Raw genomic sequence first — 72,089 nt, forward strand, 5'->3', positions numbered from 1 at the left:
GCAATTTCTTTGAAGTGTCCTCTTGAGGCTCTGCATGTTATCAGCTTTCTTAATTGTTTTATATTTCTTTGAAGTATCCTCTTGCATGCTCTACCATGCATGCATGTAATTGTAAGCTTTCCACTTTTCAATTTTTTTTATCAATTTTTAAAAATATTTTTAAATGTTTAAATGCATAACTGTCAAAATGAAAAGGAAAAATAATGTATTAACTTTATAATATTGTTATTCTGCTTTTTCTCTTTCTTTTTTCAAAACTAATATTGTTATTATGCTTTTTCTCTTTCTTCTTTCAAAACTCAATTAAACCTCTTAACTCAAACTATTTCATTACTATTTACACAATTTTAAAAATATTCCAAAGATCCAAATGATTGGTATGCACTTGTAAATAGTAAAAATACTATTTACTATTTCATCTACCAAATAGATGGATACGTACACTCCTTCAATTTATTACATAAAAATTCAAACTTTTTCTCATTCTATATTTTTTGAAGGTCTTATCACTTATGCGAAGCCAATTTGGTGGTTTCCCTTCATTGGATAGTGTATTTGGCTTCTCACAAATTTGAATACCTAACTTTCAATATGATCAGTTATCTCTTTCAGTAAATTACCCTCAAACTCGTAGAAGATTAGGTTATTACTTTTTAGATATTTGATAGATTGGTTTTTCATTTTATATATAAGTTAATCATGCTTGTTACACGTGGAATATTGTCTTTGTTATTGTAGAAGATGCTTTTCCTACTGCTTTTTCTTTATCTTCTTTTTAGAAATTCGTTCAAGTTATCTTCATTTTCTTTTCTCGTGTGTCGGCCACAAATCATGCAAAGAATAGTGGCAATTACGCCGAACTTCTAGCTAGCTTTCCGTCCTATTGTCAAACTTTTTTTGAGTCAAAAGATTTATTATTAAAAATTTAAATTTTTTATATAAATTTTATATTTATTTATTTTTAAAAAAAGAAATATATAATATTTATCCTCTCTATATCAAAAAATATTATTAATGTCACCTTTGCTTTTAAAGGGAAAGAAAAGAAATTCATTAAGTATAGTTTAAATAGTGAATTAAAATGAGATTAATTGAAATAAAATATTATTAGAATATTATTTTTTTATATTATTGTTATTTTTAAATTTAAAAAGATTAAATTATTATTATATTTTATATAAAAAATTATAATAATAAAGTAATAAGATAAAATACTTTTTACTTTTGTTCCCGCTGCAGTTGTTGTGTGGGCTGTGGCTACTTATTTATAGGGTGGAAGCCATTCAAAATTCGATATGGCTACTGATTTACTTATGAAGTGAATGGTAGCCAGCTGTATACGTGGTAAGTGCTGTGTAATTTATTTAAAAAAATAAATTTATATAAAATTTATATAAAAAAATTAATTTTTTAATTATAAATTTTAATTTTTTTCAAAACGATTACGTGATATTTATACATTACATAATTATACGTAATATTACCCTTCAATAAATTAAAGAATCCAATAAATAAATTAGTTTAAACCTATTGCTTTGTTTTATTTGTTAATATGAATAGCTGAAACTTTGACTAGTGGACATCCACTTTTCGAGGTGCCATCTAGTACCATTAGTAGATGGATTATGTGTAAAAATTACAAAATTATTAAAAAAATATTTCTTTAATCTATAATTAAAAAAATATTTCTTTAATCTATATTTTTTTATGGTCTTATCACTTATTTATAGGGTGGAAGCCGACCAAAATTCCAGCTGTATGCATTGTCTTGTCGTGAGCTGGAGCATGATTCGTGGGCAAACCTCAACTGTTCTATTACACTCTCAAATGTTAGTTTTCCTAAATTTTTTTTATATATTAAATTTTATAGTAAACCATATATTAACTTATTTATTTTTTTATATTATTTAAATATTATAATGTTTAATATTTTTAATTTATTTTAAATATTTTCTCTAATTATCATAATATCTTTATATCTTTTAATATTTACAATATCCTCCTATATATAATATCATATCATTATATTTTATTTTAAATCAAATTAAAATTGACATTGATTCAAATATAATAAAAAATAGAAAAAACTTATGTCATATTTTAAATTATTTATAAAAAAAAATATGAGCCCTTTCAGATATGAAAGTCTTAAAAAATTATATCATTCCATAAGGAAATTGAAAAGGGAATGACGAAAAATTCATGTATTGTAGTTGAAAAAACGATAAAGGGATTAAATAATTTAGAGGAGAGAGAAATAATTAAAAATATTTTATAAGTATAAAAGGATTACTGTAGCTACTTGAAATATAAAGATGATTTATAATATCTATTAGATCAAATTTCTTTATATTTTAAAAAAACCTCTATTTTATAACTTCCATGGAGAGTGTTCTTTTAAGCTGAGCTTTGGATAAACACAAACTAAAGTTTAACAAGTGCATACCTAATCACCGTCCGTATAATAAGTAAAATTAATCTTGAAAAACCACCTTGCTCGTGAATTTCAAAGACAACCTCAAAACCTTATCATCATCCTCTCGTATATAAATTTTTTGTAAATTAGCTTTTTATAGGTTAAAGAATTAAGCATAAGCAATCCAGGAAAACTATGAAGGCATTAATGATTTTTAAATAGAAGAGGGAGGGTATCCATGATGGTGTGTTTAGTTTTTGAATGTATGGATTGCTAACAGACGTAATTAGGGGAGAGAGAGAGAGAGAGAGGCGCTTAAACACCTAGAGTACTTGCTGCATGCAGTTGAAAGGACATGCTCCAGCTTTTTGTGTGGCTGTGGTGATGAATGATATTTAAGTGTGGGGCCTGTGTTTTGTTGGCATTGATGCAGAGGACATGTGAGCAGAGTAATTAGGAGAGAGAGAGAGAGAGAGAGGGGCTTACAGTAAGAAGTTCCAGCACAGAATACTTGATTCATGCAGTTGAATGGAGAAGCTCCAATTTTTTGTGTGGCTGTGGTGTTGAATGACATTTAAGTATGGGGCCTGTATTTTGTTGGCATTGATGCAGAGGAAATGTGAGTAATCAGGATAGAGGGGCCTGTGTTTTGTTGGCATAGATGCAGAGGACATGTGAGCAGAATAATTAGGAGAGAGAGAGAGAGAGAGAGAGAGAGAGAGAGAGGCTTACAACAAGAAGTTCCAGCACGCAAGATGCTCCAGCTTTTTGTGTGGCTGTGGTGATGAATGATATTTAAGTGTGGGGCCTGTGTTTTGTTGGCATTGATGCAGAGGACATGTGAGTAGAGTAATCAGGAGAGAGGGGCCTGTGTTTTGTTGGCATTGATGCAGAGACGTGAGCAGAGTAAAGAAAGAGGTTCCAACCTTTTTCAGGAACTAAATGATAAACAGGATGCATTTTGGGGACAAAATGCTTGAGGACTAAACTATACTGAATTACAGGTTTGGATCAAATACGACGTCGTTTAATACCTATCTCGTGCAACCACAAAATACCCAACATCTTGGCCTGTTTTGTGTGAAGTAAAAAGCATAAATTATGTGGACATTTGCAGGTTTTTCGATACTGGCTCGACTAATTTTGGGCTATTTTTATATTGAAAAATAACAAATAATTCTTCAAATGAAATGATCAAAATTTATCTTAATTTATCTCATTTTATCGTAAACAAAAATGCTAGCATTAGTTTTATTTTTCTAAGAGTCCGTGTCATGCATGCCACTTTCTTAAAAAAAAAATCAAAGGGACAGACAAGTAGGCCAGCATGCAGCCTCGATTAATGGAGCAAAAGGAAGAAAGCCCTTAGTAACAAAATCAAGGTTGATAGATCTTTGAAAAGGAAGTGCATGTTTTAGTAATCCATATACGTTATTTTCCTAGCTATTTTATTGAGATCATGTATATATTTTATATATTGAAATCATTACTAAAGATATAGAAGGAAGATATGTTTAGGGTAGTAATACGTGACACGATTCGTAAATTTAATATGAATATGATACGAAATTAACAAGTTTGAATTTGATATTAAGGAATTTTGGTCAAAAAAGATTGACCAATTAAGACCTGATTTGTCAACGAATCAATCCGCTTAACACGAAATCAGTCTGTTTAGATTTTATTTTAAAATTAAAATTTTATTAGTGTTAAGTTGTAATATTAGTGGTCAAATTAATATATTAATTGTATTAAAAGTATAAGTGAATGCTAGATATAGCTGTGGGAGGCATTGTCCCGCCATGAGATCGAATTATTGGAATAAAATGTCCAATTATTAATTATATTGCTACTTACAAAATCATACTTATCCCTAATTAAATAAATATAAAGAAAGGATCCTTGCAATTAGGTCTCACAACTAGCTATACTTTGAAGCGTCATCTTGATGCTCTGCATGTTGTCATCTTTCTTGTTTTATATTTCTTTATTATTAATATTTGCTATATGGCCATTGATCAAATGTTTTTGAATATTGGATATAGCGTGTAGAGATAAAAGTTTTCTTTGTTTTTGTTGAAATTTCAATCCCATTTTAAAAACCTGTTTAAATAATAAATTTCTTAATTTAAAAAATTATAATTAAAAAAAGTTTTTATTTTAATTTATTTTTTTAAAGTTGATGCCTTTTTTATAATTAAAATTAATATATGTTTTAACGAAAAAAGTAAAATAGATTGAAATGAAGAATTTTATAATTTTTCTCAATTGAGTCAGTTCTCACGAGTCATTATTGTCTCCCACACTTCCTCTAGATTATAATTTTGATATTTTTATTATTTAGTTTGTAATTTTGGACTTATATAATTAGTTTTATAATTTTGGGAAATATTATTATTTTAACTTTTATTTAAAATTATATTAATCAGGTCAAATGAATTATTTCGGTCAATTCAACCAATTTATATAAATTGGTTAAAACATGTTGAAATGGATCGAAATGACTCGTATCGTGTCAACACGTTATTTTAATAGATTATGTTAAGATTTAGAAATATGACCCGTTAAGCTAATTAAGAGGTTCTTCTTCTTTTTCTTTTCATTTTTCTTTTATTTTTCTTTTATTTTTTTAAATGAGCCAAATAGAGACTTCTTATAAGAATATGGAGAAATGAATTTTGCTTAGTATGCTCAGGGTGGAATTCCATAAAATCGAAAGAATAAATATACTCGTTACTTAGTAGTATCATTCTTTTGCCGAACTTATTTAAAATGTGTTGTTTTGACTATTTCTTAATTAAAATGCCAGTAGTGGTGTTATTGAAGATGAAATAAAAAGTTTTGTTTGTCAGAGCTTGCTTTCCCCCATCATGTTCGAGCAACACATTCACATGATGAGACAAAAATGCTAGTATTAGTTTTATTTTTTTAGGAGTCCATGTCATGAATCATGATGAAAATAATTCAATGACTTCGCAAGATGCATGCATGCCATTTTCTTGAAAAAAGTATAAGAGACAGACAAGTAGGCCTGCATGCAGCCTCAATTAATGGAGCAAAAGAAAGAAAGCCCTTAGCAACAAAATCAAGGTAGATAGATCTACCGCTGAAGGACGCGTTAAAGAAATTAGTTTAATACAAAGTATGAGAGAGGGTGTTGGCTGAGACCAATTCAACCAGCAATTTCCTTGAAGCTCTTAATGCTCTGCATGCTGTCAGCTTTCTTCACGCGTTAAAGAAATTAATGATGGAGAGGGTGTTGGCTGAGACCAATTCAACCAGCAATTTCTTTGAAGTGTCCTTTTGATGCTCTGCATGTTGTCAGCTTTCTTCACGCGCTAAAGAAATTAATGATGGAGAGGGTGTTGGCTGAGAGTCTGAGACCAATTCAACCAGCAATTCCCTTGAAGCTCTTAATGCTCTGCATGTTGGCAGCTTTCTTCACGCGTTAAAGAAATTAATGAGAGTACAAGCTGGGACCAACATTGAATAAGGCCTTGTCATCTACTTTCCAAGGACAACTCCACCCACACGTCACTAGGTGGAAAAAACCATTTACCCCGATTCATTTTCATCCATGTAATTTGGCACCCTTGAGCTTCCTTTCATTGTAGCATCTGCGACTAAAATGAAGTTTATTGTTTCATCTGCTAAACTACCGCTGAAGGACGCGTTAAAGAAATTAGTTTAATACGAATCATTATTTAATCCAATCATTATTTGATCATTATCTAAATCAAAAAATTAATACAATTTTTACAAAATTTAAAATAAAACACAAAATCAATACAAAATTTTTAAACTTGAAAGCAAAATTAATATTAAAAAGTTATATTTAAATAATGTTTTTAACTTTATAATATTGTTATTCAACGTTTTCTCTTTCTTCTTTCAAAATTTAATAAAATATCTTAACTCAAACTATTTCATCACTATTTATAAAATTTTAAAATATTCCAAAATATCCAAATCAGCCTATTGTTTTATCTACCAAATAGATGGATAGGTACACTCCTTCAATTTACATAAAAATTCAAACTTTTTCTCATTCTATATTTTTTTATGGTCTTATCACTTATACGAAGCCAATTTGGTGGTTTCCTTCGTTGGATGGTCTATTTCGCTCCTCACAAATTTGGATATCTAACTTTCAATATGATTAGTTATCTCTCTCAGTGACTTACCCTCAAACTCGTTGAGGATTAGGTTATTACTTTTTAAATTTTTGACAGATTGATTTTTCGTTTTATAAAGATAATTACATGTTGTGGTAACTTCGGTAATGTTGAAGATCGAGAACCGCTAAAACCGGCTCTTGATGAATTAATACTATAAGTTAATCGTGCCTGTGCAACTGCATGCCTGTTACACGAGAAATGTCTTTGTTATTGTAGAAGATGCTTTTCCTCCTCCTTTTTCTTTACCTTCTTTTTGGAAATTCGTTCAAGTTATCATTATCACTTTTGAAGGTCATATTTGCATTGTAGTCTTCATTTTCTTTTTTCATGTGTCGGCCACAAATCATGCGAAGAATAGTGGCAATTGTTACCGTAGAAGATGCTTTTCCTCCTGCTTTTTCCTTACCTTCCTTTTAGAAATTCGTTCAAGTTATCATTATCACTTTTGAAGATCATATTTGCAACGTAGTCTTCCTTTTCTTTTTTCATGTGTCGGCCACAAGTCAAGCGAAGAATGGTGGCAATTAGAGCCCTCACAATTACTCATGTATAATAAAAAAAATATAAAATATTTAAAAAATTATTCATAAAATGAGCTCCATTAAATTATATATAAGAGTTTGTAAAATACAAATTGACATAGTAACCCGCTACATGTAGTGGGTACTGTTCATCCTTCAAATAATTTTTTAATTATTTATACTTCATTTATTCCATCACTTCCTTTTACTTTTTTTAGATTTCAATATAAATTTTTTTGTTTATAAAACACCTCAATTTTATATTTTTCTAAAAAATATCTTGGAAATATTATTTATCTATTTTTTTATATTTGATTTTATTTTAAATTTTTATGTAATTTATATAATTTTATTTTGTGTGTATATGACTGAATTATATTATATTGTATATATAATATATTGTAAATATAAAAAAATATATAGATATTACAAATTTATTGGTAGAAAGGAAATGTTTAAAAAAATAAAAAAAAAATATTATTTAAATGATATGAAGAAAAAAATAAATAAAATGATATATGATATATTGTAAAAGTGAGTATATAAAATTAAAAAAATAGGTTTTGATGATATATTTTAAAAAAGAAGATGGAGAATATATCAGGAGTGCTTTACACCGATCTTCTAGCTAGCTTTCCGTCTTATTGCCACACTTTTTTGAAGTCAAAAGATTTATTATTATATAAATTTTATATTTATTTGTTTTTAAAATATATATATATAATATTTATCCTCTCTGTATCAAAAAATATTATTAATGTCACCTTTTATTTTTAAAGGAAAAGGAAATAAATTTATATATTTTTATTTCTTAAATATAGGTTAAATAGTGAATTAAAATGAGATTAATTGATATAAAATATTATTAAAATATTATTTTTATATTATTGTTATTTTAAAATTAAAAAAATTAAATTATTATTATATTTAATATAAAATATTATAATGATAAAATACTTTTTACTGTTGTTCCCACTACAGTTGTCGTGTGGCTACTTATTTATAGGGTGGAAGCAAACCAAAATTCGATATGGCTACTGATTACTTATGAAGTGAATGGTAGCCAGCTGTATGCATGATTTGCGGGAGGCATTGTCTTGTCATGAGGTGGAGCATGAATCGTGGGAGATCAGATTTGGCGTTCATGGCCGTATCGGTACTTATCCAAGTGCAAACCTAAACTGCTCTATTACACTCTCAATGTTAATTTTCCTATCCTTTAAAATATATTTTTAATTTTTCTTATATATTAAATTTTATAATAAATCATATATTAACTTATTTATTTTTTATATTATTTAAATATTATAATTTTTAATTTATTTTAGAAAAAACATTTATTTGCAGTGCTAAAATAAATAAAATCCTTTGGTATAAAAATATTCAAACCTTTTCTCATTCTTTGATTCTTGATAGTCTTATCACTTATGCGAAGCCATCCATCTTGTGTCTTCGTCGAAAGTTAAATAATCACCTACTAGGGGGGAGTTCGGTCCGGTTCGGTTCGGTCCGGGGAGGTTTTGTGGACCGAACCGAACATATTCGGTCCAGGGTTTTCCCACCCTGGACCGGACCGAACTCCCTCAGGACCGGTTCGGTTCGGTCCTATTCGGCTCGGTCCGGTCCGGTCGGTCCATTCGGTCCAAGGTTGACTTTTTTTTTTTTTTTTTTTTTTTATTATCTAATGACATTTTTTTTAATACTTATGTAATTATATTGTAATATATTTAATATATATATATATAGTATACTATTATATATATATTAGTAATATGCTAATACTATTAGTCTATTAGTAATAATACTATAACTAATAACTATATGTAATAATAACTATACTATAACTAATAACTATATGTAATAATAGTTATAGTGATAACTATATATGTAACTATATGTAATACTAATAACTAATACTATTAGTCTATTAGTACTAATAACTATACTAGTATTAATAACTATACTAGTACTAATACTATAACTAATAACTATATGTAATGATAGTAATACTATATGTAATACTATATTAAATAATAGTAATACTCTTATTACTAATACTCTATGTAGTTATAGTTATTTAATACATATTATAACTATAGTCTATATTAGACTATTAATATTTTTTTATACCATATATAATTATATAATTAATTATATACAACTATTATATAAATAATATATATAAATAATTTTTTTTTTTTAATTTCTATTCGGTTCGGTTCGGTCCGGTCCGGGGTGAAAAACTCCCGGACCGGGACCGGACCGAATCCTCTCGGTCCCTTAAAAATTGGACCGGGACCGGACCGAATCCTCTCGGTCCGGTTCGGTACGGTCCAAACAGTGCCGGTCCGGTCGGTTTTGCCGGTCCGGACCGGCCGATACTCACCCCTATCACCTACAATGGGTTCTTATTTTAATGAGCCAAACAAAGACTTCCACCAATTTGGTGGTTTCCCTTCGTTGGATAGTGTATTTCACTCCTCACAAATTTGGATACCTAACTTTCAATATCAGTTCTCTCTCTCAGTGAATTACCTTCAAACTTGTAGATGATTAGGTTATTACTTTTTAGATTTTTGACAGATTGGTTTTTCATTTTAAAAAGATTAGAAAAATCTTGTTGTAAGTAATTTTGCGTACCAATACGCGCACCAACTAATGTCATTGGTCAAAAAGTCAAACTTTAATAAAAATACTGCCAATTTGAATTTTGAATATGAAACCATTAGTATTGGTATACAGATTAATACGTAAGTTTGCTTGTACGTAACAAAACTTAAAAAAAATATACGTTATAGTAACTTCAACAATGTTGAAGAGAGCCCCTACCGCCATTTCTTGATCGATGGTTGGTGAAGGAATACTAAAACCGGCTCTTGATGAATTAAATTATAATTACAATCGTGATTATATAAGTGCTGTGCAATTATTTTAAAAAAATAAATAGATACGAGATTTAAATTTAAAAATTAATTTTTTAATAATAAAACTAACTCTGTATAGTATTTACAAACTCTATAACTATACGTGACGTTACTAATTATACGTGACTTCATCTCCTTTATATCACATCTCCCAACAACCCATCACATCTCTTTGTCGCCCTTTATCCCTTCTCTCTCCCCTACTTTCTAACACGAGGACTTTGAAAATTTGCTAGAGATTTGTAAGGACACTTTTATCCTTCTATTCAGTTAGCGAGAGTGATTGTTAAGGTTTTTTTTTTTTATCTTTTATTTTTGCCTCCACAAGAGAACTTTATGAAAAATGAGTTAAATTTTACATTTCACATTTATATAATCTAAGACCAATACTATAAAGAAAGCATTTGCTTTTAAAAAAACTTCACAAATACAAAACCCAACACAAGCTTATGTACTTAAACAAGTGCGAAACTAATCACCCAGTATAATAAATAAAATTCTTGATTTTTTATATGTTGTTTTAATTTCATTGAATTTCAAGGTTGAGATCAATTTGGGGAAAATATGCATAATTATCTCAAACTACTGCAGTATCTGTTGCAATCATCCCCTAAACTATCAAAAACTTGTAATGCACTCCCTTCTCCCTCTAAAATAGTCCAAATTAGCCCTAACAACTTAAAAAGACAATATAATAATATAAAATATAAAATAATAAAAAGACGTAAGTAACCCAGAAGAAGGAATATATGTTTGCTTTGAATACAGAGGACAAGCCGGTACCAACATTGAATAAGGACTTGTCATCTACTTTCCAAGGACAATTCCAATCCACACGTCTAATACCAGTTATGCAGTGCACTATCATTATCGATAAAAAAAAATTTAATATACGTAATCCCTGACATCACTTTATTGGAAAAAACCATTTAGCCCGATTCATTTTGATCTATGAAGTTTATCGTTTCATATGCTAAATTGATGGATACACTCCTTTAAATTAAGATAAAAAACTCAAACTTTTTCTCTTTGTTTTTCTTTTGATGGTAGTTGTTAAGGCCTATTTTGTAAGGACATATTGAAGAGGGAGAATGAGTCATTCCTGGCTAACGGTGACGATTAGGGCCTCAACTGGTCTGGGTTTGGATGCCTGATTGTAGTCCGGAGTGGCAATACAGTGCCTATATGGACGTCGATTGTAGAGAATATGAGATACACATAACAAGCATAAATGAAGAATAAAACATACATATTTACATGGTTTGACACTGGACCTATATCTATGGGTTGTTTATGATGCAAATCTACTATAAATAAGAGTATTTTATAGTCTCTCATGACCTCTCTTAACTCACTGTACAAATGGTGCAGTTGTGATTTTTATCTAAAAGTTGAAGAAGTTCAATTAGTTAAGATGCGCAATAAAGTAAAATAATAGACTTAAGAAATGAACAGTAATTATAGTCCAAATTATATCATTGAACAATAAATATTATTTTGGACTAAATAAATATTTAATAGATGTGTTGTTATTTGATATATAATTTTTTAATATGAAATAAATATTTAAATTAAAAGTAATATTTTAATAGAATAAAGATAGATTTGAAGAATATGTCATTTGGTATTATGGAAAATTAACTAGTCAAACTTATAAAAGTAAAATTTTTAACTAAATTTTCTCCAAACTTTGTTGAATCTAATTATCTAAACACCATCGTTGGCAGCTAATCCCCCAAATTTTTTCTTAGCACCAAATCTGTTGAACCAAACGAGCGTCTATCCTTCCCAGTTTCAAAGAACAGTCATTCCAATCGATTCATTCTGTCTCTTCACATCACTCTAATATTTTCCCCAAATCATTCCATCGTTGATTTTGTCTTTTTTTTTTTTGATTTTGTTTTGAGAAGAAGGATTACAGACATGGCACGTCCTTATCAATGGTTCGGAGGATTGTTGATCACAAACCTATTGAAATGATTACAGGTAGGCCCATGCAATCGATTCCAGTTCTCTTCTCTTTTGGTTTCATTGCTAGAATTGATTTCCCTAGCTTTATCTACACTCTGTGATTAAATCACGTCTTTGCTTTTCCCATTTCTGGTTCGGTAAAACAGAACATGCTATTATGAATTACCCAGCAAGGAAAATATGTGTGGGCTTAAAAGCCATTTCGAAGGCTGTTTCCACTAAATATGATCTGATCCAATGTGATTTTTGCCCCTGGAGACCGACCTTTTTGTTCTTTAGGCGGTTTCGAGTGTTTATTAGTTACTATAACAAGCTCTATGGTTCTCTCTCTCTCTCTCTCTCTCTCTCTCTCTCTCTCTCTCCTTGTTTGTTCTTTTGAACTAGTATTTAATGCATGGCTCTTTAATAGGATTTTGCTCTCGTTTTGTTTTATTTTCATGATACCCAATAAATATATTCGTATACGATGCCATAATTCACTGTAAGCACCCAAGAGAGAGGGTTGGCGATCTACAATCTAAAATTCTAAATAATGGGTCTTTGCTAGAGGGAAGTTTTTTTGTTTTGGCCTCAGCTTTTGCCTTTTGGCATCATTTCTTTTCTCTTTCTTTTTATCTAGAGGATAGAGGATATGTTTAATGTGAAAACATATCAGACCAATTAAGATGAAAAAATATTTGTATTTTGAGTGCATTTTATATCGAAATACTGAGTTAATGTGTTCAGGTATAGGTTAAATTGTGTCGCTGAGTGCATTTTGTCTTAGAAAACATGAAGGTTGCTCGTGAGAAAGATGATGAGGTGGTGAGGGTGAGGTTTGACCGCTCGAAAGATTTGACCCTTTAAAAACGTTAAGGAAAGTCACTTACATGAGTTTAAGCATTGCTTTTCACCATGCTTGATCTGCTCTGCAAGTTGGAGAAATGATGAAATTAGCTGGATGCATTTTGGCTTTTCTTTTTTAATAAGTAGGTTACAAACAGTTGGGCTGCCGTTTTACTTTTATCTAAGTTTTTATTTTACACTTGGAAATCGTTATTTTGCTGGGTTGAAACTGATTTCCTAACATCCAAGTTTATACTCATGTCAGAATAATTTGCCTATTGATCTATTCCAAAGTCGATGTGTGCGAATTGAGGAGCTTTGTCTGTCTATCTTCAACTAAATCTTGAACATTACACTGGCTATGCTGGTCCATCTGCAATAAGGATATGGGATGTTGTCTACTGTAAGAACTGCCCCATATGTGAGTTGTTCATCTTTGTTAGTCTATGCCAAATAAGAGTTAACATTAATTTTGTTGGCTGTAATGGAGAATTTTATTGTCCTTTCTTCAACCTATTACTATTGTTGTTAATAGTCAATATATATATACTCGTGTGTTGGAGTACTATATTGGCATCTCCCATAGCCTTATAAAAGTACGATTTGGGCTCTAATTATTTAACTTTTCCTTTCTCATTATATTGGCATCATCATGATCTATTTTCCACATCTAATGATGGTAGATAGCATTGTTAAATATTTAGGTTAACGCATAAGTTGGTGTGTGGTTAGTATTGTCCACATTGAATTTATGAGTAGATTCCAAAATTCCTCGTTATTGTTCTTTCCAACCATTGGGTGCTCCACAAGCTTTACTATCAGTAGAATGAAAAGGTAAAAAATAATGTCAGCATTGATTTTCATCAATCAAAAAATTGGCAACACAGTTAGACAAATAAGTATTTCGGCTCTGTTTCAAGTGAATGATTTTGAGGAGGAAGTAATGAAAATACCCATGATTTGTGTTGTCAAAATAAACATTGCTTAGTTAGGCTTCACTCATGTTCTTGGCATGCAAATTCTATCAGTCTATGCAAAATCCACAATAGTTTTGGGAGAAAAAGTCAAGATAGATGAATTGTGCAGAGGTTTTGGAGCCCCTATGACAGGAGGCCGGCAAGCATGTTGCTCGTCTGATATAAAAGAGAGTTCTTTATGGGAGGTTGCAACTGGGATTTGTATAACTGATTTCTTGATCTGGTGGATTGAGTCTCTTGATTGGCTAAAGAGGGATGGCTTTACCTTTGAGAAATTCTTTAAAGGGTTTTCACTTCATCCTCAAAATCTTGTCTTCAGTTATATAATGCTTAATTTGATTATTTTGGTCATTGTGTGTGATTGCATTATTTTTTATTTAGGTTTTGCTTTCGCATAGTTGTGATATTACCACCTACCCCATTCTATGTATTATTTCTGAGATGCAATGTAGTTTTCTCATATCGATTCGTACAAGTCATCTTTTCTAATGACATAGATCTTTTGTGGCCTGCTAATCAAGTGGATAGATAGTTACAAATTTTGACTTTGTTAGTGGGTGGGCGTTAAGTTTGATATCTAGAGTGAGATCTTCAAGCATTTGACACTTTTCAACTTTTACGAATAAATCATATTTTTGGAGTTTTCTCTCTGTGTTGCATCTTTTCTCAGTCTCAAATTTAAGTTTTTGTTGATTAACTAGATGCTAGAATAAATCTTATTATGCACAGCGTCAAGTTCGTATAATTGTTTTATGCCTGCCATTAATTTCAATTTCTATAGGTTAAAGAATATGGCATAAAAAATCCAGGAAAACCATGCATGAAGGCATTCATCATTTTTAAACAGAAGGAAGAGGAGGGGGAAAAAGGGAAAAGTGAAGAGCGCGCGAAAGGGGGGGGGGGGGGTGTGGTACTTGTGGGCATTCATGATAGTGTGTTTAGTTTTTGAATGTAAAGATTGGTGACAGATGTAATCAAGAGAGAGGCCTACAGTTTTTTTAGGGTTTTTTGGTAATTATATGTTTAGTTTTAAACATATAGTTATCAAACAATTAAAAATTTTTAATAGTAGAACTTATTACTTAAGTTATAAGCTACAAGTCCTAAAGCTATAAGCTATATTTCTCATAACAATCTCAAACATGTATTCAGGAGAGAGGCTTACAGCAAGAAGTTCTAATACCCAGAGTACTTGTTGCATGCAGTTGAATGGAGATGCTCCAGTTGTTTTGTGTGGCTGTGGTGATTAATGAATTACAATTTTGTTGGCATTGATGCAGAGGACATGTGAGCAGAGTAATCAGGAGAGACGGTTCCAAGCTGTGGAGTATAAACAGAAAACTGTTTAAATAACAACTTATAGTAATACTAACGCCGACGAAATTTCTGTAAGAGAAAAAAGATGAGGTACTGTCAAAATATTTATTTTCTCCCTATAACTACGGACTCATTTGAGAACTTCCATGAAAAATTTGTCTATCGACTGTCAACCGACTGATGGTTAGTACTCCGCTCACTATGCAACTTATTAAAAAAAATTTAAAAATACACAGAAATATATAGTGAATCTAGAGTTTCAATTTTCTTTTTATATTATCGAATGGATATCACTGGTAGGTTGCAGCATTTCAGAAAAATGGAACCTCATGATTTACGAGTGATGCAGGATTTAAATTGCTCCATTGTACCAGTTCGTGCGAAAGTGCCGAGGATGATAAAGTGGATGGTGCGAGATGTGGGTATGTTAAAGCTGAATGTGAATGGTGGGTCTTGTGGTAATCCGGGGATGTCGGGTGGTGGAGGTGTTATTTAGGATTCACATGGAAGAGTCTTGGTCGGATTTGCTCATTTTTATGGCCAAGCGACAAATACAATTGTGGAGTGTCATGCTTTACTGGATGGTTTACGACTGTCTTTCACTTGGGTTGAGGGATTTATTAGTGGAGTCTGATTCTACTGTAGTGATTGGATGGATGGATGGCTTTGGGTATTTGTAAATATTGTTTTTTTGGGATTTCTGGGAGGAAGTAAAGATGCTTATCCGTTTGCTTAAGGTTTGGGTTCGACATAATTTTAGAGAAGCGAATATAGTTGTGGATTTTTTAGCTAAAGAAGGGGAGGATTGCGGATTTTATGGGAGAAGATTATGTGCAAGGAAAACTTTGAGGTTTAGTTCGCTTGGATAAATTGGGGATTCCTTGTATTCGTTATTGATGTAATTTTTTTCATGGTTGCTCCTCCACCTCAGTGAGGGTATTTATAATAAGAGGCTTAAACCTCGCCTTTTTTGAAAAAAAAGAAAAAATGGTGCCACATCAATGGAGCAAAATGATATTACTTTGATACTAATTGGGTTTTGTGTATCTGGTAGATAATTAGTTTGATGATCAAGAAGTTGTTCAAAAAGTTAAAATTTCTCAAAGTCTATGCCATAAAAATCATAATTTAAAATCTCTGTACATGATCTAGGCCAGTCACTGTCACGCCTCACTGGACTAAGTCTCATCCTAGCTGTAGCTCTACCTTCATAAATATTCTAACATGGGGTTGTTTAAAAATATAAAACAAACTAAAATGAGTCGATGACTCAATAATAAACCCATCATAACGTAAACATACTTAGTATAAGGTTTTTCAAAAATATTTCATGTTGAGAACTTAAAATTATGACTGTTCATATGTATGCTACGACATGCATGATTTATCTTGACTTATCTAACTTATTTTATCATACTGTTAAATAAGTAACTTCCTCAAAAGTCATATTCAATGGCCAGAAGATCCAAAAATATTTTCATATAAAAATTTGGATTTGATAGATAATTACTTTGATGTTCAAGAAGTTATTCAAAAAGTTAGAGAATCTGTAACAAACCAGAAACAAAAGATTGCTGCAATGGGGAGGCATTGGCCGATCGTATTCGATAAGAAATAGAAGGAAACAAGTACTTGATTTTATTTGACAAACTTGGGATCAACAGTTATAGTTTCAATTTTCTATCAAGTTTTTTTTTTTTTTTTTAATTCCTTCTAACAAAATGTCAACATTATTTTTTAATTCTTTTATTCTCTTTCCATTTTATTATTTTAATTTATTTACCCATCTGCAATATCAAGAGATCACTAATTGCCAAAATATCATGGATTTCTTTTTTCGAAGTTGCTCATGAGAAGTTTCGGAAGAGGAAGCCAAGATAGATCATGAAATGTTCACAGCTGGTTTTGGAGCCCTATAACAATTAACAAGAGGCAAGCATGTTGATTGTCTGATAATAGAAGAGAGTTCTTTATAGGAGGTTGGAAATGGAATTTGTATAACTGAATTCTTTTAGTGGATTGTGTCTCTTGATTGGTTAAAGACGAATGGTTTTACCATTGATAAGTTCTCTAAAGGCACCAAAATCTAGTGTTCAATTATATACTACTTCGATTATTTTTATCATTGTGTGCAGTTGCATTATTATTTTATTATCGCATAGTTCCAAAACTCCCTAAAATATCATTTTTGAGATGCAATGTAGTTTTCTCTTTATCGGTTCGAACGAATAATTTTTTCTAATGACAGTAAATCTTTTGCAACTTCCTAATCAAGAGAATAGACAGTTACAAATTTTGAATTGGTAGGGCATGTATTTCTATTGAGTAATACTAAGTATAGTCGTGGAATGCGCAAGTGCCGCATAATTGTTTTGAAAAAAATGGGGTCTACAATTAAAAAAATAATTTGTTTTATTATGTGAGTCTCGTATTTACTCACTTTTTTCAAATAAATTATGTGACCCTTGTGCACTCCACGAATACAAACAACATTTCTCATTTCTATGACTATAAAATTCATAAATGAAGTAGTTACTAGTGTGATTATGATTATTCTCTTATATATATATAGTGACAAATCTTGTATGTGTTCCTACAAAAAATAAAATGATTTTTTTTCTCAACGTCTCGAGGGGTTTGAAATACGTAAGATCTCTATAATGGAAACTATAATGGAAATTGAAAATGGATGTATATAACTCCAATTCCTTAAAAAATAGTAACATATTTGGCATGAAAAATGGTAACATATCTGTATGTCCTCTAACCATTACAGCCCCTCGATTACCTTCTAAAAATGATATTTTAGGGAGTTTGGAAAATCCCTATAACTCGAGAGTTTTTGAACCAAAGATGCTTGGTAAAGATAAAATTAAAAAATTGCCTAAAATGCTCAGGACTTTTTATGTACAAATATGCATACTTTTTTCAAAGATGGTCGTATCCTAATTTTATTAATAATAGCTTTAACCGTGGTGAAAAAATCCAATATGTTGGAATTACAACATGTAATCTTTTTAAAACAAAAAACCAATCTGTCAAAAAACTAAAATGTAATAACCAGCGCTGGCTGGTTCTTAAACATTAGTACCACACGTTTTTGACTTTGGAAATCATGTTGATTCTCATTGCTATATATAGTTGGCATAATTGTTTTATGCAATTGTTTTAACTTTGATCTATAGGTTAAAGAATAAAGCATAAGCAATCCAGGAAAATAATGAAGGCATTCATGATTTTTCTCTATAGTTGGCATTGATGCAGAGGACATGTGAGCAGAGTCATGATCAGGAGAGAGGCAAACACTAGCAGTGCTTGATCAGGATGCATGCTAGTGTTGGACGATGTATGGAATGAGGATATTGAAAAATGGGATAGCTTAAAAAAAAAGTATACTATTGATGATTGGTTCAAGAGCCAGTAGAATATTAGTGACCACACGGCAATAAAACAGTGGCAAATCTTTCCGGTACTGCAGAACCATATTTCTTAAACGGTTTATATGAACACGAGTCATGGTCCTTATTTAAGTGAAGGACGTTTAGGAATGGACAAGACCCGAGGAACTCAAGAATCGTGGCAATTGAGTTATGGTCTACTTCCCTCACATTTGAAGCAATGTTTTGCTTATTGATCTAGTTTATTTCCTCTGCCACCACAAGTGAGTATCATTAATAAAATTAGAAATACCGTCTCTCTTTTAAAAAAGATGTATTATACTTGAGATATGTATTTCCTCTACCAAAGATCTTGTGTGAATATAGAATGTACTACATTAGTCTATCTTGGTTTAGACACTAATTTGGTAAGACGTTGTCATTTTGATACATTTTTGTGTTGGTTATTTTTTGTTGAATTGATTTTTTTCATAATTAGTACTTATAATTTTTAGTATAGTTATAGAAATTGTAGTTTGTACATTCACAATATACTTTTCTTACTACATTTTAAAGCCTGGTTTTCGGGTTTTTATACACCAAGCTTTCTTACGTAAGGATGGTTTTCTACTTGCCACAAATAAGAGTTATTAATAAAATTGAAGATACCATCCCTTTTGTAAAAATGATTTGTTATACTTGTGATATGTATGTCTTGTGTGTCTGTATAAGCTAATGTGTTAGCATTTATTTTTGACAAACTTAGACACAATTACTTTCTATCTATCAAATATTTTTATTTTGATAAAATATTACAACCCCAACATTATTTTTTAATTTTTTTAAAATTATTTTACCATTTTATCCTTTTAATTTATTTACCCCTCTTCAATACCATTCATTTGCTTATTTAATGTCAAAATCTTTCAATATACGCCATTTTCAATTATCCATCAATATTTCCATAACATGCTAGGTTGGATCGATAAGCTACCTGAAACCTTCAAGGTTTTCGTGGACAGCATTTCCACCTTTATTTAGGTCGATGCAAGTTATAACTGACAATTTTTTGAGTACTCTGGTTCTTGCAGGAGATTTGCAAACGGTTGGTACGTAGTTCAAGCATCAACGTGCTTGTCGCTTCGGAGGAGAAAATGAATAATAGCTTTGAGTGCTAAAAACAAGGCTTGGTCTTTAAGGTTGACCTCTTTATGCTTCCTTTCGAGGGTTACGGGTGGGAGCCCAATGACTCAAAATGTTGTAACCTATAATCGTGGCTGGCTTTCAATTATGAATTTTGTTCATACAAGCAAAGTCGTATACTAATCTGCATACTAATATTGATTCCTTCATACTTAAAATTTAAATTAACACTGTTTTTAATAAAATTTATTTTTTGACCAATCATAATAAATTGATGCACGTATTAGTGCACAATTGTTCTTACAACTAAATTTTTCCCTCGACTATATAAATATGTTTTGGAAAAATTTAATTGTAACTATAACTGTGTACTAATATGTATACCAATTTAATATGATTGGTCAAAAAATAAATTTTATTAAAAATAATATTAATTTAAATTTAAAATATTGATATATAGATTAGTATACGACTTTATTTGCACCTAACAAATCTTATATATTTTTAGTAGGAGGGACGATCCGTGAATCATGAATTTTGGGGCGAGAAAATTTTCGCTAAAATTTATTTCAGCAATTGTTTGCATTTAAGGCGTCACCCGACGGCCGCTAAAACATTTGTAGTCGCCGCAAAATGTCACGATTTCAAAATTTATTTTTCCCCCATCCCGAAAGTTTGTGTTTTCTTCGTTCGGCGATGCTCTATCCCTTGCCTGCTTTAACCCAACTAATTACTTCATCTCCTCGTAACGTTCGTTATTTTAGGGCTTTGATATTCCTTCCATTCCTGACGTCTCCTCAATCTTTCACATGATCCAACCATGCTACTTAAACCGTGAGGACGAATACATCTTGTTCCAACAATATTGGCAGCTTGCAATTGACGAATATATACCACAGTCGCTTCAAGGTTTAATTTTTTAATTTTATATTTATGAGATGCTGCATTGGGAATACCGTAGTTCTTCATTGTTTTGTTTTTTACAATCTTGACCTCTATATTGGTCCTCTTCAATCTCTTGAATGGTTTACAGCCCTCAATAGCACTTTATTTAGTTGAAAGAATACAACCTAATACATGGCATCTCCTCGTCTTTGAATCACTATTATGTATCACGCACAATTTTTTTCTATGGTTCTTTCTAATGCCTGTTGATGTTGAACTATCAACAGGCATTAGTAAGAATTGATGTTGAACTAGCATTTCTGCTGCTTCTTTTCCACTTTTTGTTTTTTTTGTTTTTTTTTTTTTTTTTAATTATTATTATTATTATTTTAATGTCCCGCTGGCTTAGGCAATCATGGGAAAGAATGGTTTTAGGGAAGGCCGTCATGCAGATGATTAGTATTCTTTCATTTTGACGTTGACTTATTGGTTGCTGGTTCTTTATAAGATTTTCTTTCATATTACATTTGATTGTTATTTTCAGGTTTTGTAGTTTGAGAATATTTCTCACAGGTGACATGCTTGTGGAGCTTAGGAGATTGTGGGAAATAGGTAATTAATTATGAGGCAAATGGAAGAATAGTACTTCTAGTCTTAATGAAGTTCCTTTGTTTATTGTGGTGACTAATGTCAGTTTGTGAAGTTCCTTTTGGATTGGAAATAGCGTCTCCATATTTTTGGTTGACATTATTTACTTTAAAAAATAATTTGATTCAGGTAATATTCTTAAGTTTTGATTGATGTGGATTTATTTTTGTGCATTCTTAACTGGTTGTAGGGGAGGAAAGTAGAAGACAATTTGGAGGTTTCCCCTAATCAGGAGGTCTTTGGTGAGGGGTGCCTTGGTGGAATTATGGTACCTAGCTCAGATCATAAACCCCTTTTTACCATAAAATAGATATGATGTAATATTGTTATGTCTGTCAGTATGTAAACTTCATTTATAAAGATCTATATGTAAACTACGTACTACTCATTTATATTGAGAGTCCTTCTACATCCACCAACTAAATCTACCAAGGTTGGATCCCGACTGACGTGGCATGCCACGTGGATTTATTTTAAAAAAATCTAAATTGTGCTGAGCTGAAGCATACCCAAAGCCATACCAATGCAGTAACCCCGATTTTCATTCCTGTTGCAGTGTATAGCCAGCAATCTTGCCGTAAAAATCAAGTATCACAGAGAGATGGTTCTGAGAGATTTTCCAGAAATGCTTGTTTACCCTGCCCAGTGCACTACTTTCACCACCAACAAACTTCATTCCTTGGTTAACTTGTCTTACTAGAAGTCATGAATTGTTAGATTATGATGGAAGTATGTATCTCAAATTTCTTATCAGATCCGATTTCAATTTGACCTTTCCAAAGTAACACCTTTTCTCTTCTTTTTAGCACCCTTTGTGGATTTCTCTGACTTTGCCGACGGACTTGCTCTACATCACTCTTCATTCCTCTCTCTCTCTCCCCCCCGGGCGTATTTCTCTTACCCCTTCCTAGCAAGTATAAACCCTTAGAAATTTTATTTTAGGAATAATTCACCACACACATGTGGAACCTTTTAGAGATTGACTAATAACATCATCAATTATGTTCCTAAAATTGACAAATGACTGAACGTTCCTAAAATTAACATCATCATATTTTCCCCTAGACTAGGAATCTTGATGTTTCCATTTCTTTCTTGTGATGACGAGTGATGCTACAGATTTTCAAGATTGAAGAACTGCCTAACTTTCTTCTGTTCTGGTGCTTCGAATGCGGTTGTATAACTGGAATATGATGCTTTATTTATTTTGCCTATGTGGGGTACGGAGTTCTTGAATTGATTTAGATCTCCTCTTCCTTTCATGTAGATTCTGCACTGTCACCTACCACCAGCAAACTTGGTGGCTTGAAAACATATTTTCTGTTTTGATTGTGTGCAGCCTTATGTTTTGGCTTGATGTTAACTTGCATGAGTCATATTTTTAGCAGAGAACTTGAGATCAGGACTATGTATAACGTAGTGGAAATGTACAAATATAGGAAAATTCAAGAAGAGCTGTGTCTTCTCAAACAATGAATCATAAGTTTATTGATAAACTCTGTAATGCTTACAATAATTTAGATCATCCCCCATTACATTATTTGGTTCCTTAATAAAGGAAGCTTAGGCAACTTAGGAAATTAATTCAAAATGGAAAGTAGACTACTGTAACGTTAACAAACTAAGGTAACTTTTATTGGAATGGACATAAAATCTGCAAGAGTTTTTTTAGGAAAGAATAAAATCAGCAATCATCCTTGATTTGTGCTTGAATCTTCTGATGGTCTCTCCATTCCTGGTGTCACATCTGCTGCATCAGATTCTACCCCACTTGGAAGGAAACTCGACCTCGAGCTAATTTCAGGGTATAATGCTTCATCTGGAGGATGGTACTCAAATATGTCCGCAACATTGAAAGTAGGGGAAACTAACATACCATCGGAAAGGTTAACCACATAGGCATTGTCATTGATTCTTTACACAACTCGACATGGTCCGAACTTCTTGTGCTTGAGCTTGTTGCATGTCCCTGCAGGAAAACGTTGCTTACGAAGGTGAACCATCACCAAGTCTCTCTCTTGAAAATTTTTACTCGCCTATGCTTATCAGCTATCTACTTGTATCACGAGTTGGACTTCTCCAAATTGAGGCTGACATGGGAATGAACTTGCTGAATTTTTTCAGCCATATTTTCTGCTGCCGTGCTGAGTCTTGGAAGCCTTGGAAGAGGAATCAAGTCTAGAGTGTGTTTTGGGGGTCGAGTGTACACAATTTCGAAAGGAGACTTCCAGTTGATCGATTGATCATATTGTTGAAAGCGAACTCTGCTTGAGGAAGACATACATCCCGTTGTTTCGGCTTGGCTCCTGAGATGCATCGAATCATATTGCCTAGTGTGCAGTTAGTCACTTTAGTTTGCCCATCTGTTTGCGGATGGCAAGTGCTGCTGTAGTTAAGTCCGGTATCAAATTTCTTCCAAAGAGTGATCCAAAAGTGGCTAAGAAATTTGACGTCCCTATCAGAAGTGATTGATTTTGGGTTTCCATGAAGTCGCACGACTTCCTTGAAAAAGAGGTGAGCGATGTTGGAGGCATCGGCTATCTTTCCGCACGGAATGAAGTGGGCCATCTTCAAGAATCAATCGACGACCACAAAGACGGAGTCCACTCCATGCTGTGTTCGTGGGAGGCCAAGCACAAAGTCCATACTCATATCTTCCCAAATGTTCTCGGGCACGGGTAGAGGTGTGTACAACCCGGTATTTTGCGAGTGACCCTTCCCCACTTGGCAAATTGGGCATTTCTGGAAAAACCTTCCCCCGTCTCGTCTTAGCTGAGGCCAATAGTAACGTTTGGATACTTGGGCTATTGTCTTGTCAAGCCCCAGATGCCCTCCTAGGCCACCCCCATGCAATTCATGTATTAGGTGTTTGCGCAGTGACGCTCGTGGTATGCACAATTGGTTGCCGTGAAATAAGTACCCATCTTGGACATGAAAATCAGCCACGGGTTGCCTGAGTTCGCACTTCTTCCATGCCTCTGAGAAATCATCATCTTCCACGTAAAAGGTTTGAGAGTTTGGTGCATCACTCTCATAAAAGTGCTAGGTGCATTTGACAAGCCGAATGGCATGACCAGCCACTCATAGAGTCCTTCCTTTGTTTTTAAAAGCTGTTTTCCATTCATCGCAGGGCCGAACTCTTATTTGATGGTAGCCACTCCTCAAGTCAAGCTTGGAAAAAAATTTTGAGCCTGCAAACATATCTAGCATGTCATTCAGTCGTGGTATGGGAAATCTATATTTTACGGTGATTTTGTTGATGGCGCGACTGCCCATGCACATTCACCAACTTTCGTCCTTCTTGGGGGTGAGTAAGGCCGGAACAGCACAATGACTCATGCTTTCTCGAATCAGCCCCTTGCGGATGAGGTCTTCAACTTGGTCTTGTAAGATATTGTGTTCATTGGGGCTCATTCAGTATTGCAGTAAATTGGGGAGACTAGCACCCGGCACCAAGTCAATGCAATGTTGTATGTCACACATGGGAGGGAGTCCAGCTGGTAGCTCTTGTGGGGTGATGTCCAATAATTCTTTAAGAAAGAACTGCACGGTTGGTGGCAAATCGGTTATGGCCTCCTCTGTCCTTCCTTTCACGACTAGTGTCACAATCTTGCCACATTCCTTTGCATCAATTAGGAATTGGTCTTTGCTCACAGTAAGAAAGCTAGCTTTCTTCGCAAGTGATGTTGTGTCAGGCGGTCACTCTCCTGCAGGTAGCAGTGTCACTTTCCGTTCATGCCACCAAAACATATACGTGTTATCGCGCCCCCTGTATGTGGTGTCCACATCGTATTGCCAAGGTCTCCCGAGTAACATGTGACAAGCATCCATATACACCACATTGCAATCTGCCACATCATTGTAAAATTTACGAATTGAAAAAGGAATTTTATAGGTGGTAGTTACCTTCATCTCAACCCCCTTCTTGATCCAAATGATCTTGTAAGGTTTGGGATGCTTCTTTGTGTCTAGTTGTAATGTTGAAACCAACGCCCTTGACACTATGTTTTCACAACTCCCGCTATCGATGATCAAGTTGCAAACTTTGTGATTAATGGTGCAACTAGTTTTGAAGATAACATGCCTTTGAGTGTGGTCTTCCTGCTTTGGTGCTAATAGGAGTTGTTGAATGACACAATTCACCAAGTCTCCTTCATCACCTTTGACAAGCTTACCTTCTTCCTCTGATCCCTCGTCATCTTCCCTAGCCGAGTCTTCACCATCTGCTATGTTGACTGACCTTCTTGCAGGGCACTTGTTGGAGTGATGTCCTGGTTGGTTGCAACGGAAACATTTACCGGTGATCGGCCTGCTGTAAGGATTGTTGCCAGTGCTCCCTCTACTCCCTGCCGGGGTGGTGTTGGACTTAGGGGCTTGATAGTTATTCTGTGTCGTTGGGTCTCGACTAGAGGAAGGAACATGTGGTGGATTCGGCTGAACAGGTGGTTCAATTCCTTTGTTTGCTGGTGAGAAACTTGGTGTCCTAGTGGGGGGTTGGGAGAGTTGTGATTCAATCTTCATTGCCAAATTGACTGCTTCTGAGAGAGTCCAAATGGTGTGTAGTGTCACTTTGTCTTGTATGGCAACGCGTATCCCTAAAATATACTTGGCCACCTGTTATCCTTCTGTTTCTGATAGGTTGTTCTGGAGTTTAGGCGATAGAACTACTCAGTGTATTCATTAATGGACCTTGTGCTTTGTCTGCAGCTTTGATATTTTTGGTATAGGAGCTGCTCATAATCTGGTGGGAGAAATCGAGTCCTCATCAGCCTTTTCATCTTGTGCCACACAAGGACGGGTTGCTTGCCTTGTCGTCTCCAGTTATTTTGAGTCTGTTCCCACCAAGCTGATGCGCCACCATGTAGTTTATAGGCCACCAATTTCACTTGTTGATTCTCTGGTATTTGCATATAGTCAAAAAAGTTCTCCACTTCCAGGAGCCAATCAAGGAAGCTTTCGACGTGGAGATGTCCATTGAAACATGGTAGATCAATTTTTATTTTGAAGTTGGAATTACCGTTGCGACCCCTTTGATTTTCTCCTACCGCTGCGTCCTCAAGTTCATCCTCACTGGAGGAATCGTCTCCAGTGTTGCCTATTGGTGGCTGTCTGAGTCCCCTCCCTCTAGGGTGAGCATGATCCCGTTGCCTTTCATTATGGTCTCTATTGCCTTCCACATGGAGGTTGGTAATAGACCTTTGGATCTCCTGCAAGACGCGCTCGATCCTTTCGAACCGCTGCTGGTTTTGTTGGTTTTGCATTTGGATGGATTCCCAAAGGGCATCATCTCGAGGATGGTTGTTATCATTTCTTGCCATTGAACCAGGCGAAACCTTGCTCCGATGCCAATTAACGTAGTAGAAACGTACAAATATAGGAAAATTCAAGAAGAGCTGTGTCTTCTCAAACAATGAATCATAAGTTTATTGATAAACTCTGTAATGCTTACAATAATTCAGATCATCCCCCATTACATTATTCGGTTCCTTAATAAAGGAAGCTTAGGCAACTTAGGAAATTAATTCAAAAAAGAAATTAGACTACTGTAACGTTAACAACTAAGGTAACTTTTATTGGAATGGACATAAAATCTGCAAGAGTTTTTTTAAGAAAGAATAAAATCGGCAATCATCCTTGATTTGTGCTTGAATCTTCTGATGGTCCCTACATTCCTGGTGTCACGTCTGCTGCATCAGTGTAATTCTGCTCAACTTGCATCTGGTTTGAAGGCTTGCAGGTGCTATTGTCTGATGCATCCTTAATACGAGAAACATCAATGTGAGTCCTTAGAAATTTATATCTTTTTGTGTTAGTTAAATATCACATCTCAAAAGATTCAGCTATTTATCTTTGGTAGAAAACAATTATGTCTTTTTGTGTTAAGACTTATAATTAGTCTTGGGTAGTAGATGCTGAATAAGAAAACACTCCTGAGCTTACCAAACAAAATGTTCTGCTTTTCTCTGTTATGATAAGTTTGGATGAGATGTCTGATCTTGGCACTTGATAATTGAGATTCTGACATGCTATATACGGATGATACTTGTATATATATATATATATCTATATCTATGGTAGCCTTGTATGTGATGCTACGCTGCCTTTCTCTTGCTTTTCACTGATATCTATTTAGTGACCTTGTATGTATGTGATGCTACACTGCCCCTCTCTCTCTCTCTCTCTGTGTGTATTTCCATATTGGGTTTGGAAACAGGAGTCGGTCATGCGCATCTTAAAGTACTAAAACAAGTATAAAATCTTGGTTGTTTAATTTTAGGCTCTGTTTTTATTATGGAGCTGATATAGTTTGCTATATGCATGGATAAAATATCTTTTCCCATCTTATTACTCAGAGTGTCTGTGGGATTCAGAAAATTCCTTGCTGCACCCTAGAGAGGTTTAGATATTCTAATATAATATTTTGCCCTAGTACTATATGTTTGATGTGATCTAAAACAATTTCTTTTGCCAAGGAAAAATGAAAATGACGTCACTTTGATTGGATTGTGCAGTTGTGTCAAGAAGTGCTGCTGCAAGATATGTAGAGGAAAGATTGAGATCAAGAGGGTCGAGAACACTACCAATCGTCAAGTCACCTTCTGCAAGCAGGGTAATGAACTCTTGAAGAAAGGTTATGAATTATCAGTCTTATGTGATGCAGAAGTAGCATTCCTCGTCTTTTCTAGTTGTGGACGCCTCTAGGAGTACTCAAACAAGTAAATTAATTTCCTCTTTATTTTTCATTTTTGATTGCTCAACATATTAATGATGATCTGCTCCTCAAATTGATTATCTGCAATCTATATATAAGATATCTTGTTCAGCTTCTTTACTTAGCTAAGACATTAGTGGTGTGCAATCTATCATTGTTACTTGAGAAGATTACGGTGGATCTATATTTCTTGTTAGGTTTATTCATATTGTCCATATATATATAAAGATTTTAATAGTGCTAGATTTAGTTATTTCAATGATAATTATATATCCTATAAAGGGAAGACAACAAACCCTTGGTACTGCATGTGTGTTGCTATTTCAAGTATTATATTTTTTATGTATTCTACTTTAGTGCAATTTTGTTTTTTATATTTTGTGAAAAATCTTTTCCGGCCAGTGAACTTTGTCGGAAAAATTTTATCGCCAGAAAATTGTTTTTGAAAATAGTCTTTCCGGTGATTTACTGCCGCTGGAAATAACTCCATTGGACCTGTTAGATTATTTCCGGCGAGTCATTAACACCGATAAAAGTATTTCTGGTAACAAAAATTGCCAGAAAAGATTGCTGGCGAGATTTAACCATGGTTTAAACCATATTTAGTGGTGCTTTTTTAAAACCATCTGCGCGCGGTAAAAAAACTTTTTTGGCAAGCTCACAAAGGTTAGCCGGAAAATTCTTTTTTGCACTAGACAATTGTGGCAATAGTCCAGGGAGCAAACTTTTGCCGAAAATAAGTTATCTTAACGATTTATAGGTGTTTTGCAGCTACTTTTGATAGTCGGAAAAAACCAAATTTCTTGTAATGAAAACTTGGGGACGAGAACAATTGGTAGCACAAATTGGCAAATATGAAGAAATATTTTTTCAAGCCAAAAGAACCACAAACCTGAAGATTTAATCATTGGATACTTGTGTATAATGGAATGGGTCTAGTGTCTATAATGTTAACACCAGGTAACTTACCCAAAAAGCCATTCAGTGCATGGTTAACATGTATAGAAAACTAAGGAACATGGGATTTTTCTATAATCTTGTATTTAAAATCTCTAGTGGTGCTTAATATTCATATAAGTATACTCATCAACTTTGAAGAGAATACTGCATTTTTTGGTTTTTCCCGATTTTCTTACTTTTTGGTTTGCCAGATTTTACAATCATTGCAAGTAAGCTTTTCTAAATATCATCATTTTTTCATTAATTATCGCTAAGGTGATATGCATAATGCTTGTCTAATCCAGTGTTAAGAGTATGTTTATTCTTGGAAATGAAGTCTAAAACCCTGGAATCTGCATCAATTGAATTCCATGCTAGACAATGATATCTATTTCAGATTCTTTTGCGTTCAGACTGTACTTAGCAATTATTATCAACTGATTTTCAGGCAGCATCTATGTTCAAAGGACCAGTTCCTCCCATCGTCCCATTTTCTTTAGGGTCTCTTGGCTTTATGACCCCTTTCCGTATCTTCCTCCTTGTTTAAAGGCATTTGTTTCTCTAACAATTTGATAATCCAATGACGCCACTTTATACAATGGCCTCAGCCACCCACACCTTTTTATGACATCTTTCACATAATTGTTGGCTTTCTCCTATCTGACTGGAAGTTGGTCCTTCATATTCTTCAAACTGAAATTAACACAGAATGCCTTGACTCTGTTTCTGAGGGTTCAATTAGCTAGTATCACATTACAACACCGTTTGCAGTGTCATGTTATTAGGGATGCGGCTAAAAATGAGTATGATACTGAAGAACCAATACTTGTTTTGAATGAGGTTACAATTGATTGTGGAATATCATCATACCTTACAAAATTGGAATGCTATTGTGACGACAGCTATGTTTTTGCCTCCATATCTTACAATAAGAACAGTGTTATATAATTTAGGCACGTAATCTTACAAGGAAATTTATTTCTTTGGGTTGTATAGGGTAATTCATGCTTAATATCCAGAAAGATATTCGAGTTAGAATATCTTATATTGAAGGCTACAATGAATTTTCCTTGTGTGATCTTGCAAGTGGAAAGCCTATACCAATTGAAAAAGCCGCTTGCCTATTATAGATAATTACTGCAACTTGTGTAGCTTTGTTTTAGCTGTACCTGCTGATAAACAATACTATTTGCATAACTTTCACACAGGAAATATTTTTGTTTTCCTCTTATAAAGGGAAGCAACATATGCACACCATATAGATACAATCAATCAAAATAATTATGGTGTTTGAGATGCTTGTAACATACAGATGGCAGCTGTTTAATTTGCATTGAAAGCATGTTAATTGTGTGATAGTATGTGTACTTGCTCTGGGAAAATGTTTTACAATCCTGGCACAAATGCTCTAAATGTGATTTTTCATCAAGAAAATGATTGTACTACCAGTATGCGTAATTGCGCCTTGGCCTGTGCCCACAGCTTGTCTGGTTGATTCCACAAGTGACTTCTTACGCAGCATCCATGAGGACCTCCACTGGAATCTAAGAAAGACCCCGTCTTTTGATGGTCCTCGAGATTCATAATTTCCTTTCTCTCCATTAGTTTATTACAGATGAAAGAAAGAAATTGTAGATGTTATTTACTTATTTTCTGAGACGCACTGCATAGTGTCATCGTAGAAGGGGCCTTGGGGGATGTAACTTAATTTTTTTTTGCTCCTTTTCTTATTATTCTATCCCCCATATGAACAGCTGAATGTCAGCAGATAATGATGAAAAGTAGAAGATAGAAAGTGTTTGTTATAGGATCAACGTTTTAATTGTCAAAGACAAACTTGTAGGGTTTCACTTGTTTACTATATGAATATATCTGGGCATATAAAATTGTTGAATGTTTGCAGTAGTTAGCTCTTTAACATGCCTGGCCTATTGGCCTATTATTTCTCTGCCTCCTCACTTCCTTTGCGTGATTTTTATACAATAATTTTTTGCTTAGTAATTTGTAAATTGCGTGAATTAAATTGTTATAATTCTTCAAATAATACAATCATCTTCGCTTTATTTCCAAGAATTATAAAGCTTTTGTTTTGTTTTAAGTTGTTATAATTTTAGCTGGAGGTTCAGCAGTCCAACACAAGTGAACCTTTTGTTTTGTTTCTCTCCAATTGAAATAAACTTTTCCAAGCATGTTTTGGATGTGTGATTTTGTACGTTTCACAAATAGGTTGTGTTAATGTAACTGCTGGCCAAGGTAAGCTAACGTGTATGTATGGCATGAAAATTGCAAGGACTTGTCCAGTTCTCCTTAAGATCATGCATGCCCTGAAGCACTTGATACTACAATTCTCACGAAATCCATTACATAACCTGAGATTAAGGTTCACAAGTGAGCAAAATCGCATTTATTGGCAAACTTGAAGCCGAATCCTTTTAAAAGTACTTGGAGCTTTCAAAACTGTATCTGAAGCTTCAACTGAAATGCTTCTCTCATTCATTTGATTTTACCTTGGTTCACCAATTCATTTTTTGTACTTCACTTCAATAATTTGGGAAATCTTTCCTTCTACTTTAATCACTTAAGGTCTTGTGGATTTTGAGAAGTAATTTTTGTGAAATACATAATGATTGTTAAAAAAATACTGTTTGGTTCAATGATAATTACAATTCCATTTTTTTGTATTTTTTTTTCTTTAGATTTTTTCATTCTTTCCATTTCTTTCTTTTTTTAGCTCCTTAACAATTGATTGTATTATTAATAATATAACAATTGTTCTCTTAAAAAGTTCAAAATGAACGTACGTTGAGGATAGGACACGAAGAGAAAAGAAAGATATCCAAGATTAGTATTTCTTATTCTAATCATAATGCTCTTGTCCTCGAACAGACGGGTAGAAAATTACATGTTCTAATCATATATACATTGTAATCATAAGGAGATATTCATATGCAGCAAATGGTAGTGGGCTTAGCGAATGGATATTTATATTTAAAGATTTCCACACGAAACAACATAAAAACTATGAATTGAGAAGATCAGCAAAATTTACAGATGTCAAGGAATATCTTTCAATAAATTTGCTCAGTCTAGGATTGGAATTATAAAATATCTCCGTCAAGTTTTAATGGCTCCTCCTCCATCAACCTCATGATTATATCTTGGACTAAATCCCTCAAAGCGACAATCCTTCTTCAAATGATGCATTTCGACTACAATTCCAAGGAGATTAGCTGATATCTTGATGAGTTTTTAGAATTTTGTTTCTTCCATGTCTTCAGAAAAGCAAACCAAGTTAGCTGATGGCCTTACAAGTCTTCTGATAAAATTTGCAAAAATCAAGTACCGATGACTTTGATGTGGCCAAAACCTGCATAGGCAACTGTCGAGATGTGTCTCCATATGAAGAAAACCAGAATATTTCGTCGCTCAATATTAGTCGAAAACCCATTACCTTGGTGGGTGTTAGAATGTCGAGCAACAAAAGATCAAGTCCAGCCATGAACTACTACCATAACAAAATTTAGGAGTTCAAAGCGCGGAATTGGCCGCATCATCCACCATGTAGCTATGATCAACTTCATATATACATGTGCTCCAACATGCAAACCAAATCATCCCTGTAAGTTTAGACATATGAGATGGTCTTGAGAAAAATCAAATTGCCATCACTTTCCACGCTAAGAAACATGCAGGCCCTGTTGAAATTGTTGTCTTGAAATTACACAGCCTCAATATTGTGGCCCCCGAATTCCAGTCCTAGATCTCCTCCGCAACCCCCTCCTATATTTCTTCCCTTTGCTCTTCTTCCGCCTCATTACTATTCTCCTGGATGTGAAGAATCATGCATATGGTGATATTTCTTATTTGAATAGGGACAATAAAACAATAAAGAAAGTGAGTTAATCATAACTAAGTAATTTACTTGTAGAAGTCGCAGTGCATTAGATTTTTTAACAAACTCTCAATCCTTCTCCCCTGTTTCTTCTTTACTCGGAAGTCGTTTCTGCAAATAGAATTTTATAAGTTGAAGGTGAAGAAGGTGGATGCTGGGATAAAGATAAAATTGGTAGAAAAATACCTAGATCAAAGTGCCGCACTGGGATGTGAGCAATCTTGGGCCAATCCTGCCCTCTTTCTTGTTCGCATCTTCGTAATAAGATGGGGCAATAAAAAATTGTCAACATTTACAAAGAGTTTAGCCTACTCATTGCTTCAGGCCGTGATGTTAACCCAGAGCATTTATAAATTGTGAACTCCTCAAGTGAAGCCCAATTGCAGATCCACTCTGGTATAACCACCAAGCTCGAACAATCTGAGATTTGGAGCTTTCGTAGAGTTGTAACATGTTGAAGCCCCAATGGGAGAGACACCAATTTCGGCATTCTCGTAAACTCCAAAGAGATGAGGCTTTTAAGCCCTTTCCATTGCATCCCGTGCTCATCGTTGCCTAGATCAAGCACAGGACAATCAGAAAGCTCCAGTTTCTGAAGTGCAGTGAGATATTGTACACCTTGGGAGAGAGACTTTAATCTTTGGCAGTCAGCTATCGTCAAATGCTGGAGAGATATGAGGTTTTGCACTGGTAGTGTTTCTAGATCCTCAATTTGATATAAGTATATACGCTTCAATTTGGAGAGAGGAGGAGATGAAAAGGCAATGGGTGTAGAGGAAGCGGAGGAGGAGGAGGCATTCGTTATTGTTTGTTGCACTGGCTTCCAGCTAGCACGGATTAGGGATAACTCATTGTCCAGATGTGGAAACATTGGGAATGAAGTCAACATAGGGCAATCCAATATTATTAAATTTGAAAGACGAGGAGGAAAAGAAGGGATTGGTAGTAAAGCATGCCCTGTCCACGTGATTGATGGTGTTTCAAAGGAATTTTCATGATCAGTAGTATTGACATCCACATTATAAGAATCACTCCTCCTCCACCAACCCTTCAGATTATGACAGCGAAAGAGGAAAATACTCTCAAGAGATGGAAAGAATGCTGATGAAGAAAAAGAAGATAAGTCATTGTTGTCACTACAATCTGATACGTACTCTATTTCATCAAGGCGTTCCAGGTAAAGACTCTTAAGAGAGGGTAGTCGACTCAATGGTGGCAAATATTTCAATTTCCAACAATCACTTAATTTCAAATCAACAAGATTTGTGAGTGACAAAAGCCACATCGGAACCCTCACACCTCCATACACATTTATCTCCAGCTTTTTTAGATTTGGGTGAGGTTCCAAGCCTTCCAATGCCATTTCATCAAATGCGTATATATTTTCTGTACTACACCATAAATACAAAACCTGAAGATGTTCTTTTGCCTTTAGGTTACCCTTATAATCCAATGCGAAGTCATCCCCATCATGTCTCAAATCCCAAATCTCTAATTCTCCTCCTAAGCTATTTAGTCTATTTAGCTCGCTTAACCGGCCACCATCCTCTGGGCCTGAATTAGAGCAGACAACAAACTTAGATAATGTCTGGAGATTTGTCAATTGCCCCAATCCATGTGGCATATAAGTCAAACTATAACATCCATCATTGTAAAGATGCCTGAGATTGACTAATTTCGTAATTCCTCTAGGCAATTCTTTAAGTCTTGTGCAACCAGAGAGTCTTAGTGTATACAAATTTTGCAACCTACTTATAGAATCGGGCAGCTTCTCAATTTTACCATTCCCTGAAAGATCAAGATCTCTTAAATGCTTCAACATACACATGGAACTCGGTACTAAATCAAGCTGTCTTCCATGTAAACCCAGCACTCGCAAGAACTTCAAACTTGAAAAGATTGCTTCACATGAAGTACTTGAGTACTCGTGCAAATTATTGAATTCACCAAGGCAAAGAAGTGTTCGTATCTTACTGGCACTAGACGAGGAAGTTGGAATTACTGAGGAAAAATCTATATTGCCGACGACTGATACGTGCCGAGTTTTCTGATCACCAATGATTTTTTCCTCAGATTCTAATCTGGTGATCAACGATCCTGCCTCTGACATTGCAAGATCATGCATGAGGTCGTGCATTTTAATCGTAAACACGTTTCCCCAATCATCCATTTCAGCTTCTTGAAAGAACGATCTCCAAAGTAAATCCATGAAATAATCATGACCAACATCTTCAAGACATTCATTTTGATTGGATGGTTTGATAAACCCCTGTGCTATCCAGAGATTTATCAATTTTGATTTTTCCATCACATAATCCTTCGGAAATATACTACAATAAGCAAAACATTGTTTCAAATGTGACGGAAGTTGATCATAACTCAGCTTAAGAGTTGGTAAGATGTCATTTACTTTTATTTTTGGCTGTTTATTGTTTTTAAAAGAAAACCACCCTGCTTCATTTTCCAAGGACAGTAACCTTCCAATTGTTTTGATGACAAGAGGGACACCTAAACACTTTTCTACAATCTCCTTTCCAACTTCCACTTTTCTAGAATTAACAGGCTCTTGTCCATTCTCAAATGCCACTTGCTTGAATAAACACCATGACTCCCGTTCGTCTAAACACTGTAAGGAATATTCTGCAATTGTTTGGGTAATTTGTGCAACTTTTTTACTTCGTGTAGTTATTAATATTCTACTGCCACTTGCACCAACCTCCAACAGTACTTTCAAATCATCCCATTTTTTAACATCCTCATCCCAAACATCATCCAACACAAGTAAGTATTTCTTTCCACCAATTTTTTCTCGAAGATTATGCACCAATGTATCCATTCCCGCAATCTCTGACTTCTTTCTTGTTACCGATTCTAAGATTTTTCCAACAACTTTTTCCACTTCAAAACTCTGAGAGACACAAGCCCACATTTTTAGTTGAAAATGTTTATCTATTTCCTCATCATTAAAGATGAATTGAGCTAGTGTGGTCTTTCCTAAGCCTCCTATGCCAGTAATCGGAAGGATTCCGACGTTCTCGGAATCAGAAAGAAGTCTTTTTATGATCTCCTTCTTGTCATCTTCTCTACCAGTAACTTTTGCCGCAAGTACATAGGAATGAGTATCATCCCTCTTCCTAGCCCTGACTCCTATCTCCACAGGGCGTTCCTCCAAGTGGAATGTCCTATCATTTGCGATGGCATCTAACTTCTGTCTAATCGCCTTAATCTTATGACGCATTTTCAGATTATAGACAGGCTGGTTTGATTTGGAGAAGAAGATTCGTACCTTTTTTGCCATCTTATCCTGAGTCATCATCTCTCGCAACAGAGAGTCAGTAGAGAAACCATCCAGCAAGTCGTCTGCATCATAAACGACATACTTAAGCTTTTCAAGCCAATCTTTAACTTCACGGTTCACTGCCCATTGCTCCTCAGCATCAAGAAGCACGGCTTGGATTGTCGAAACGGTGTTCTTGAGCTTGTCAAGCTCATCTGTGACACCCCAAAGCAGTCCGATCTCTTCGAGAGCCTGGGATCCCAAGCTCTCAATTATTTTTGCAGCAACGTTGAAGAGAATGGCTTCTGCCATTTGTCGACGGTTGGTTAAGGAATGGTAAAAAGGGCTCTGGAGGAATCACTACGGGGATAGAAGGAAGATGTGTTTGCTTTGAATACGTACAGATCAGGACAAGGCGGGACCAACATTTTATAAGGCCTTGCTTGGCATGGACCTGCAAGGAAAGTGACAACCGGAGAGAGTGAGAGATATTAAATAGGAGAAATTAATCGTACAAGTTTATTGTTTCATCTGCTAAACTACTGCTGAAGGAAGCGTTAAAGAAATTAGTTTAATACAAAGTATGATAGAGAGGGTGTTGGCAGAGACCAATTCAACCAGCAATTTCTTTGAAGTATCCTCTTGATGCTCTGCATGTTGTAAGCTTTCTTCACGCGTTAAAGAAATTAATGATGGAGAGGGTGTTGACTGAGACCAATTCAACCAGCAATTTCTTTGAAGTGTAGCTAACCGTTGAAACTATCACTTGCCATTTACTTTTCAACCTACCTAACCACTAGACAATTGCACCCATACGTCTTTGCAGAATACTAATTAGACTGATGTGCGACTTTAATCTACTTTAGTTTTTCATCAAACAAATCGATGGATATACTCCTTCAAATTTTCATAAGCATTCAAACTTTTTCTCTTTTATTTATGTTTTGATGGTAGTATCACTTATGCAAAGCCATCCATTTTCTAACTCAGTAACCAATCAAACTATACTAATACGTAAATATGAGCAGTTGTAGAATTAGGAGTGTGCAACAGGATCCAGATCTGGATATCCAACTGTAACAAAATCGGGATCAAGATTCTAAAACCCAGGTGGTTATCCACTCGGATTAATCCAAAAATAATCTAGGAGGATAACCGGATTTGTTTTTCCTTTTTTAGTTATAAATCTAGATATCTGGATTGTAACCAGATTTAATCTGAATTTATTAATACTTTTTTAAAAAGAAAAACTGTTTAAACTTTAAAAATTATTTTTATAGCATTTTTTAAAATAATTTTAAAAAAATTATGATATCTTGTTTAAATTACCCATATTTTTAAAAAAATAATTTTAATACTTTTTAAAAGTTTTTTTTAAAAATAGAATGAATAACAGTGCAAAATAAATAATATTGTTGTTACATCACAATGTAAAATAAATTATTGTTGATAATCAATTTTACCTACTTCTTTCTTCTGGAAGTCGTTAACGCCATGGCGTAGAGGTAATGTTTATTGTTGGTACTCTTATGCTAAGAAAAGCTAAATTAATTGGTGGTTTTCTTGAATTCAACTTGTTTTCACTTTTTTTTTGTGGGCGAATGAAAGATATGTTCCTTCAGGATTTGTTACTTTTTCTCTTCTGGATATTACTCTACATATTTGATTTTCATTGTCTAGATTGGATTAACCGGATCGGAAGCAGAAGCTTTGTTCCTCTCGTTTTGGAAGTAAGGATTTTAAAAAATTTAAAATTAAAAAAAAATAATCTGGTTAATTAGGGATACCAGGGTCGCAAAATTGAATCTGTAATCGGATCTAGATCCGTAACCATAATTAAATCCGTAATAATTAGATTCACGAATTTCTTGAATCTTAGATGATTTGAAATCTTTCTTCTCCCATTTTCATTTCTTTCTTCCTATCTTGCATGCTTTTACATCATGTGATCGAATAACGCTAGCTATTAATTACACCAACCAATTTCATAGAATCATTTCATTAAAAATACTACTTTTATTGGAACTTTAGATTTTATATAAGCAGAAATATTCTATCGAAACAATTGCTAAAAGAGTTGTAACTAGAAATGTTGTTAATATATCATGATTAATACCCTTTATTATCTCCGAAGAGCATGCCTCGGGGAGTTGGATTTTCTTTTACCTATTTTGGTAATTAGAAGATGCATGCTTCCTTATTGCTCCCATGCATTCTGGGATACATACATACAGCATGCAATTTCTTTGAAGTATCCTCCACCATATATGCATGCCTATATGTAATTGTAAGCTTTCTAAATTGTTTTTATATTAATGTTCACTTTCTTAATTTATTATTAATATTTGACATATCATGATCATATAGGTTCATGTACTGTAGCCTAACACGCGTGTTATGCGATTGAATAAATTAAGCAATCCATTAAATAAATTAGTTTAAACCTAATGTTTTGTTTTATTTGTTAATCTGAGCAGCTGAAACTTTGACTAGTCGACATGCAATATAATATGGTCCATTAATGTACGTACCTAACCACGAGACAATTTCAGTGCAACTGTCATATACTGGTGATTTAATACTGAATTAGGTGTACCATCTCGATCTATATACAAAGCATAATAATTACTAATTATTAGTCTTAGATTCATTTTCCGCTTTGTAATTTGGCATCCATGTGCGACTATTTATAATTTAAGGGACGTTTGGACTGAGTTGAGATATCAAATTTTTAAAATTATCAAAATTCTTCATAATTTTGTTATCAATTTTAGATATTCAAAATTTTCATCAAATCATTATTTAAATACAAAAACTAATCCAACTTTTACCAACTTTAAAGCAAACACAAGAATCAATACAAAGTTTTCAAATTTCAAAACAAAATAATATTAAAAAATTATATTCAAATAATTTTTTATTTAATTTTTTTCGATCTTTTCTCAAAATCCAATAAAACATCTAACCTCAAAGTACTATTTTATTACTATTCATAAAATTTTGGGATATTCCAAGTATCTAAATCAACCCTTAAGTCTACTGTTTCATCTACCAAATAGATGGATACACTCCTTCAATTTGCATAAAAATTCAAACTTTTTCTTATTCTTTATTTTTTGATGGTCTTATCACTTATATTGCAAAGCCATTCATCTTCTAACTTCATCGAAAGTTAAATAATCATCCACATGGAGGGTTTTTTTTTTTTTTTTTTTTTTTTTATTTTTTAAAAAAAAAAAGAAAGCCAAATAGAGACTTCCTCCAATTTGCATAAGAATGTGAAAGAAATGGCTTTTGCTTAGTACGCTCAGGGTGGAATTCCGTAATTCTCAAACAAAAAATATATTTATTACTTAGCCATATCATTTTTATTTTTTTTTTGCAAACTTGGTTGTTTGACTATTTTTTAAATGGTGATGCTACATTGCCTCCCAAATTGCCCCTATTGTATTTAGGTTTTCTTTCTTTTTTGTAAATATTAAAAATATATATATATATTTTTTAAAAAAAAAGAGGCATACATAAATTCACTAGTGGTAATTTTTTTAACATTTAAAAAAAAAAGTAGAATAAAAATCTAAAATGCACCAGGGGCAACTTAATTGGAAGGCAACTTAGCATTTTCTTTCTTTAAAACATGATAGTGGATGAATGGAGTAGATCAGACGAAAGTTATAATATTGGTCTTAATCAACAGTGGATGAATGGAGTACTAGAAGATATCGAAATCTCCTTACTACTAGAATATTGGGTTTTTGCGACTAATTCATTTCAATCCCTACGGAAATTGTGAATATTTTGCGACAATATATTTATTTTTTGTGACTATTACTTTCGATGCAATAAGATTATAGGGTTTTTGCAATCAGATCATTTCTCGCGGTCCATATAGATATTGATGATGATACATGATTTTTTTGCGTCCAACTTAAAGTCGTCGCAACTTTCCATAGCAAAAGTAAGATCCAGGAAAACGAACAGTTTGACTTATTCTTTTGTGGCCACATTTAGTCCTTTTGTTTCATTGTTTACTCGCCGCAAAGAGTGAGCAGTTTTGGCAGTGAAACACTCATTTTTCCCCTCGTTGTCCAGAAAAGCACCATCGTTGGAACTTCATCCCCCAAATATTTTCGTAGCGCCTAATTTGCTGAACCAAACAAGCGTCTATCCTTCCCGACCAATTATGTGAATAAGATATATAGTAATTATACCAATTACCAATTTCATAGCATCATTTCATTAAAAATACTATTAATATTTGACATATGATCATAGCTAGGTTCATGTGAAACCAGCTAACCCGCGTGTTATGCGGTTGAATAAATTAAGGAATCCAATAAATAAATTAGTTTATGTTATAAACATTTATATAATCATACATAGCCACTAATTAAGACCACTGAACCATCAATTAAGACCAATGTGTAGCCACTAATTAAGACCATTGAGCCATTAATTAAGACCTATATTTAGAGCCTGTTGGGGTTGCTGTTGAAAGTTAAAAAAGTGCTTTAAAATGGTTTAAAGTACTTAAATAATAAAATTGACATGTTTGGTAATTTTATAATAAAGTACTTTTAAATAAAAAAAAAAGCTAAAAAAGTACGTTTCAACAAAAGCATCAAAGTGATGCTTTTTGTTAGAAGCACTTTACAAAAAGTAACTCATATTTTTCCGTTACATGTATATTACAAAATACTCCTCACTATTTTACCACAACGACAATTTTGCCCCTCCCCTTCCCAGCCCCCCCTTCTCTATCTCTCTTTCTCTGTCTCTCTCGGCCTCCGAAGACCTTCACGTCGATGACTTCAGAAGACCTTCACGCCAAAGACTTTCAGATGGAGCTGAAGACTTTCACGCCTTCAACTTTCAGATTGAGCATGATTATATTGCTCTTTCACTTATGCATGGTTGAAGTTATTTTTATTCTATTATAATTACTGAAAAATCTATTAGACTATTTTTGTTGTTATTTTATTATAATATTTTATTTCTATCAAGCATATACCATTTCGTGTCATTTCTACCTCAAAAAGTGCTTTTTAAATTCGTTTCCAAACAAATCTAATATATTTGAAAGTACTTTAGACATACGGATCTCAAACAGTAAATAGCTTTTTAATAGTAGAGCTTATTACATTAAGCTCTAAGTTATAAGCTTTAAGCTAAAAGCAATATTTTCTACTACAACTCCAACCATGCACTTAGCCATCAATGGAGACTTAAGTTATACCTACCCCTTTGTACTCATATATATATGGGTATCATTCCCTTGTATATGCATCAAGTTTTGCATTGAAGAACAACTCTTTCTCTTGCAATTTCCTCTCTCTCTCTCTCTCTCTCTCTCTCTCTCTCTCTCTCTGTCTTTCACTCTCTCTCTTTTCATTAGTTTCATAACACGTTATCAGTACGAGGTTCTGTTGATTCTGAAACTAGTGGTCTTCTACTTCAAGTAAGTTTTTGAATATATTATTTGCAATCCCCAATGTGAGTATTAAAGATTATATTCATTATTATTACTTGATTAAATTCTATATTTATTCACATAGTTTATATACAAGTTATATTTAATTATTGATGATAAAATTTATCTTGGAATAAAAATTGAGCATCCCTAAGGATCGCTCTAAACTAATAATTTTATTGAGTATCTCATAATAAATGATCTATTGATTCTGTGAAATAGTTTAAATGAGTGATATATGTACCAAAATCTTATTATGATTAATGCACCTGAAGTTGCATAATTGAAATTGTGTAGAGAAAAGTCACTAAAGAATATATGTTTAAAATAAACGCCTCGAATGTGCTCTTGAAGTAGCAATATCGAGTGCAAAAGTTCACAATATATTCTAAATTTATATCTGGTCTTCTAGTAGCTAAGCAAAATAATGAGATTTTGCTAAAAAATCATTAGTCACGTCTTACTAGTTCCATATCATTCCTTGAAGTGAATGATATTGGATTTATATCATTCTCAGAATAGAATGATGCATTGTTTTCAAAGAAACCAAGAGATTGGACGTGGTGATGAATATCTTTATAGTACTTCTATGATTTCGGGCCAGAAGTTCGTATTGAAAAAACTATCAGCTTTCTCTTTGAGATGATACTATACAACTATTGAATCAAATATTATGATGCATAAAAAATGATATGATTCAAAATATTTGTGTGCTTTTCATGATTATCTTGATCATCTGAAATCAATTATGATAAGTCGAATAATTTTCATATGGACATCTATAAAAGAACCAGAAAATTATTTTACTATAAAGTCTTCTCACCATGAGCGGAAAGAAAAATTTGCTAAAAGCAAATAAAATGAAATAATTCGATGTTATCTTGATTATCATAGGTGAACTGAAAGTTCAGATGATAATTAAATTATGGATGGAATAAGATAAAAGGTCCTATATTCTAGTTGCTAAAATCCCAGTGAGGATTGAAGTCCTCGTAGCACAATTAAGAAATTTAACAGTCTAATGAACATAAGACATGTCTAAAAACATGTGAGACCTATTGATACAAATGATAAAGTATCCCGAAAGAGAAAAGCACAAAGAAAAGAAATTGGTGCTCTTGAAGAGGCCGTACCCGCAAAACAAGCAATAAGATCCATCCAAACTTTCTATACAAAATTCTCTCATAATAAAACTCCTGAAGAGTACCTCCTGAAGAGAATTTTCATGAAATGACTTCCCTTGAAGAGGGACAGGTACCTGAAAATAATGAGATCTCGATACATTTCATGAGTAATGGAGAAATTTTGGATAGAAATAAAACCGTTGTCGACAACGTATTTTCATATAAGATGGCATTTGACATTACCAGAAGTAATGAAGAAAGTGAGCCAAGAACCGTCGAAGAATACTGACGTAAAAATATGGCCAAAATAGAAAGAAACAATTCCTGCAGAATTGATATCACTAGTAAAATGTGATACATATGGACTTGTAGTTCGAACACCTAAGAGGTGATGCTTGTTGAATATCAGTGGGTATTTGTATAAAGGAAATGAAAATGTGATATATAAATCACGAGTTGGTTTCTCGCAGAAATAATATTAATATGCTTTTGAAATGGATGAAATTATATTGAGGTTTTTTTTAACTTGATAGTTACCGAGAGTTTGGATACGCATGATTAACTGCATATTTATATGGATCACTAGATATAAAATGCATGAAGCATATAGTCCTGAAGTACTTATTCTATCAAGTTTAAAAAATCCTTACATGATCTAAAACAATCCAAACGGATGTGGAACAAGCTATTTTTCATATATTTTCAGTATCTAGATTAGCTTTTATTGCAGTTTATATAAATGATTTAAATGTCATTGAAGCTCCAGAAGAGCTCATGAAAACTGCACATATTTGAAATATAAATCATAAACCCTTTCGGATTCGAGGGGGAGATAAATTAAATTATTAGTTCTGAAGTACCTTATCTTAAATGCAATTAGTATTTCAGATTCATATTACGGTTTTGTAATAAATGTGCATTATTAAAGGAGAAATAAAATGGAGCATACATAACATCTACCAGAAGATAGAAACATAATATGAATATTTGGAAAATATTATTTTATTATCTCGAAACAAAATTACAGAAATTTGAGGCTCTTCGCCTCATTCTTTAAACAATCTTGCTTTTCAAAAATTTGCATGGCATCCCTGTCTAAAGGACTAGGAAATCGAAAAGAAGACTTAAACAAGGATTTTAAATTCCTATTCTCTTGCTTTATTGCTCATATCTTCATGTTGAACTCTAGAAGAAGTCGCTGAAGAATAGAAATTTTCTCATTGAATTTGTCAACATCATAAGTTTTGGATTGTAGTCGCTGAGAAAATGCGACAATGGTTGATGAGTATTGGGTACTGAGACTCACAAGCTCGTAGATAACTTCAACATTTGACTTATTAGTCAGATCATTATTGTATTGTACTATAGCACCTACGGTAGAAGCAGAAACAACTGGTGAATAAGGTGTAGAATACCTCATATATTGGTCATGAAAAGATTTATGGGCCATTGTAGAGTAAGAATGTAGAAAGAGATTGCAGAATAAGAATACAGATTAATTACAGAAGAGTGAAGAAGATGGGATGTGAATGAAGATGAACTGAATATTTCTTTTATAGAGAAAATTATGAAAGTAAGACAAAATTATATATATTGATAGAGGATACGCTAAACACAGATATCCTACAGTTATTTATTAGGCCGTGAAATTAAAAGCAGTATGCCCCTACTCTCTTAGAAGTTAGACTTTTTCAGATATCCGCAGCGAGATTAAATTCAGCTTGTCCTTATTCTCTAAGTATTTGGACTTCTTCAAATATCTGTTGCTGCTGATCCTGAAGATCATGAGCATACTGTTTTGGTGCCTTATTCTCCTCCTTCAGTTTCTTGTTCTTACGACTCTTCGCAGAGAGCTTCTAACACAATTAAGATATTTGATTATTGAGTTGGTTGACCTCATTCAGTTTAGCTAATAACCTCCGTGACATGGTCATACCAGAGGCAAAATAATGAGCACTAAGAAATCTTGATTCTGAAACGATATCAGAATAAATCTTTCCAGAAAAATGAATCTCTACTCATATTATAAGAGTAACATCCTCAGGTGAGTAAAAGGAAGGACAAAGCATCTATATTTGCTTCACAGCATCCCTCGTGAAGCATCTCTCTACAAGAGACAAGAAATGTACCATCATAGTCCTGTGGCGCCTGACAGCTACAGAAGAGCTGTAAAAAAGTGGCCACCGTTTTTGTTGAATATGGAGGTTGGCGGCTTAATTTTGATGACTTCTCTACTAACTATGTTATTTACAAGAACTCCAGAAGAGCACAACTCCAGAAGAGTAGTGAATTTAATATTAAAACGATCTTGGATCAATATGGCAAATTTGTTTACTAAAACATTACCAACTGCATCATTTAAAGAGTTGGTACACAATATTGAGACGCATCAACCAAAGACCCATTTCGTCCTTGTGAAGACGATAAAGAAATTCTAGATCCTGAAGTACCTTATCTCAGTGCAATTAGAGCCCTGATGTATCTTGAAAATTGCACTCGATCTGATATTGCATTTTTAGTTAATTTACTTGGCAAGATCTTAACGATGCATATTCTTTATGTATGGTCATCTAAAGGGGGAGTATTATAAACATTTGTGTTGAACTCAAGGTTTCAAGTTTCATGTGATTATAAATCTACACATAGATTTTGATGATAACAAATGAATTCAAAGAATAAGGGAGTTTCAAGCTCAAGTTGTTCACACAATGGAATCAAGCACATCAAAGAACCAAGCATGAGCAAGAAGAAAACAAGTTCACATTAAAGTTATAGAGTAATGTTGTAAATCTCTTAAAATTCGAAATTAGGATTAATGCTCAAAATTAATATTTTATCATAAACCATTAAAATACATTTTTCACATGTGCATGAATATTTTTGAAAATTAAATTTGAAAATTTTGAAAGATGATTGATTGTCATCTTTTGCATGTGCATGCCTTGATTAAAGGGTTGAACTTTGAAAATATTAAAGATAATTGATTGTCATCTTTCACATGTGCATGTTTTATTTGAATATTTTCAAAAGTGATTGATGTTGTTTTAGACTTATACAAAAAGTAAAAGATTAGGTTTGAATTTTTTGAAAAGGAAAGTGTGCTCCTTTTGTCATATGCAAAAAGTAAAAGATTAGGTTTGAATTTTTTGAAAAGGAAAGTGTGCTCATTTTGTCATATGCCAAAAGTAAAAGATTAGGTTTGATTTTTTTGAAAAAGTGAATGATGTTGTCTTTGACAATTGAAAAAGAAGAACCTTTTATTTGAATTTTTTGAAAAAATGAATGATGTTGTCTTTGACATGTGAATCTTTTTAAATTTGAATATGAAGTCTCATATGCCTATAAATAGATCATTTGAGAGCTTCACATTCACAACACCAAGAGCATACAACATTCATTCAAAGCTTTCATTCTCTCTTCTCTAAGCATTGAGCCTTAATCCTTATTCATTTTGAGAGATATAGTTTGCGCTGTATTGTTCTTATTTCACTCATTGAAGAGTGTTTTCTGATAACCTACCCACTATCAGCTTTTGTATCAGAAAAAGGGTATGTATAACCCTTGTTAGTGTAGAAAGTATTCTACACGGGGAATAGTTGAATCACCACGTGTAAGGTGATTGCAAGTGTAGAGGGTGTTCTACACGGATCCTTTGTAGCGGTGTTGTTCAAAGGTGTAATAGGTTTCTATCTCCACCTGAAGGAGGTTGAATAGTGAATTTGGGAATCCTCAAAGGGTAGCTTGAGGCGAGGACGTAGGCAGTGGGGCCGAACCTCGTTAACATACTGAGTTTGCTTCTCTCTTACCCTTACTCTTTATATTTATTGTTATTTCATATTTTGTTTATATTTTATATTATATATTTGATTTATAATTATTATTTTTTTAATACAACTCAATTCACCCCCCCTCTTGTGTTAGTCATCTGGGCAACAATTTGCATAATCATATATAGCCACTAATTAATACCATTGAACTATCAATTAAGACCAATGTGTAGCCACTAATTAAGACCATTGAGCCATTAATTAAGACCTATCTTTAGCTATCAATGGAGACTTAAGCTATACCTACCCCTTTGTACTCCTATATATATGAGTATCATTCCCTTGCATATGCATCAAGTTTTGCATTGAAGAACAACTCTTTCTCTTGCAATTTCCTCTTTGTCTCTCTCTCTCTCTGTGTCTTTCACTCACTCTTTTTTTATTAGTTTCATAACAGTTTAAACCTATTTTTTGTTTTATTTGTTAATTTTCAAGATGCCATCTAACATTATTAGATGCAATATGCAGGTCCAACGTACGTACCTAACCACTTGACAATTTCAGTGCGACGATTATTATTTAATACTGAAGTCTGAAGGTGTACCATCTCCATCGATCCATGCAAAGCATTTTATATACTAATTAGCCTGAGATTCGTTTTCGGTATATATTGTAATTTGGCATCGCTGAGGTTCCTAATTTTGTTATTGTTTGCCCAGGTGCGACAATAATTTAGGAGACGTTTGGACATAGAGTACTTGGGATATGAAGCTTTTAAAATTTTTCATTATTGGTGAAAATACACAATATATAATAAAAATTATAATGAAATTAACATTAAGACGAAATCAATCTAGATTGAGGCACGAGAATCTCACTCTCTTTAAAGTGATTTAAGTCCTTTGCAATGTACAACATCTCAAATTAACAGGTGCAGTAGAATTTTTCTTGACTTGACTCCTCCAGGATACAACAACCTAACTCATCGTTGTATATCTCAAAACCATTATGCACAAGTATTTGAGCCTAAAATTCCACTCAAATAATACCTGTTCTATTAGATCTGGAAAATCTCTAAAAAATATACACCCAATTTTCCTCTCTCTTTTTTCCAAAAGGAACAACACACTCCTTTTGTCCAAAAAAGAAATAAGATCACCCTGGTAGCAATCATCACTAAAAAAAACGTAGTAGATAAATATTATTTACTAAAAATACTAATACTCATAATTTCATTTTTTGACATTTTTTAAATATAAAATATTTTTCAATTTAAAATCTTTAAATTTTTTATCAAATCATTATTGAAATACAAAAAGTAATACAACTTTTACAAACTTTAAAATAAAACATAAAAATCAAAACAAAATTTTCAAACTTAAAACAAAAATAATATTAAAAAGTTATATTCAAACAATTTTTTAACTTTATAATATTTTTATTCAATTTTTTCTCTCACATTTCTCAAAACCCAACTCAAACTATTTCATTAATACTATTAACAAAATTTTGAGATATTCCAAGTATAAAGAGCCCTTAGGGGATGTTTAAAAATAATTTTCATCTTATCTTGCATCCTTCTCAATAATCACTCAAACACAATCACTCTTTCAACTAATCATTATTACAACTTTTCCAGATTTCTAAAAAAAAAAAAAACTTATTTTTTTTAATTCTGAAACAAAAATAATATTAAAAAAATATATTCTAATCATATTTTAACTTTATAATATTTTTATTCAACTTTTTCTCTTTTCTTTCCCAAAACTCAATAAATGTTTAACTCAAATTATCTCACCACTATTCACAAACTATCTTAGTAAGATTGTTTATTCAGGTTCTGGCCCAGGAACCCAGGTTTCAAAATAGGATCGGAACCCGGATCAGGTTAGCCCGGGTCAGACCCGGGCTGGAACCCGGATGGAAACCAGTTTTTAAAAACTTGAAACCGGCCCAGTTTCTGGGTTGAACCAGATTTTTTGGTTTTTTTTTTTTTTTTAATCAAAGACTACATGTTATGAAGATTTTTTCATGAAAAAAATGTTTATGCAGCATTCAAACTGTAAAGACATTATTTTTTAAAATAAAATTGTTTATAAAATAATATTACACTGTTTACATGAAAAGCACATGTTACTTTACAAAACATATCATTCCCATAATCAAAAGCTCAATCCAGATCTTCTCAAGGGACGTGCAAAGCCCAACAGGATATACTGATCAACCTTGAGTTCAATGGTAAAATCTGCAGGAATGACTTTATGCAACTCTTCAGGTGGCGCACACTTTGGTATCCTGAGGAGAAGTAGCTTTGCCATTTCAGGCACCTATAGATAATTTAAATGTCATGAGCAATTATCACATTGGTAGGAAATTGAAATGACCAGAAATTTCATGTCTAAACTTACATCCTCTTGAACCAGTGGAATGGCCTTATCAACACCATGGGCAAAAACAAGTTTCATTGCGTTACATGCATTATTGTCAGGATCACATCCCACCAAATTAGCCATTCCCTGATATTAGCATTTTTATTGTAATTGTAATTATTTCATTCCTTTTTTAATTGTTACCATAGAAGGACAATGCATGTATCTATATATTTTATACGTTCCTACACTGTAAATATACTTCTCAGAAAATTGAATTCAATTCTTAACATGGTATCAGCCAAACAATGTTCCTAAGCCTCCAAACCCAACGCCTTTCATGGCCGAACCCTCCAACCCCCCTCCTTCTTCTCATTCTCCTTATCTACTTCACCCCTCTAATTCTCCTAGTCTTATTCTCATCTCTGGCCAAATTACTGGAGACAATTACCCCAAATGGCAAAAAGGCCATGACTCGTGCACTCAACGCCAAAAACAAACTCAGTTTTGTTGATGGTACCCTTCCTCCACCAGCCACAGATTTACCCAATTATTCTCAATGCAATCAAACCAATGACATGGTTCTTACCTAGCTTCTTAACTCCATCAGTCCCTCCATTGCCAACTCTCTTGAATTCCATACCGATCCTCATGAAGTGTGGCTCGACCTTCAATCTCGGTTCTATCATGGGAACAACGCACGTGTCTATCACCTTAAATGAGAATTAGCATCCCTGCATCAAAACACCACCACCATTCATGACTACTACAACCAGATTAAACAACTCTGGGATGAACTTACTCATCTCCAACAATGCAGTGATCTCAAAGAATTTCAACAACAAGCGGAGGATGAACAAGTTTACCAGTTTCTCCTTGGCCTCAATGATTCATTCTCCCAACTGAGAAATTTTGGCCATAGAACCCCTTCCTCCCATCACCAAAATTTTCTCTATTCTGTTTCAGGAGGAACAGCAGTGGCTCCTTCACCTTCAGAATAATCCATCCGAAATCACCAGCTTTGCTACCCACTCCAGTGGCTCCTCAAAACCACCCCTCCGATGCTTGGAATGTGGACGGAACGGCCACACGAGTGACCGGTGCTAGCGCATCATCAGCTATCCTCCAGGCCGAGCAGCTAGCCCAAAGACCCAGCTCTCTCTTCTTGGCAAACCCCCATCGGGTCCCTCACCGATGGCTCACCACGAACTCACCGGTACCTGGTCTCACCCCTGAACTCTATCAAAAACTCTTGGATTTGCTCAGCCCACTGAATCCCTCCAACAACTTTGTGGGTAACGTTTCTTCCCCTTTCTCTTCTACTCCTAGCTGAACATGGATTATTGATAGTGGAGCTAGCCACCACATGTGCCATGATCGGACCTCCTCCTCCGATTTTTCCTCACTCTCCCATGCCCTGAATGTATGCTTACCCACTGGCACTTTGCTTCCCATTGAAGGGATCGGCACAATCCATTTGGCCGACTCCCTCACTTTATCTAATTTCTATTTTGTCCCTTCCTTTCATTTTAATTTACTTTCTATACCCCAACTCACCTCTACTAATACTTGTCTTGTTCTTTTTTCTTCCACTCAATGTTTTTTTCCAGGACCCAAAATCTACGAAGCTGATTGGAGTAGGTGAGTTTTGCAATGGACTTTACGCGTATCGGTCTCCACCTGTCACAGCTTTTTCTACTCAGACTCTTGCTAATAAGATCCTATGGCACCAACGCCTAGGTCACCCTTCTCGTTTAAATATTCCCACTCTTCTCAATAATAATCCTTGTATTATTTCTGATTGCGATGTTTGTGCTCATTCAAACATACTCAACTTCCTTTTCCATTAAATGCTAATAAAAATACTTTTGCTTTCAATCGCATTTTTTGTGATATATGGGGTGGTTATCATACTTCTTCACTTTGTGGTGCTTATTATTAATTCCTTACTATTGTTGATGATTTTTCTCGCTCCACTTGATCTACCTTATGCGCCATAAATATGAAGCTTATACTAATCTTCTCCATTTTTTTGCACTTATCCATAATCAGTTCAATACCATGATTAAAATTATACGAACTGATAATGGACAAGAATTTCTCTCCCATAAATTTCAAAATTATCTCCATGACAACGGGATCATTCATGAACGTACCTGTGTTGAAACTCCACAACAAAATGGTGTTGCGGAGTGAAAACACCAACACCTCCTGAATGTCGCTCGTAGTCTCAAATTTCAAGCACATTTACCCTTAAAATTTTGGGGCGAATGTGTTCTCACTGCTGCTTATCTTATTAATCCCGCCCCAAGTCGCATTCTTCAAAATAAATCCCCTTTTGAACTACTCTTCAATACCTCACCCAATTATGCTCACTTACGCATATTTGGCTGTCTTTGTTCGCTGCTTACTGGCCGTCACTGCCACCAAAAATTGGGTCATTCACCAACTTGATGTCAACAATACTTTTTTACACGATGATCTTGATGAAGAGGTCTATATGACACCCTCCACCTGGTTAGTGCCCTAAGGGGGAGACTTGTGTGTGTTGGCTATGGAAATCTCTATACAGTCTAAAGCAAGTCTACCGCAACTGGTTTTTTAAACTAATTATTGTGCTTCTTGATGCAGGTTTTCATCAGTCTCAGGCAGACCACTCTTTATTTACTCTTATCTCTCCCACTAGCATCACCATGGTTCTTGTTTATGTTGATGACATCTTAGTTGTTGGCAATGATATTTCTCAGATTGATGTTTTCAAACGCATTCTATCTACACATTTCAAAACAAAGGATCTTGGTTCTCTCAAATACTTCCTTGGTCTTGAAGTTGCTCATTCTCAGACCGGCATTTTTCTCAACCAACACAAGTATACTCTTGATATCCTGACTGATAGTGGCCAACTTGGTGCTCGGACCGCACTCTTTCCCATGGAACAAAACTTGAAGCTCACTGACCATGATGGCTCTTTTCTCACCAACCCTGGCACCTATCTCCGACTGGTTGGCCGCCCTCATCTATCTGACTATAACCATTCCTGATATTGTTTTTGCAGTATATATTCTCAGTCAGTTCATGCATGCTCCTCGTGATCCACACATGCAAGCTGCCATTCGTGTTCTACGCTACATCAAGGGCAATCTTGGTCAAGGCATTTTCTTCTCCTCCTCTAGTCCTTTACATGTTACCTCTTACACCAACTCCGATTGGGCCAGTTGTCCCACTACCCGCAGATCCACCACAGGGTTCTTCATTCAGCTTGGCACGAGCCCCATTTCTTGGAGAACAAAAATAAAGACGACAGTGGTCGTTCCTCCGCTGAAGCCGAATATCGCGCCATGGCAGTCACTACTTGCAAACTCATCTGGCTGAAACAACTCCTCACAGATCTTGGTGTCTCTCATCCCGAACCTATCAGTCTTTATTGTGACAACCAATCGGCTCTCCACATCGCACAACCCTGTCTTTCATGAGCGCATCAAACACATTGAGATTGATTGTCACATCGTTCGTGATAAAATTCGGGCCGGCCTTCTTACCACTGTTCACACCTCTTCTCATGAGCAAATTGCCGACATCTTCACCAAAACCTTGGGACAAGAACTTTTCCATCACTTTCTCCGCAAGTTGGGCATTATGGATCTCCATGCACCAACTTGAGGGGGAGTATTGTCCGGATCACATCCCACCAAATTAGCCATTCCCTAATATTAGCATTTTTATTGTAATTGTAATTACTTCATTCCTTTTTTAATTGTTACCATAGAAGGACAAGGCATGCATCTATATATTTTATACGTTCCTACACTATAAATATACTTCTCAAAAAATTGAATTCAATTCGTAATAGGCATCATCTAGACAATTGTGTGGAGCAACCTTCTTCCGAACTTCATAGCCCAGCACAGAGTACTGTCGACAACAAATGGAACAATTAAGCATACATCAAGGACAGGCCAAAGTTGCTTGTCAATTATTCACATGGAAATGCCAAAAAACCCTTTTGCAAATCATTTCTTACGACGAATCATAAATTCCACATATTCACAATTTCCCATTTCTATAGTTTCTGAGACATTATTTCATGATAAATTAAGATACAGAAAACCTACATTATGCAAATTAATAATAATGCAAATATATATATATATATATATATATATATATATATATATATATATATATATATATTAAGGAACAAATAGAGTGAAATAAAACAAAATATTTACCTATGGATACTTGAAGGTAGATTCTCTCATAACAGGTTCTAAACATTTTAGCATGAATGAAAAATGAGAGTCACATCAGCCTCGGTGGAAGATGAAGCTAGATCAGAATCATCTAAAAGAATATTAAAAACTGAGTTAGATATATATCTAAACTACTACTCATTTATATTGAGAGTCCTTCTACAACCACCGACTAAATCTACCTAGGTTGGATCTCGATTGATGTTGCATGCCACATGGATTTATTTTAAAAATAATCTAAATTGAGCTGAGCTGAAGCATACCCAAAGCAATACTAACTCAGTAACCCAGATTTTCATTCCTGTTGCAGTGTATAGCCGGCAATCTTGCTGTAAAAATCAAGCATCGAAGAGAGATGGTTATGAGAGATTTTCCCTTACCTTTTTCCAGAAATGCTCGGTTACCCTGCCCAGTGTACTTTCACCACGAACAAACTTCATTCCTCGGTTAACTTGTATTACTAGAAGTCAGGAATTGTTAGATTATGATGGAAGTATGTATCTCAAATTTCTTATCAGATCCAGTTTCAATTTGACCTTTCCAAAGTAACACCTTTTCTCTTCTTTTCTAGCACCCTCTATGGATTTCTCTTACTCCGCTGACGGACTCTCTCTGCATCACTGTGCATTTCTCTTACCCCTTCCTAACAAATTTAAACCGCTAAAAATTTTCTTTTAGGAATAATTCACCACACTGCATGCTGGAACCTTTTAGAGATTGACTAATAACATCATCAATTATGTTCCTAAAATTGACAAATGACAGAAAGTTCCTAAAATTAACATAATTGTATTTTCCCCTAGACTAGGAATCTTGATGTTTCCATTTCTTTCTTGCGATGATGAGTGATGCTTGAGATGTAACCGAACCGAACCTAGAGGTGTAATCGAACTGGTATACACCAGTTTTGAAATTTGAAGAATTGATACTGCTTTAGTTACACTCATGAACTGTTAATTCTGGTTTTATCGGTTCCAGTCCAGGTCAGTCTAATTTTTCTAGTATCTATGTGTATTATAGTATATAATAATATAGTGATAATATATTGTAGTATATTATAATATATCTTATAATTGTATTAGAGATTATAGTGATATATTATAATATATAGTGATATAATATTAGTATAACTACTAATACTATAGACTATAGTGATAATATATAAATAGTTATTTATGATAATATATAAATAGTTATTTATATAGGATTTTAAATTTTATTTTTATATTAATTAGCTAGTAATTTAGCATATAATAAAAAATTATTTTATGTATAACTATAGATATTATATACAAAAATTACATATAATATAAAAAATCATATAAAAAATATTTTATATAATATAAAAAATTAATATATATATATATTTGAACTGGTCCTGTTCGGTAAGGTTAGAGAGAAAAAAAATTGGTGAACCGATAAACTAGACCAATATTTTCATCACGTGTTCGATCTAATCGGATCAAAGTAATAAATGGCCATACAACAATTATTCTAATTTAACTGTTCAGGGTGAAGAAAATGTCTTAGAAGCTGCTAGAAATGTACAAATGAATACACCAAAACGCCACAAATTTTAGAGGACAACACAAATTTTCAGGTCTCTGGCAAGTCTTTGGCAATTTCAGGTCGAGTCTTGTTTTTGTTTTACACGTTCTCGTTTAACCCTCCCAATTACCAACCTTCCGATCTCTTATCAACCATAAAGCAGAAATGTCCATTATCATTAATTCTCCTACAAACGTCAGCCACATTGTGTTTGGCATTGTTTGTTCCATGAACACGTGGAAGTACAAGACACCATACATTGAAGCTTGGTGAAGACCAAACATCACCCGGGGATATCTTTCCTAGACAGAGCCCCAACGATGGAGTTCCAACCTTGGCCTTCAAGTTCTCCTTTTCTTGTCAATGAAAACATCAATAAACTGAAAGTATACCCGAAAATCTTGAGGCCAGTTCAAGTTCGAATAGTATGCACAATAATCGAGGCATTTAGGCAAGAAGATGAAGATGCGAGATGGTATGTAATGGCAGACAATGATATTGTCCTGTTTGTGGATAATTGAGTTGAGGTTCTAGCCAAGTATAACCATTCTAAATACTACTATATTGGGTCAAATTCGGAGTGCATCAAGGCTAACTTTGATTTTTCATTTGACATGGCATTATGTGGTGCCGGATATGCTTTGAGTTATCCATTAGCGCAAGCACTAGCAACCAAGTTAGACGATTGTATTGAGCGATATCCTCACATGTATGTCAGTGATTTTATGTTACACTCTTGTTTGGCTGATTTAGGAGTTTCTTTAACTCCATAGAAAGGATTTCATCAGACTCTTCCATAAAGCTTCTCTACTTCAATCTTTTTTTTTTTTTTTTTAAACAGTCGAAGGCCACCTGTCTATGAGTGACCCCCTCCCAATATTATTAAAAGCTCTCGCTTATGACGGAAGAATAGCTTGAAAACAAAAAATATGCCCCTAAGGGATTAACAAAATCCCCAAAGACACCGGAGCTAAAAAAACCACAAATAAACCCATTCCCATCAATAACGTATATAAGGTATACCCAATAAATCAAGACGCACAATCCCCCTAAGCCTTCCTAGCACCATTCCCTCACCAAAAAAATCAAAAGATCTATCCATCACCCCTTCTTTAGCCAAAAATTCAGCCATCATATTGGCCTCCCTAAAAATATGCCGAAATCGAACATTTAGCACCCGAACAAGAGATTGAATTTCGTCCAAAAAGTCCCAAAGAAACCAATATCTACAAATCCCAGAAGCTAGCCAACCCATCACAATACTAGAATCATATTCCACCAATAAATCTCTCAACCCAAGTGAATGACACAGCCGAAACCCATCAAGAAGAGCCCGACATTCAGCAATATTATTTGTCGCATGACCATAAAAGTGAGCAAACCCCGCTATCATCTTTCCTCCCTCATCCCGAATACCTTCGAACCTTCCTGGATTTCCACAAGATCCCCCATCCACATTAAGCTTCATACAACCCATCTCTAGCAGATTCCAAGTTATAATTTTTGGTGCTCTTTCACGTACCAGAATGATCAAACAACTAAGCTCCTGCAATATTGAAGAATCATTCACTCCCCTTTTTTTAAAGCTTCACAATCCCTTTGAAATATCCCATAGGTTTACTTTCACCAATCTCAAAACAACCCTCCAATCAAAATTCACACCCTCCATACGAGAAGCACATTGAGCCCTCCAAAGAGCCCAAGAAATAATAATAGGTAGCACAATACGGCACGCCTTCACCAAAAATTCATCATCCCATCCCAAGACAGCTGTCGTGGCAACCGGTTATCACAAATCGAAGCAAAATAGTTCCATATTTTTTTGGTCCCTCCCCCTCACACAGGACATGATCTAACGTCTCCATTTTGGGCTCTACACGTTAGCCACATTTTGAAACCAACGGGATGCCAAAACGCATGATAGCCTCATCCACGAGGAGTGAATTTCGTTTAGCCCTCCAGCAGCAACAAGCCACAACAAGCGACGCCAGGAGCACAAGCTTCCTCTTCTCTGCACAATTTGCCACGCGGATTTAGTAGAAAAAAGTCCATCAACCGATGGGGCCCAAACACAATGATCCTCACCCTCCTTCAATCTGATTACTGACATGGTGATTCTTTGAACCAGCTACTCTAGAACCAACTCCCTCATCTACTCAACATTCCATCCAGTAGCCGAACAAAGAGTTCTAATTTGTAAACCAAAATCCCCATTGACCAAACAGTTTTCTGCCAAGCTCCCATCCCCTAGCCAGTTGTCGAACCAAAAGTTAGCATTTCCTTCTCGAATAATCCATCTAGAATTTTTCAATACCATTGGCATTACTCGCATAATCCCCTTCCAGAAATGAGACGCTTTCTTCAAATTCATAATCAAAAATTTTTTATCTCCCACATATTTGGCGAATAAGAAACTTGCCCATAACTCGCCCCCTTGAAGGATTTTCCAAGCAAACTTCATAAGCAAGAAATTATGCACTTCTGATAACTCACGAATCCCAAGCCCCCTTCTTCTATCGGCAAACAAATATTCCTCCAGGAAATCCACTTTCTTTTTTTATTCTCTATGGATGAGCCCCATAAAAAATTGAAGAAAATCCCTTTCAACGCCGACAAAACTCCTTTTGGTAAATTCAAAACTGAAATCATGTGAATAGGCAAGCTACTCAAAACATGCTTAATTAAAACAACTTTCCCACCAAAGGAGAGAAGTTTTCCTTCCCACCCCGCTAATTGATTCTGAACCTTAGCAATCAAAGGATCAAACATCCCAATTCTTACTCTCCCTGCATGCAATGGAATGCCCAGGTAAGTACAGGGCCAAGCACCTTCCTCAGACACCAAGAGTCTTTTGATATCTAGTGTTCTACTCACTAGGATATTAGATGAGAAAAATAAAGAAGATTTATGAGCACTAACCTTCTGACCCGACATAGCCTCATATACATGAATTACCTCCAAGAGTTGTCATACTGAAGCATTCCCGGCATTCGAAAAAATCAGTAAATCAACCGTATACAGTAAATGACTAAATCTGGATCCCCTACAAGAATTAAAAGGCTTAATCCTTCCCAAGTTAAACTCCCTATTTAACATGCACGAGAAAACTTCTTCTGACAAAATAAACAAATATGAAGAGAGAGGGTCACCTTGGTGGAGTCCCCGTGAATTCTTGAAAAAGCCCGAGAGCACCCATTCAATAAAACTGCCAATTGAAAATCATATTCCTCCATTTATCCGAGAAACCCAACCTCTTTACCTCCAATAAAAACTGCCAATTCACCCTATCAAACACTTTGTCCATATCAATTTTTAAAATAACATTTCCTCCTCTTATTTTCCTATTCATCCCTTGGACCAACTCCTGAGCAATTGCAATATTATAAAAAATACTTCTTCCCTTAATAAATAATTTTTTTCAACACCAGCGCCAAACATAAAACCATCACTTTTGACAAGATTTTATAAATCACCGAACAAAGGCTAATCGGGAAAAATTGCCCGAAATCTACTTGATCATCCACCTTCGGAATAAGCACCAGATTCGTTGCACCAAAAAAAGTTGATAACGGCTTCTCCTCAAAGAAATCCATGGCCACCTCCAAAATATCTTGCTTCACAATATCCCAAGCAAAAACAAAGAAAATTGCCAAAAACCCATCAGGGCCCGGGCAACCATCCAAAGGAATAGACCAAAGTGCCACTTTTACCTCTTCCATAGATAGCCTTGCAATTAAAGCTTCATTTTCCATATCTGTTATCACCAGCACCAGTAGAGAAAGGGCATCTTCAAGAAAGTTCATGTCCTTCGTGGCAAGTAGTTCCTGAAAAAAAGACACAACACCGTTATGAACCTCTTCCATAGAGTCAAGAATCTATCCACTCTCCAGCCTCATCTTCTCCACCCTTTCATTCTTCTTCTTCGTACACATCATAGCATGGAAGAAAGCCGTATTGGAATCTCCCTCCACTAACCATTTAACTCGTGATTTTTGACAACCCAAGATCCCTTCTCTATGCAACCATTGTAAGTGTTTTGTTTACAATTTAACAATTCAACTTCAGTCTGAGCAGAAAAATCAGCCACTACCTCTTGTTCTAGCTCCACTATACGATTTTCTAGCACCTTTAATTCCACCTCGACTCTTCCAAACACCTCAACATTCCATTTCCTTAATGCACCTTTTACTGCTTTTAATTTCTTACTAATCCACACCATTGGACAGCCAACTATGTCTACATCCCACACCTCCTTAACCAAGGGAAGGAACCCCTCATGCATACCCCACAAACCCTGAAAATGGAATGGCCTTGTAACCATCCTTTGCTCATGAAGTAACGACACCAACATAGGTGCATGATCTGAAGAGGATCTTGGAAGATATTCCACCCGAGCCTCTCCCCATAAGTTTAGGAAGGCCATGTTCACCAAGACTCTATCTAACCTCGCCCAAATCCGCCTACTTCCAAGGCACCCATTACACCACGAGAAGCGATTTCCTTCACACGGTAAATCAAGCAAACCACAATATTGAATACATGCATTAAACTCAACTTTAGCACGGGGGGTTTGCATAATACCACCAGTTTTCTCATCATCACTTCGAATAATGTTAATGTCTCCCCCAATAACCAAGGACAACTCTCCAGGTCTTGAGCGCCCAAAACCTCCCAAAGCTCGAATCTCTTGATACGGAAACAACTTGCAAAAACAAACATCACAAGAACACACAAGTTACCATGACTAAACCAACCACTAACAACCTGATCCGACATTGAGACCACCTCAACCTCAATTTCTTCATCCCAAAAAAGCCAAAATTTTCCCCCAACTTCAGCATTATTAACCCAATTCGTCATCTTCATCCATCGCACCCAACGACGACATTTATTCTCACTAAGAAAAGGTTCTAAAAGAGCCACCACTGAAGGGCGACATTTATTTAATAAACGTCAAAGCCTACTTTTCGACAAAATAATACCCCTAATGTTCCATGTTAATATGTTCAACATCAATGTATGAATTTTTTTGAGCAAGTACGTTGCTCTAAAACCACAATAGATTTTTCGGAATGAGCAATGCTACACAACCTTCCAACCTCCACACGCCACATTTTTTTTCAAATTTTTAAATTTTTTAATATTTAAAAAAAAATTGAGTTTATTCTTCTTAAACTAATTCAATTCTTCTATTCATTATTCATATATGACATATTTGATAAAATAAAAAATTAATAAAAAATAAAAAAGTGCGGTGTGTGGATATTGTGTAAATAGTAGGAGGTTGTACATGTAGATTTTTTCTTTCCTTTCTCACCCCATGAAATTTCTTCAAAGGTACGTGCATGTCCAGGTCGGAATCAAAACATTTCACTGCCAACTCATTCAATTCCTCCTCTGGTTCGACATCTGACCTTGCTCCTCCATGCAAAAACAATTCCTCTTCTCTACTCCCTTCCTCCCCTATGAACCCCCTATCAGCCAACCCTCCCAATTCAAATTCTAACGCCTCATCAATAGGCTTAAGAGAGCTCCTAGGAGACGAACCAGAAGCCACCCTAGGCCCTTCCTCCCCCTCAAAATCCATTTCCGTTAACTCAAACCAACTCGCCCTCTTTGCTGGGGGCTTCATCAATCAACTCCAACATCCCCTCCACTTTCTTCAACTCAATCCCCTCAACATTCAAAACTATTCCATCCGATTCCCGACAATCCAATTGATTTTTTGACCGAACCTGACCATTTGTAGAAACAAACAAAACCTCATGCGCCCCTGCATTCATCTCCTCCTTCCGCTTCATAACAGCATCCATAATTTCTTTTCAGCGGAACCCATTAAAACTGATCATGGCTTCAATTTCTTGCTGCACGTCTAGCTTCTCCTGCTCCTTCGAGCTCCCAAGTTTCCACACCTTCTTCGGCTTCTCCACTTTCCCCACGTCTTGCTTCGCATTGCCCCCTCTATTTTGATTACTCTCTTTCCATTTACATTGATGAACAAAATGCCCTTGCTTCTGGCAATGTAAACAGAATGCAGGAATTGTCTCAAAGATCACCTCTTGATAATGGCTACCTACCACCCCTGGATTTCCCAACCAAAACAAATGACGTCGGTTTGGACACATAAACCTCAACACAAATTCATGCTGCTTCTGGCCGTGTCACACATGCCGTTGCATTGTCCCTTTTCAAGAACCGACCAAACCCACCTCCAATACTCCTCAAAATCGATTCATGAAGAAAATTTAGAGGCAACCCCAGCAATGTGATCCAAATCGGAACCCAAGGTGAGTCCTCCTCCTGAACAAAATCCAGCGTCCAGTGAGAAATTATGTAAGGGACCCCTGCTAATTTCGCATTCCCTCAAGCCATCACGGTAATAAAATCCTCCTCATTTGAAATCCTAACAAGCACATTCCGCGGATTGCGCAACTGCCCAACCACAAGAACAGAGCTCAAACCCCAATGACTCTCGATAAATCCATGCACATGATCCAGCGACGGCCTTCTACGCAAGAATTTCAGCACAACAGAAAACCTAAAAGGCTTCATCGATTGCTTTATTTCATTCTTAGAGAACATAAAGAACATCTCCCCCTCAGAGAATCTAGGCTTCCGAAATGGTATCTCAACCTGAGGAAGCACTTGAAGCCTTGCGACGACCACATCTGCAAAAGCAGCAGAAGGGCCATCAGACTTCAAAATCACAGTCTGCACTACAAGACTAGCAGAACCACCCAAGGTATCCTACCCTAACATCCTAGATGAAGGGCCAGGAGCCGTGTCGACGGCTAGGGCCATTAGTAAAACCCTAATCGCCCCTCCGTGTTGTCTGGAATGGAAAAATAAAAAAGATTGTGTAGTACTGTTACTTCAATTTTCTACTATATGTGATTTTGCATCAGTACTTGCTACTCTTTCAGAATCAATGCACTTAAATCTTGTTATCACACTCACGTCATTTTATTCTGCTTGATTGTTTGATTTCCTTTTCTTGATATATATACTGCAGTTCAAATCCTCTTGAGTTATTTTTCCCTACCTTGGAAAAGTTAAATTTTACTAAGAATAAAAAAGGATGTAATCCTGGTACACAAGGAGTTATGTGAATACAACCTATGAGATAAAAAAAATAAAAAATAAAAAAAAAAATAGAAGAAGAAGAAGAAGATGGTAAAAACATCCTGATAACATCGTTAAAAGGAAAAACCTGATTGGGCAATCATTCAAAAGAAAAGAATTCTAAAGAAAACATCCTGACTTTTGTCACCATCTTCTCACAACCCTCAAAAGTCCAACCATTCCTTTTCTTCCAAATGCACGACATGACAGAAGATGGGTTTAGCGTCCATAAACTAGCCTTTTCAGAACAAATAAAATTGCCTCTTTGACATGCCAAATAGGCTACCACTCTATACGGCATGGACTGAACAATCCAAAAATGGTGTTCCACAGAGCACTAGCTACCTCACAATCAAGCGAAATATGGGCAATTGCCTCCCAACCCTCACAAAACTGTCTCTGAATTATTTTAGTGACCAACAAAATCTATTGGTAAAGAATTTAGGTTGGTAGAATAGGCTTTGGATCAGTTTTATAAAGGCTTAAAACACTTCTATCATTCAAAATTTTCTAAACAAGTAGTTTGTTTTTCTGGTGTGCGGTGGGTGGTATTCCTTCAAGGCCCTTCTATTATGGACCACAATCATCATAAGTTTGAAAACCTCCATTTTTATTCTATTGGGAATGATTTCTCCAAATGCACAAGTGGTTACTAAGAAATCTATTTATTTCAACACTCTCTCATATGTATGGCCTTCAACCATTCATCCATGTGTTGGCAAATGGAATTTGTAAAACCAGGTGGGAGATCTTAGGATTCAAACATAAGATTTCCTGCCCTGGTTTCTTGTATGAAACAATTGGTAGCAAATGATCAAGATGTTAGGAAACACTGAATTTGTTTATGCAACTTCTTCTCTTTTGGACAACCAATGGCATAAACTGTTTTTTGGAAATAATAATTTTTTTATGCTTTTCTGATCTGGAGACTTTTAGGCAATCATGGGTGTAAGAAAATCCTGTTAGTGGTGAAGTTATTGAGCCTTTAAGTTGGCTTACATAGAGACTGGATAGTGTGCTGTATTGTATTGAGAAAGATTTCTTGTGCTTTCTTGTTGGGTGGAATGAGGGATGAGGCCAAGTTTCACCTTGTTAGTTAGGATAAGTTTTGCTCCCCAATCTTTGGCATGGGGTTATGGCAGTATCATTAGGAAGGAGACCCATTGTGGAGGGCTGTTGTTGATTCTAAGCATGAGAGTGCTTGGAGGCCTGGCGTTCGAAGGAAGTGATCAGAGGTTCACGTGGTGTGGTGGAAAATAGTAGGAGTGGATGGGGGGGGGGGTTTTTGTGATTCACGAGAGATCCAAATTCAGATTTTGGCATGACGTTTGGTGTGATGATAGAGCTCTTAAGATTGCATATCTTGGCCTCAGTGGCGGATCTTTTGGATAGCTCTGGCGACTCTTTATGGTGGAATGTTTGTTTTACCAAAGTGGATTGGGATTAGGAAATTGGGCCTATTTTTTAGTTTTCCCGCTTTTGGTTGCTTCCAGTATTGGTAGGGACAAGGTGGATAAGATGGTTTGGTTTCATTCAGGGAGTACGAAGTTCACTGTTTGATCTTTATACAAGATTTTGACACATTATAACCTTAATCATTTTCCTTGAAAGCGTATAAAGAGCAGGTAGTTGGCTTCCAAGGTTGCCTTCTTTGTTTAGACTGCTTCTCTTGGGAAAAACCTGACCATGGAAAATCTGAGGAAGCAAGGGCATGTTGTTATAAATTGGTGCTACATGTGTAAAAGAACTGGTGAAATAGTGGATATTTTTTACTTCACTATGAGGTGGCCAGGGTCTTATGGGATGAGATTATTAGTAGGACTGGAGTTGCGTGGGCAATGCCTAGGAGGGTGGTGGATCTTCTTGCTAGCTGGAGAGGCCTACAAGGTAATCACCAAATTGTTGTAGTGTGGAATATGATTCCCTTCAGTCTCATGTGGTGTATTTGGCTGGAAACGAATGGTTGGAGTTTTAAAGATTGAGAATGCATGTTGGATGATCTCAGATGTTTATTCTTCCCTGCTTTATTTTTGTAGGCTTCTATCATTGCCCTCAGTGGGACAAGTTCCCATGATTTTCTTGTATCCATATCTAGTTTTTGACTTGTATGTTGGTGTTATCCATGTATACTACTTGTGTACTTGGGCTTTGCCTTTTACTTGATCATAAAATCTTAGTTTATGTATAAAAAAGAAAAAAAGAAACCCAAATTGATATTTCAGTGATTCCTTTTGGGTTTTGTTTACCGTGTATCTTGTGGTAACTAAGATTTTCCCCTCTTTCTCTGTGTCTAGTTAACTGGATACATTTTGATGCGCTGATTTTTCCATCACATTTGGGTTAAATTTATAACCTCTCTCCTTATTCAAGGAATTTTTGGCTTGTGCTATAGACCATGGTAGTGATGTTAATGATGCAAGAATGGGGAACTTGGTCAACCAACCAGTGTGGTGCAGTGAAGCAAATGAGCAATTTGAAAAGTGTTGTGGGAGGAATGAACTTTGATAGTAAAAATCATTTGATAGTAATCAACAATATAGCAGCACAACTAATGCCTCCAATCTCCGGATTGAACTATAATATAATTATGTTTTTGAGACAAGCTTCATTTAAACTTTCATGGTGCTGCAAAGGTGAACAAAGTGATCAGCACAAACACGACATTGTCTCTTTTGAAAGAGGGAATATAACAACTGCAAAATGAAGCAGTAAGCAGGTACACAACTATTCTCTATGTAAGAGGCTGTGGTTTTGCCACTAATTTAATGTGTCAAAGTAGCGGCTTTTGCCACTAATCTATCCATCTGCTCACCTTTACACTCTTTTCCCAACTCTTCATAGCATTCTTTGAGTGACTGTTAGAATAGTTCATTGGTGTCTTCTTAGAAGTGGGAATAGTGCGTGGCAGGGCCAGGTCTAAAGATCCCTTCCCTGTGAAGTTGAACCATGCCTGTTATTAGTGGATTATATTTATTTAAATTAATTCCAATGTTTATCTAATTAATTCCTATGTTTATCTATGTAGTTTGGGTGTAGACAGATTTGTATAGCTGTATAGGATTTTTAATTTGAATATTTATATTGGGTAGATAAGTATGGGAAACATATCTTATCCAAGATTTGAATCCCTTTAAGATAGGAAGTCAGATTTCGAATTTAGATAAGTATGGGAAACATATCTTATCCAAGATTTGAATCCCTTTAAGGTAGGAAGTCAGATTTCGAATTTCCTATATTTGTAATATATTTTTTGCTATTTATGGATGAGAAGAAAGAGGAGGATGATTCAGCAAAAAGAAAATTGTTATGGTATCACAGCAAGGTTCAGAATCCTAGGGTTTTTTTGTTTCCAGAGTTGTGGCTATTTTTTTTTTCTCTAGTCTCAAGGGTTGCAACTTGCAACTAGGGTTTCTTGTCTATCATGTCTTCTGAAATTAAAGATTCTCTTCTGGTTCGATTCAATGGAAAGAATTATGCTGCGTGGTCTTTTCAATTTCAACTTTTGGTGAAATGGAAGGAACTTTGGGTTCATATTAGTGGGAGTAGTGTGGCACCAGAAGACAAAGATCAGCGGGCTTCTTGGGAAAGCAAGGATGCCCGAGTCATGTCTTGGATTCTTGGATCTGTTGATCCCCATATTATCTTGAATTTATGCTCATTCAAGAATGCTTGTGATATGTGGAATCATCTCAAGCGGCTGTATACTCAGAATAATGTAGCTAGGAGATTTCAACTCCAACTAGAGATGTCGAATTTCTCTCAATGAGCTCTCTCTGTGGTGGAGTTTTATTCTGGTTTTTGTAACTTGTGGGCTGAGTATACAGATATTGTATACACATCAATTCTAGCAACAAGTTTGGCCGATATTCGAGCTGTTCATGAAGCAAGTATGCGGGCATAGTTTCTTATGAAACTAAGGTCTGAATTTGAATTTATTCGTGCTAATCTGATGAATCGAGATCCTGTGCCTCCACTTGATATGTGTTTGGGAGAAATATTCCGAGAGGAGCAAAGATTGATGACTCAAACAGCCATGGAACAAGCTACTCCAGCTCCTGTGGCATATGCAGCTCAAGGAAAAATCAAAGGGAGGGATTTGAGCACTACTAAATGCTATAGTTGCAAAGGTTATGGGCATATCGCTGCAAATTGCTCTAAGAAAACTTGCAACTATTGGAAGAAGCAAGGACATATCATCAAGGATTGCCCGATTCGTCCTCCACGTTGTTAAGAAACTGCCTATTCAACTGCTGCTGAGGCTACTAGTGCTGCTAGTTCTACCTTGGTCACTTCCTCTCATGTTCCAGCTTCCACTTCTCAAAATCCCACCTCTATTACACCAGAAATAGTACAACAAATGATCATCTCAGCTCTTTTAGCTTTTTGTATTTCAGATAAAACCAAATATGTTCTAAACCTTGGTATTTTGATTCTGATGCCACCAACCATATGACAAGTGCCTCTCACTCTCTTCTTAATATCTCACCATATGCTGGTCCACTAAAAATTCACACGGCCGATGGTAGTGCCCTACCTATCACTGCCGTAGGTGATATTTCTCCTTTCTTGAAAAATGTTTTGGTGTCTCCTTCATTAAATACCAATCTGATTTCTATTGGCCAATTAGTTGACAACAATTGTAGGGTGCCATTCACTTCTTCTGGATGTCTTGTACAGGATCAGGTGACCGGGAAGATGATCGCGAGGGGTCCTAAAGAGGGTCGGCTGTTTCCTTTATGTTTAGATTCAAAATCTATTGAGTCAAATTCTTTATCTTCGTTTTCTTGTAATGTTGGTACTTTGAGTGTGAAGGATTGACATAGGCGTTTGAGCCATCCCAATTCTCACATACTTCATAGGTTGTTATCTTCCGGTTTAGTTGGCAATAAAGAGCTCTATTCTCTTGATCAATTAAATTTTGATTGTGATACATGTAAGCTAGCTAAAAGTAAAGTTTTGCCTTTCCCTTCAAAAAGATCTCATGCCACTCGTGCCTTTGATGTTATTCATAGTAATGTATGGGGTATTGCCTCGATCGAATATCATGATTGTTATAAATATTTTGTGAAGTTTATTGATGATTATACTCGTTTTACATGGATTTACTTTCTTCGTACTAAGAATGAAGTATTTCCAGTGTTCAAGCGTTTCTTGGCTTATCTCACTAATCAATTTTCTACCTCTCCTAAGGTTCTTCGCTCCGATTCAGGAGGAGAATATATATCTAATGAGTATCAAATGTTCCTTCAAGATCAAGGAATTATTTCTCAACGTTCTTGTCCATATACTCCACAACAAAATGGAGTAGCTGAAAAAAAGAATCATCATCTTCTTGATATGGTCCGAGCTCTCCTAATTGATTCGGGTGTGCCCTCTCGTTTTTTGTGTGAAACTTTGTCTACTGCTGTGTATTTAATTAATAGATTACTTACTCTAGTATTAGACAATGTTTCTCCTTATTCTTTGCTATTTGGGCACTCCCTAGACTATTCTCAATTGCACTCATTTGTTTGTGTTTGTTTTGTGCATCTTCCATCTCACGAAAGACATAAACTTTCTGCTCAATCAATCAAATGTGCTTTTTTGGGGTATAATTATTTTCAAAAGGGTTTTGTTTGTTATGATCCTCAGGCTAAACGCATTCGAGTTTCTCGCAATGTGGTGTTCTTTGACAAACAACAATTTTTTCGTACTCATCTAGACCCTATTCCTCCTAGTTTTTGCGTTTTGCCAAATTTTTCAGATGAGGATACAACTTCTACACCAGCTTCCGCTTGATTTAAACCTAGTTGTGTTTACACCAGGCGTAAATCACCTCATCCAGTAGATCTGACCGCTCTTTCTGCCCCCTTTGAGCATCTACCCGTGGCTCCTGATCAATCCCTTGACACATCTTATGATCCACCATCTCGTCGGCATACTTCTAGAGTCTCCAAACCCTCGGATCGGTATGGTTTTTCCTCTCATTATTCTATGATTGCTACACTTTCTTCTATTGCTATTCCCTCCTCTTATAAGCAGACTATGGAACATGAGTGTTGGAGGAATGCCATGCAAGTAGAAATGGTTGCACTAGCAGCCAATGACACTTGGGACATTGTGTCTTGTCCTTCTTCTGTGAACCTATTGGTAGCAAGTGGGTGTATTCTGTGAAGCTTAGATCAGATGGGTCCCTTGAGAGATATAAAGCTCGTTTGGTAGCCTTGGGAAATAGACAAGAATATGGGATTGATTATGACGAGACGTTTGCTCCTGTTGCTAAGATGACGAATGTTCGTCTCCTTCTTGCCATTGCCGCTTCTCAGTCTTGGCAATTGCATCAGATGGATGTAAAGAATGCTTTCCTTCATGGTGATTTAAAAGAGGACATTTATATGAAACTTCCTTCTGGTATGCCACTTTCAACAGTTAATGATGTTTGTAAGCTGAAAAGGTCATTGTATGGTCTAAAACAAGCTCCCAGAGCTTGGTTTGAGAAGTTCCGCAATACCTTACTTGAGTTTCAATTCACTCAGAGTGAGTATGATGCTTCTTTGTTCCTTCATAAGAGTGATTCTGGTTTTGTTTTCTTATTGGTCTATGTGGACGAAATCATTATTACTGGATCTGATATTGAATTTATTCAAAGGGTTTAGATGCATCTTCATAAGGTCTTTCATATGAAAGATTTGTGACTGTTGACTTATTTCTTGGGGCTGGAAGTTCATAATCGGCCACATGGGTTATTTATTAATCAACATAAATACACCCAGGACCTTGTTCAGTTGGCTGGGTTAGGGGAGACGACTTCGGTTGATACTCCTATGGAAGTCAACGTGAAATATCGGAAGGATGAGGGTGATTTAATTTCTGATCCTACATTATATAGTAAGCTTGTTGGGAGTCTAATCTACCTCACTATCACACGTCCAGATATCTCATATGCTGTCCATATTGTCAGTAAATTTATGGACACACCTCGACATTTGCATTTAGTGGTTCTTCGTCGTATTATCAGATATTTGATTGGGACTCCTAACCGTGGGTTTTTTTTCCTGCTAGCACTTCTCTACAACTTATGGCTTATAGTGATGCGGATTGGGCTGGTTGCCCAGATTCTAGGCGTTCTACAACTGGTTGGTGCATCTTTCTTGAAGATTCACTCATCTCTTGGAAATGCAAGAAGCAAGAGTGTGTTTTTAAATCTTCTACTGAAGCTGAATATAGAGCTATGTCAGCAGCTTGCTCTGAGGTGATGTGGTTGCGGGGCATTCTTCAAGAGATTGGTTTTTCGCAAGACAAGCCAACTCCTCTTCATGGTGACAACACTAGTGCCATTCAAATTGCTGCTAATCCAGTATTTCACGAGCGTACCAAACATATTGAAGTTGATTGTCACTATATTCGTCAAGCCTATGAGGCGAAGTCTATTATACTTCCTCATATAGACGAATCTTCAAGTAGCTGATATATTCACGAAGGCGATGACTAGACAGAGGCATCAATTCCTAATTAGCAAATTGATGCTAGTAGATACACCAGCATCAATTTGAAGGGGGGGGGGGGGTTATTAGTGGATTATATTTATTTAAATAAATTCCAATGTTTATCTAATTAATTCCTATGTTTATCTACGTAGTTTGGGTGTAGACAGATTTGTACAGCTGTATAGGATTTGTAATTTGAATATTTAGATTGGGTAGATAAGTATGAGAAACATGTCTTATCCAAGATTTGAATCCCTTTAAGATAGGAAGTCAGATTTCGACTTTAGATAAGTATGGGAAACATATCTTATCCAAGATTTGAATCCCTTTAAGGTAGGAAGTCAGATTTCGAATTTCCTATCTTTGTAATCTATTTTTTGCTATTTATGGATGAGAAGAAAGAGGAGGATGATTCAGCTAAAAGAAAATTGTTACCTGTAACTGCCTTATTTATGCTTGGGGATAACAAGGTGTTCCTATCCTCACCATTAGGAAAAGTAAAGCCTCGACCCCACCCATTCTTATTATAACATGAGTTTCATTACATACCTATTTTTGTATCGAGCAATTAGTAAATTTATAAAAATTGTATACTTAAGTTAACAAATATTTTATAGATTGACTTTTCTTATCTTAAAAATATGGAGGATACTTACCATGATATGTGGGACTGATTTTTTGGGGGGGAGAACACAATTTTTTGTGTCGTCTATTGTCTAATCAAAGCCTCATATTGGCATAGATGAGCATACTAATGAACACAATTTTGGAGTCGTTCATCTTTTTTCTAATTGAAACCTCATTTTTCTTTCAGATCTCTTTGAGGTGGGAATCAAACCGGCAAACTGTGCTTATTTTGACCAAACCGAATTCAATTTCTGTCCCAATTCTATGTGCTGAAATGGTGAGGTGTGAATACAAAACTATGATCTCATATATAAATATATATATATATATATATATATATATATATATATATATATATATATATATTCTAAGGGCTATTTTCTGCAATTTCTTTATGCAATATTTTTTTATAGGTAAATTTTGTAGTAGAGCAATCAGATTTTTGAGCTTTGTAAGATGCCTGCAGGCGTTATACTAGTTTAGGATTGCGTTTATATTAAACCAGATACCCTTGAATTACTTGAGGTTTACTTGCGGAAAGCTCCTTGTCGAGAGCCTATGCACCTCCAGGATTAGTGAGGACTTTGTTCTCGGAAAATTCCTTGCATACAATAGATAATTAAAACCTTTTCTCACAGCTCTTCTGACTATTGTCATGATTGTCACTTCTGTTGATGGTATACCCAAGTTTAAGCGCAATACAATACACACGCGCACTGATTATTATACATACATAAATGCACCCACCCTCATGTATGTATCTCTGTGTAAGTTTATATGTTCTTATATATGTGTGTGTGTGTGTGTGTGTGTGTGAGAGAGAGAGAGAGAGAGAGAGAGAGAGAGAGAGAGAGTCTATGTTTAATATTGCTTATGTTCCAATAAAGGGGCCTGATGACAAGTTTTAGCCCCCAAATTAAGTGGATGGTTTATCATATGCTTGTGGTTTTGATCACCACTGATAATTAAGTGGAAATTCTCCATGGATATAAAAGTCAAATCTGTTTTGATAATCTTACCCTTTACGACTTTCTTATTATTTTTAGAGAAGGAAATTTTGCTCCTGCATACCAAAGTTGAACTTGCGAAACTGTCCTTTGGGTATGTGCATTTAATTTTAGCTGTATTGAATGAATTAGAACTTGTTATAGAATTAAAATATTAATTTAGGGCACTTATAAAAATGTATTAAATTAGGGTAATTACCTTATAGTGAATCTTCAGTGTGGTACTTGCTAGTGAAAGTTGTCCGTGCTAGATTTAATTTAATAACATAGTCCTCTTAGGGTCTAAGGTAGAAGAGGGTATGCATATGGTAGATGTGAAGCATTAGTTTTACAATATGTTAGCTAAATATATTAGCAATGCACTAACCCATATGTGTGTCTATAATGTTAACACCAGGTAACTTACCCAAAAAAAAAAAAATGAATGGCCTAGATCAGTGGAAGGTTAACATGTATAGAAAACTAAGGAGCCATGGGATTTTTTATAATATTGTATTTAAAATCTCTAGTGGTGCTTGATATTAATAGAAGTATGCATGTCAACTTTGAAGAGAATACTGCATTTTTTTTGTTTTTCCTGATTTTCTTTACTTTTTGGTTTTCCAGATTTTAGTCATTGCAAGTAAGCTTTTCTAAATATGATCATTTTTCCATTAATTATCTCTAAGGTAATATGCATAATGCTTGTCTAATTCAGTGTTAAGAGTGGGTTTATTCTTGGGAATGAAGTCTAAAACCCTGGAATCCGCATCAACTGAATTTCAAGGTAGAAAATGATATCTATTTCAGATTCTTTTGCTTTCAGACTGTACAAGCCCTGGTATTTGCATCAACTGAATTTATGTTAGGCGATATCTACTCCAGATTCTTTTGCTTTCAGACTGTACTTAGCAATTATTATCAACTGATTTTCAGTATCCTCCGCCTTGTTTAAAGGCGTTTGTTTCGCTAACAATTTGATAATTTAATGACACCAATTTATACAATGGTCTCAGCCACCCACACCTTTTTATGACATCTTTCACATAATTGTTGGCTTTCTCCTATCTGACTGGAAGTTGGTCCTTAATATTCTTCAGACTCTGAAAATTACAGAGAATGCCTTGACTCTGTTTTTAAGGGTCCAATTAGTATCACATTACGACACCGTTTGGAGTGTCATGTTATTAGGGATGCGGCTAAAAATGAGTATGATTCTGAAGAACCAATACTTTTTTTGAGTGAGGTTACAATTGATCGTGGAATATCATCATACCTTACCAATGCTTGTTAGAATATCTTATAATTGAAGGCTACATTGGATTTTCCTTGTGTAATCTTGCAAGTGGAAAGCCTAT

The 72,089-nt window shown here is 34.9% G+C and overlaps 3 protein-coding genes and 2 long non-coding RNA genes across 10 annotated transcripts in view; 3 read left to right on the plus strand and 2 right to left on the minus strand.

Annotated features, from left to right (window-relative positions):
• Positions 1-101, minus strand: part of LOC122291587 (putative disease resistance protein RGA3) — a 5,293-nt gene extending 5,192 nt beyond the window's left edge. For 2 of the 4 annotated variants that reach the window (XR_006236694.1, XR_006236695.1), the window contains exon 1: positions 1-98. This exon is cut by the window's left edge and continues 4,390 nt beyond it. The gene's annotated coding sequence lies outside the window, so the exon portion shown is untranslated. The other 2 variants (XR_006236693.1, XM_043099378.1) reach the window with 2 other exon arrangements.
• An 11,563-nt stretch (positions 102-11,664) lies between these two features.
• LOC122291592 lies at positions 11,665-16,161 on the plus strand. 2 transcript variants are annotated; one of them, XR_006236710.1, is made up of 3 exons: positions 11,675-12,025; positions 13,101-13,256; positions 13,922-16,161. It is a non-coding gene; the product is annotated as an uncharacterized LOC122291592 (long non-coding RNA). The 2 variants fall into 2 exon arrangements; XR_006236709.1 differs by having other exon boundaries at positions 11,665-12,025; positions 13,101-16,161.
• Positions 16,162-20,180: 4,019 nt separating this feature from the next.
• On the plus strand, positions 20,181-30,727 carry LOC122291593. 2 transcript variants are annotated; one of them, XR_006236712.1, is made up of 5 exons: positions 20,181-20,558; positions 21,079-21,146; positions 21,373-26,960; positions 27,695-27,898; positions 30,316-30,727. It is a non-coding gene; the product is annotated as an uncharacterized LOC122291593 (long non-coding RNA). The 2 variants fall into 2 exon arrangements; XR_006236711.1 differs by having other exon boundaries at positions 27,695-30,727.
• Positions 30,728-31,656: 929 nt separating this feature from the next.
• LOC122291588 (putative disease resistance protein RGA3) lies at positions 31,657-36,533 on the minus strand. The gene is made up of 3 exons (XM_043099379.1): positions 32,912-36,533; positions 32,756-32,836; positions 31,657-32,658 (listed from the first exon to the last, which is right to left on the minus strand). The coding sequence occupies exon 1, from the start codon at positions 36,312-36,314 to the stop codon at positions 33,018-33,020; it is 3,297 nt and encodes a 1,098-aa protein (XP_042955313.1). The 5' UTR covers positions 36,315-36,533; the 3' UTR covers positions 31,657-32,658; positions 32,756-32,836; positions 32,912-33,017.
• Positions 36,534-49,926: 13,393 nt separating this feature from the next.
• Positions 49,927-52,104, plus strand: LOC122291139 (uncharacterized mitochondrial protein AtMg00810-like). Its single transcript, XM_043098782.1, has 3 exons — positions 49,927-49,948; positions 51,364-51,639; positions 51,788-52,104. Exons 1-3 carry the CDS (start codon positions 49,927-49,929, stop codon positions 52,102-52,104), a joined length of 615 nt encoding a protein of 204 aa, XP_042954716.1.
• The last annotated feature ends 19,985 nt before the right edge of the window (positions 52,105-72,089 follow it).

Source organism: Carya illinoinensis, chromosome 13, assembly GCF_018687715.1.
Source record: "Carya illinoinensis cultivar Pawnee chromosome 13, C.illinoinensisPawnee_v1, whole genome shotgun sequence".
NCBI classification, from domain to species: domain Eukaryota; kingdom Viridiplantae; phylum Streptophyta; class Magnoliopsida; order Fagales; family Juglandaceae; genus Carya; species Carya illinoinensis.

Excerpts from the sequence above, each read along its gene's own strand:
- LOC122291588 (XM_043099379.1), bottom strand. The coding sequence starts at position 36,314 with ATGGCAGAAGCCATTCTCTTCAACGTTGCTGCAAAAATAATTGAGAGC.
- LOC122291139 (XM_043098782.1), top strand. The coding sequence starts at position 49,927 with ATGGCTCACCACGAACTCACCG. Across the intron at positions 49,949-51,363 it reads GGCTCACCACGAACTCACCG|GTTTTCATCAGTCTCAGGCA; the intron begins GTACCTGGTCTC and ends TTCTTGATGCAG. Across the intron at positions 51,640-51,787 it reads GACTGATAGTGGCCAACTTG|TATATATTCTCAGTCAGTTC; the intron begins GTGCTCGGACCG and ends TTGTTTTTGCAG.